Here is a 55,534-nt window from a genome sequence, read left to right on the forward strand (position 1 = left end):
GAAGTCCATAGAATAAACCAGATTTTTGATCATCTGTGTGAAAACTTAATGTTGTAAGTAGTGGAATTAATGAATTATAAACATGAGGAACCATTTTCAAAATTCTGGATTTTGAAGCAAATATTTTCCCTTACAAATTAATTAAGAATTTCCATAACTTCTAGAAAATATACTAAGGGCAATTCTAAAATGATGCTTGGTAGCCTGGAAATGAGAGAAGAGTGTGACTTTTTGCTGTATTGTAGAAACAAAGATCATAAAGTTTGTAAATGTGGCAGAGTTGTTAGGAGGTTGCCTAATATTTGAGTTGGACAGTGTTTGGGACTCAGTAATTCTATCACGATTACTAAAATGTTAACCTGAGAAGGATCAAATATCAGGTAATAAGATTTTTGTATTAGCTTTTTATTGCAGCACAAAGTAAAGAAGTGCACCTTTCCTAAAACTTCCTGTCACATTACAAACCATGGCAGAATTGGGCATTACAGTGTGGTGATCCAGTTTTCAATCTGTCTTGCTCTAGTGTAAATATAGCTAGTGGAAAATTTTTTAATTAAGGGAATATAAAAAGGAAGTATGCTCATTCAGTTGCATTTAAGGCAGTCTATACCATAGCAACTTCTGAACACCTTGGAAATGCTGAATTCCAGGTTATTTCATTGCTGGTTTGATAGCAAATGGTTTTCTGAGTATTTGCTTTATGTTCTTGGTATTACTAGTCAAACTAATTTCTCTCAAGAAACTTAATCTGTCATAATCTCTTTAAATTTAGACTATTTGTTGATTTTTATCCTTACATTGCAGAGAAAATGTTCCCTGAACAGTTTGCAGTTCCTGCTCAAATCAGTAAAATAAACTTAATGCGTATTTACAATTTTTTTCCTGACAAAATATGAAAGAACAGAAGTGTAGAATACTTTAAAACAAAGCATAAGGCAGGTACTAGTCTCTGTTTATATAAACATCACATCACAAAACTTTATGACCAGCGTCTCTTTTCTTATCAGGGTGCTGTTACCTAAAGTACAAGTGTTAAAAGAGGACGAGGCCAGGCAAGAAATCCAAAGAAATCACTCTTCCTTGTGTGAATACTCTGTGGCAGCCAGCTGTAAGAGTGTGAGCTAACGTGCCCAGAGACATAGTGCGTGGTGTCCCAGCGTGGCTTTGTAAAGTTGGGCAGGGTGATCTTTAGCTTTTATGGTGTTTCCTGAACCTGACTCACGTGGTGAGAGTTGGAGTTGTTTGCACCAATTTCCCAAGTTTTGTCGTTGCGTGACTTTTGCTAAGGACAAAGATTCTGGCTTCGGGCACACATTTAACTGCTGCTCTGCAGTCTCAGTAACCGCTCTCTTCATCTTTTCCTGCAGCCGAGCAAAAGATGTGACAATGGCAGCGAAGCTCCCCGTGAGTTTTTTCTCCGCGAGGTCTCCGGTGGTGGATCTGTTCCGGGGCCAGCTGGACTCTGCAGAGCAGCTCCGGCAGGACTCGGAGATCGTGCTCTATTTCTTCTACGCCCCGTGGTGTGGGCAGTCCATCGCAGCAAGAGAAGAGATAGAACGTGTGGCCAGCAGCTTGTCAGACCAGGTACCTCCAGAGAAGATACCAATCTTAAACGTGACCTGATAGCTTTTTGAGTGTCCCAGCTGATGCTGATTTCTGGCCTCCCATGGGAACCAGTAGGACTTGAATGCCCACATATTTGGGTAACTCAGCCAGTGGTCTTAATTTTAATATAGCATACAGAGTGTTAGAATAAATGGAGGCAAACTGTGATTCCTGCTCGGTTATTTCTGCTCCTGAATGGGGAACTCTACAAGTTTCTTGTTGTAAAGTGTTCTCAGATTTATTCACCTGCCTTCAGACAGAAATTCCACGGAGTTTGTTTCCAGTTCCAGGATCCTTGGAGACACTGGTAATCATATAAGATTGTAAGCTTTCTAGCAGTTGTGTACCTGTGAACACTTCACAGGTACAGCTGTCTTAAACCTCCACTTGTTGAGCTCCACTGCAGAAAAAGTAATTAATATGGGTTACAACTAAATCAGTACATTTGAAGGATTTAGGTGAAGAACCATAAAAACTAGAAAGAATAGCGACCAAAAGGATTGCTGTTGCAAAATGACAAAAAAAAGTCTTTGTGTGATAGAATTTAGAGCAACAGGTATGGAATGCTTAGTTGAAAAGGCCCTGAAAATAGCAGATGGAATAGATTATAAAAAGTACAGCTGGGATAAAAAAGTCATAGTAGTGTACTTTGTTAGCTGTGAATTTTTACCTGCTTTGCAGGTGCTGTTTGTGGCTATAAATTGCTGGTGGAACCAGGGGAAATGCAGGAAGCAGAAGCATTTCTTTTATTTTCCTGTGATACATTTATACCATCGGAGGTAAGATTTCTTATGTATGGTCTGGGCTTTTTATTGCTGTTTTGGGGAACAGAGATATCATATAAAATGCTGCAGTTTGAAAATGTTACATTTATGGCTATAGTAAACAGCTGTAGAGGAGGAGACTCTGGGTGAAGCTCATCCTGTGTGCTACTCAGGTGCCAGGTAGGGCTGTAAATGTCAGTTAAATGACATGCTGGGCAATTCTTCATCCTTAAAGAAATTTTGTTTTGCCTGTGCGTCTTCTGAAAGTTCTGCCTCCAATAAAAAGTAAAGAATTCAGAGTTATATATTAATTTCAGTTGACTACTTGCTCTGTAGATGGATTATATTGACTGGTCCTAATTTATTACAGCAATAAAGAATGTACTTAAGGGTTGTTGAAGTGAGTGGAATTCAAGTGCATATTTAAATGGCACTGTGTACTGAAGACCTCCTTCTAAATTTGAACTCACTTTTTATGCTCCAGATGTTGAGATATCATTGTATACAATTTTATATAACCTCATTTTTATTTTTTAGTATTTGTATGTATTATCCTTTTTTTTTCCTCTTTGTGTGGAGCACAAGGTAAGGAAGCACACTTTCTAATGCTACATACATAGTTTATCCCTTGCATTGTACTTTTGTACTCTAGTCTTGAACTGCAGCTCTCTTTCATCACAGAGGCTGGTTATGGTTTTTGGGGGGGGATTTATGCATTAAGGAGAAACAGTCCTGGTATTTGTTAGCTGAACTTGGAGTAGACACAGGTGACACTGGCATAATTCAAACTGCAACACAAGAACCTTACAATCCCACTTGGATGTACATTGACTTAAACTTACTTGATCTTGAACTTACAACACAATAGATGGATGCACTTGGGTATTATCAGTAACATTAAAACAGAGTTGCAACAAGATGAGGTGTAATTCTGTATTGATACTTCATAAAACCCCCTGGTGCCTGAGGTATTAAATGTTGAATGTGGTGTCCTGGGCATGTGACATGTTGAAGCACTGTGTGTTGCTGTGAAGGAAAGGTTTGTAATAAACCAGTGTAGGATGTAGAATAATCTAGTGGGCTCTAGAAGAACTTCAGAGCACCTGAATAGAGGTACCTCAGTTGTCAGTTTGATATTTTCCAATGTGTCTGTACAAGCTATACAAACTATATTAAAAATGCATCCCATTAAATTCTTCAGTGGAAGTGGACTAATTCTTTGTGCTTTTTGTGTTTGATTTCATTTTGGACAGTGATGCTTTGTCCAACCTCATGATAATAAATCAGGTGCAGGATTTCAAGGGGATAAGGGGAACCTCTGGAAATCGTATCTGCAAGACCCAGCCTGCCTTCTGTTTTAGCACTGCCTAATGTGGTGTGAGCTGTTTTATCAGATGGCTGGGAGGAACTCTAGATTTGTTTAGTTTGTTCATCAGTCGTAGGCCTGGATTTGTCCCTGCCTTACTGATTGCTTCCTGTAAAAGTCTGTGTAAAAATATTGCACCTTTCCAGGTTGATACTGTTTGAGATACTGAAAAATCAAGTGAAAATAGTGACATTTTTTCAGATCTGTACTTTTAAGTCACATGTGTGTAAGTCACATGTATTGGTCACATGGACCAAGCACAAAGATACGCATGTCATCATATCATTTATACCTGCATTTTACCAACTTTAATGGGACTCAGAAGTGTTCTCCATCCCTCTGTCCTTACCAACACACTGCCCCTTCCCACAGAATGTTTGGGATTCCTGTGCTGTGCTTTCCTCTGATATCACAACTCCCCATCAGTCACCGAAGCTGCTGGTAAACACGGAGAGCGATTCCCTAGAGGCTGAGCATGCTGTCTGTGTAACTCCTATCTGCCACCCCCAGGAAGGACTCTCTGTTGTTAATTTAAGTCTTAATGTTCTATTATTTTTTTTGGTACTAGTTTTGGACCAATTGAATACAAAGGCCCAATGAGTGCTGTTTATATTGAAAAGTTTGTTCGCCGGGTGATGACACCACTACTCTACATCTCGTCTCGATCAAAATTACTAGATTTCCTCTCAAATTATGAGGTACTTATCTCTCTTCTCTAGCTTTACCACTGTGGTTCAGAAACAGTTTGACTTGTCTAAGGATTAAATTTGATCTGCTCCACTGAAATCAGTGCCCTGTAAATTTGTTAAAATCATAAAAATATTAAATGACAAATTCATAATGTTGGTTCCCTGTATAGTTACTCTTATGATTTAGTGATGCTCTTAATTTACAGTACTTTAGCATGTAGAGACAACAATCAAATTGTTACCTCACCAGAAAGTTACATATGAACAAGAAATGAGGAAGAAATCTTTTCACAAAAATCTTCAGTCTAAGTTGGGACAGCATTTGAGAAATATACAATCATTATTTAATCTTTAAAGGAATGTTAAGCCTTTCTTGTAGGATAAATCTGTTAAGTAAAAACAAATGTGAAATTAGTTGAAATAAGAGCTCCTAACCACATTGTATGGGGGTAACTTCATGGTTTTAATCCACTGGGACATGGTGTTTTATTAATTTTTAGTCTGTTGTTTTCAGGGGTGCCAAGACTGGTAACAATACTAGTGGATTAATAACTTCCAATAAGACATCATGTACTTACAACAGAACCATTTCCAGTCCCTTTATAACTGTTCATTTCTGTAGTGCACAGTGCAGAAATACAACAATCTTACTGAACCCCGAGCTGAGTGACAAATCCCTGCTGTAGTAGTGGGTACAACGTGTGAGGGACCCTCCAGTGTCCCAGAATGAAGCAGATCCTCTGGGAACTGGGGCATGTCCTCATGACTGGTTCTGCTGCAGGATGGAGCAGGTCCTGTGTGTTAAGTGACAGCGGCCACGGCGTGAGGGGACACACGCTGCTGGTCACTGTGGGCAGGGGCTGTGCTGTTCCTGCCAGGAACTGTTAGTGGGCTTGGCTTTCCAGTGTTTTAAGCATGGAATGTGAGTCAGGAGTAGTGAGTTGTGTGCCTGTCTCTGGTGCTGATACTTTCTGTGATCACAAGCATTTCTGTTGTCCTCTCACTGCTTCAGTTTTGCCATTCTAAAATGTTTTTCTAAAACATTCTTTTGCCTCTTAAAGAGATCTGAAAACAGCCATCCTTGGGTTTCGTCTGTGTTACATGAATTATTTCTAGGTAGTCTGCAGAAGATAACTAATAAGCTTATTGTCATTAAGTTTGAATTTGCTTTACAGTAAGAGGTGCAGTTCTATTGGAAAAAGGTTAAGATAAAAGGCAAACTTAGGAGGGAACAGAAAATATTTTTTAAACACTGCTTAGCAATTGAACAGTTATTTTTGTTTCTGTGTTCAAACTTCCCCCATTCCTGTGCTTGAAATTCTGTGGCTCCAAATGCCAAATCTCTGTTTATGTTCAGCATTTGTTGGTTCTTTTTTTTTCCCAAAATGGCCCAAGAGTAGAGTCTGATCTGTCATGTTGCCCTGCACTCATTTAAGGCTGAGGTTGTACCACTTGGTACAGTAGCTTGCCTCTGTAAAGTTAAGCAGGAAGAAGAGAAGGGGATACAAAAATAACAGATAAGGTGGAAGAAACAGGATTGTTTATGAAGGTGGATGGGAGGGAAACATAGTCAGACCCAAAGGAAAAGATAGTTTTAAACCAGAAATAAACAGGTCATTTCATAATTTTAAACAGAAATGTGAACTATTTCTAATGATTTCCATGCAAATTGAAAAACTTAATACCATTTGTAGAAAGTACAATCCAGGACTGACTCCTGTGTTTAAGAAGTGAGGAAGTTTGGGGAATAAAGTAGTCTGCAGGAAGTGCACGCATGGCACAAAGTAATTGCAATTTTGAGACCCTTGGCTAGTGTCTTCCTTTGATTTTTGATCTTCTGTATGTAAAAAATACTGACTTTTAGCAGAAATGAAAGGACAGAAGACTGTCAAGGACTGCTCATTGGGCACCTTGACCACTGCCTGCTGGACCATGTTTTTGTGGTTTCTTCGTTGAAAAGCTGATTAACTTGAAGCTCAGAGTTCCTGAAAGATTTATCGTCGTCAGTATCTAATTGTCAGCCCTTTGTTTTGCCAGCGAATGGGTTCTGCAAACAAAAAGAAATGCTGGTGAACAGAATCCAGCTAAATGTAAGGACAGGTGGTGTTTGTTCCTTGTTGTTTTGTCCCGTCCTCGACCCGATCACGACTATCGTGACATGCTGCGCTGCTCTCACAAGAGGGCGCTCAAACCCCGTGAAAACACTTCGGGTTGAAGACGCCGAAGTTCAAATCTGCGTTTTTTGATACTGTTTAAGGTTGTTTTTTGTGGTTGTGGAATGATACTAGTGCAAAACTAGAACTGGATTAGAATTAGAATTTAATTTTCGAGAGCAAGGAAAAACCCCCCATTTGGAAAGCAGTTAAAATCTTGGGAGTGTATAGGAAGATGTAAGAGGAGAAAGATCTGCACGTTCTGCCATAACTCAGGGTACCTCTGAGTACCTGTAGTCATTTTGTTTTCTCAGCTGCAGAGATGTAACAGTTTCACTTTAATCCGAACTGGCCTGGCTGATTCCTCACTGACTAACCCAGCTGCTAGAAATGCCCTTGTCCTCCCGAGGCGCAGGGCAGGAAACATGAAGCCACTGTAGTTACACCAAAAGCTTCACTCATTTATGAAAATTAAATGTGCCCAGAGAGCTCATCATTTTCTGGCTTCAGGAGAGCTGGTCTCTCTGGGAGGGAGCTGGTGTGTGTCTAAACGTGATGTCAGCTCTCTGCTCCGCTGTATTTGTGTGGAAGTGCTCCCTGAGCATTAGCCAGCTGGGTAGGATCTGACACAGAAGGGGATTCAGGTTGCTTTTGTGTGGGATGCTGAGGTGCCTGTGTTAAATGATGGTGTGAGAATTTGCTTTCAGTTCTGGATATCCAACATTTTTAATGTCCTTGGAAAATGAGCAAACTCTTACTGGTAAATTTAATTAATATCAATCAACAGTTTCTTTGCATTTCTACAGTGTAGATTTGCTGCTATGTAATATTGGTTCTTCTGTTCCCCAGAGAAAACACATTCCTTTCCTCTTGCTGTTTTCTTTCCTGTGCTCACAGATAAAATGAGGCAGGAATTGCCTGTCTGCACAAGTCTGAGATTCTGAAAAGAATCATCTCCCTTACTTCAATGTGACATAGCCAATACATTTTTTAAAAATTACAAATTGGGGTAGAAATAACTTGATTGAGTATTAAAAACATCTGATTGTAAAAGCTAATCAGTAGCTGTGTTTTTTTCCTGTTCTCTGTTCCCATTATTTCTCATTTATTGGCTTTTAAATTACAGAGCTCTTTCATCACAGTCATTCAATACTGTCTTTCTGCAGCTCTTCCAGTCAGCTGTAGTTCCAGTGATTCCAAATAACCTTTGCAAATTTTGTTCCTCACCATTCTCTCTCTTTTCTGAAGTCCTTTTAGGAATGTTGAACTCCATGAGTATCAGTACACATCCTTAACTCCATGAGTATCAGTACACAGCCTGGCTGACTGTCTTCGGCTGCCAAAAAAAAATAACTTCTACCTGTAGTTTTTTGTCTTTTCTACTGATCTAGAAAAGGACCTTCCATGTTATTCCTTATCACCTTACTTTCTTCCAAGGTGCTTGGTAATGTCTTGTAGGCTTTGTGGAAGTACAGCATGCTGCATGGAGTAGATCAAGCATCTTCATGCTTGCTCATCCCTTCAAAGAACTGTGGTAGATTTGAGGTGTGGTTCTGGAATAAAACCATGGTGGCTGTTCTCCAATAAAAATTACTCATCTGAAGATCTCTGTTAATTCCAAAAGTTTCCATGAACTTGCTGTTTTGTAATTGTTGGGATTCTTGTCAAGTCTGTTACTTGATTTAATTGCATCACACACCACTTTCTATTCTTGCGGTGCAGAGACCAAGCAAGAAACAGGCTCCACTACAGTTAATGATTCTGTATTTCCATATATGAGTTTCCTTAGGAGATGGTACTAATAACTCTTCACTATTGACATCCTCAGGTTTGCTCCAAAGCCTTTCCTACAGACACTCCGTTTGAGACAGGGGTTGAAAATTGTTTCATGGGAAGAAAAGCTCCAGCAAGCTCTGTTCTAGCAACACCAACACTCCTAATGCTCCTAACAACCCCTGTGTCACATTACAGTGTTTTATCCTCCTACTTTGTATAGCAGCAAGTCTTATCCTCTTCCACTAATAATTCCTAACTGCCTGCATGAAGGGGGTTACCCAGAGCTCCACAGAGATGTTGCCTGGAAGCAGCTGACCATCAGTAACAGCTTGTATGTAAAAAACTCATAAACTGTTTGCAGACAGCTGTTGCTGCAGCACTTACTGAGTGTTTTGGAGGGTCTTACATGAAGTGGGAGTTGTTGCTGTCAAGCTGCTCGTGGCCTGCTTGCATTCCAAACTAAGAACCTCTTCTTTGCATCGAGATCTTTCCTGTGAGACTTGAATCTCGCTTGTACAGAGCAAGAATTCTTGTTAGTCACCATGCCCTGGAAGTGCTCAGCTTTGTTAAACGAGCAGAGCAGTTGGTGTGAGCAGCTGAATCTCTTCGTTCATATAGGTGGGAACATTTTTGTGGTACTTGAGAAGAAATGCAGCATTTTAGTCACTGTCCTCCTGGGTATAATTGCAGCCTATCACAGGGCAAAAATTCTAACTCCTCTGGGATGGTCATTAAAAGGCCATTAATTAACCAGATTACTGATTAGGCATATAGCATTAGTATATGTTCTCCTACTACAATTTCTTTTTTAATTGAAGTCTTAAACTGCTGTTATTGTACAACAGAACTGGCAGTCAGAATCAGAATGTTACCTTTTTAAATATTTAACATAAATATTTCTACATCTGACTTTTGGCTTCTTGTCACATTTTACTGTCACTTTTGACTCTTCTTTCATTCACTGTTTGGTGCCATAAGTTTGCTTGGTATGGGATTAGTATTCAAAAATGGTCCTAGGAAATGAGATACTACAATTTTGATAATCTTATCTGTCTTCTTATTTTGGTTCACTTGAATGCTTTGAAAGTTTTTTATAAGGGATTGTTTCTTTTACTGTCTTAATTTGGAACTAGAAAAAAAGATAAACATTAATTACTAGCCTGTTTGTTGTTTAAAAAAGAACACTGCTGTGTTTTTTCACTACTACTACATTTATATTTTTACTTCCTTCTTGGCAATTATTATTGCATAAATTTCACTAACTGCTTATATCTCATTTTTACTATTGATAATTTTCTTGGGGTACCTCATAAGGAATCTTTATGAACAAGGGTCTTGTGTTTAGCATTCATTCATAGAAGAGAATTCCTGCCTAAAAAGAGGAGGTCATTAGCTGGAATGGGCAATGTTATTATTGGAGAACATCCTGAGATCACTAATTCATAGTGAGTTAGGTCAGTTTGTATGACTGAGATGAATATCTGAATTCATATTAACAATAGGAGGTAAAATGTATGTTCATGTTTTAAAAAGAAATTTAAATTTTTTTATGTAAAACTCAACAAAAAAAGTGCAGGCTCTGAAATGCCAAATGAAGATACTTATGTGAGAATATATTTACCACACAAATGGGTAATTGGGGAGTCTGGAATCTCTTGTTCCACAGCAATCCCTGGGCTGCTCTTGCTTTGTGTATCAAATGCTTTCTGTGTGCACTGGTGGAACTGGGAAACAAACAATACAAAATAACCAAATTCCATCACTTACTCTGTCCTGAAAGTTTATTAAGCCAACTTGAGTGATGCATTAAAACCATAATTTAATAGTAACTTTTAATGGAATATATTTTGCAAAATTTAGAACTGAAACTTAACTGAAACATTGGAACAAGAGAAGTCTAGACTATGCACCTCTCTGTTCCAAGACAGCTTCTCCCAGATTCTCTTCCTGAATTTCATATGAAGTCATTCACCTGGAAAAATCAATCAGCCTCTTTGTTTAAGGATAAGTCTTTTAAATTTTAAATTGTCTCTTTGGCAATTTGAAGAACTTTGTGGATATGCTGATGGGATGTGGGGCTCTCCTTGTCTTTGTGCAGCTGGTCTGTCACTGGTTCTTGCAGGATATACTGAAAGGATTTACAGTGACTGATACCTTAAAGATGGGATGATCACTGGGCTTAGCAGTTCAGGTATTCACACACAAAGTGTGAATTCATATGTAGTTGCTAATTATGTGCAACATAATTATTGCTTAAGCTGTTTATACTGTGAAAAATCACATTTGACATTCCAATTCTAAAAGAAATCTTTATGATGCTTATGTTTCTTACCTTGGTGCTGGAACTGACTTACAAAATAGTTGCAAAGCAAATATGAATTGTTTTTCATGAACTTTAATAGCTAACATGGGCAATACACCATTAGAAACTCAGCATCCATAAACCCCTTTCTCATACATGACTTTTGAATGACAACTTTAGAACTGTTTTCTAGTCAGTCTTTAAATACTAAATTTTTCCTTGCAGTGTAAAGTGGCTGTTCTTCAGTAAACATTGTTGTCTTTTAAGAATTTGTTGTGGTTTACTGTAGGTGAATAATTGCTGTTCCCATATATTTATACTTGAAAATAGCTTAAATAACTCTAATTCTTCTTATTTCAGCCTGGAGTTGTGGGGTATTTTGAGTTCAATGCTTCACCTCAACCACCTGGTTATTTAACATTCTTCACATCAGCATTACATTCATTAAAGAAAGGTAAAAGCTTCGTTTTCATAATTTTAAGCATCTGTGAATGAGTTATGTATAAGAGCTTTAGTAGTTTTTGGCAATATTTTGTAACTTGGGAATTAATCCCTTCTGTGTGTTTTTGATGTTGATCTAATTATGAGACCATCTCATAGGATGCTTACATGAAAAGCTTATTATGTGATCACCCATCATGGAATGGAGTGTATGACAGGCTGCTGTCCAAAGATACACTAGGATACAGATTCCTCAAAACCCCCCACACAACCCATACAGAGCCATAAGCAGATTCCACTACTTCATTTAAGTGGAATCCAAGATCTTTGGTCTTATGCAACATGTGCAATGTCAGAGGCATTGGATGAATTTGACTTTGTCAATACTTAGTAACTGAATTCAGCAAAGTGCTTTCCTGGATGGACTCAGAGAGCTGGCACAAGGCAGCATGATGGGAAGGGCTTTCCACCCCTTAGTAATCTAAAATACAAAACCTCCTGTGTTTAAACATGCAAACTTTGTATATGATTAATACCTGTTTTTCCATCCTTCTGAATGGAACTATCTTGAAGTTAGGATTAGCACATTTCATGGATATTCCTGTCAGCAAATGAGGGAAATTAATACCATTATTTGTATATTTTACTGTGCCACTGGCTTGATGTAGAGCCTGTTCTGTTTTGTTCTGTGATTTCATTTATATGCTGGGACAGTTCTTTGCCACATAAAGATGAGAGGCAATCTGTCTTTGTGTGTACACATTTATAAATATAGACTATATATTTATAATAACATGTATTTAAATAATATGAATTTACTATAAATATGCATCACTTAAACAATCAGTGTTCATACATGTGTATCATCTTGGCTTTTGAGATGCCATAAAACATAGCAAAGTGCATCTGTGATACCAGATGCTATATTTAATAAGCAAATGAAGAAATTGGACCGTCCAGGTTGACATTCTGTATCCCCTCCGTGCAGAAGAGGAACACGTTTGTTTTTGTCACCGACTTCTGCCTCAGTCACCAGCGTTGGCAGCTGCTGTTCCCAGGTCCCTGTGCCTTTTCCCAGCAGTGCTCTGTGTTTTGGTCTGAAGGTGGTGCTCTGAGGCTTTCAGTGTGTGTAACTGTGTTTAAAGTCTGTCCCTCTGCCCTTGCAGATTACCTTGGGACGATCCGCTTTGGAGTGATCACGGACAGACGTGTGGCACAGGAGCTCTCCCTGGAGCATTCTGGCAGCGTGTATTTGCACAGGCACGCCAACACATCCCTTGTGAGTGTTGCACTTCTCTTCTAGTGACCCTGGGACAGCACGTGGAGGTTGAAGCTCTGTCATACCAGACCATGAATAAATGTTTCACAGAGCTTTAGGACACGGGATGTTTGAGAAGTATAATTTTGTACAGTAATACACATTTTCATTCTACCTGTCAGCAGCTGTTTGAAACAGTAGCTGAGACCCCAGCTGATCAAAACCTAATACCCCAAGCACTTCAGAAATCACTACACAAAGACATTTTCTCAAAGCTTCTACATCTTTCAGTGGATCAGAATTAGAAGGCTGCTTGAGTGAGGATATGGACAAAGAGATTTTGTGGAAGGATAGTAGGAATAGTGAAAACTTGCATTTTGTTTTAAAGGTATGACATGGCACTGATTAGAAGAATCACACAAATTAAATTAGCTGAATTTATAATAACTCTTACTCCATGTGCCTTATTTTTTTTGGTAAGCTAAGGCTGAAAATACTAACTTTCAGATTTGCTATTTGGCATAGAGACCTTCCCTACCCACACTGCTACCATGAGGGGAAATGCTGTGAGGATGGTATTGTGATGTGTATTTTATTTAATTGAAGCTAGGGAAGGTAGGGATTTTTCAGGTGAAATAACAAAATACATAAAAGACTATTGTCTATGCAAATTATTTAAGGTAAACTTGCCTGAATTTATTAAAATTGATCCTAGAAGCTGTGAGCACTTTTTATTATGCATTTCAGTAATTCACTAGTTTTATGATGCATTCAGTAATAAGAAATACCAGTTTTAAATGCAGTCTTGATGTCTGGGTCTTAGAAGGCTAATTTAAAATGAGTTAATATGGTGAGTTAGTAGTGGGAAAAAAATATTCTAATATTCTGTAAATCAACGTATGTGATGATACCAACTTAGGGCTCTTTCAATTACAAAGAAAATTTGTATTATTGAGAAAAAGTCAAGATTATAAACATATAATAAAAGAAAGAGGAGCTTCCCTGGTAGAATTCTTTTTGCTTGTGTGTGTTACTATAACCTGATGAGCATTTTGGAGGCTTTTCCAGAGGGAAAGAGTTTATGAAATGCTCAGGTTTGTTGACTGGTGTCTAATATCACATTTAGAAAGAGAGTGTTAGTCATTCCAGTAACAAAGCAGGCCGTACTGGAGAACTGCATTCATTACTAAACCAAGTGAGGACAAAGAACTATTCTTTTCCCCCTTCAAGATCTATCCAAAAGACATCATGAACTACACTGCTGAGAACATCTGCAAGTGGGCCCTGGAAAACCGAGAGATGCTCATACGCTGGCTGAGACCACACGGGGGGAAAAGCCTTCTTCTGAACAATGAGTTGAAGAAAGGACCAGCACTTCTCATATTTATACCTTACAATCCCTTAGCAGAAATTCATCCTCATTTAGATGAAGTAAGTGAAATAATTTATTTTTTTTTACTTCAGAAATAGTAGAACTTGAGAGCTGTAGTCGGTGGTCTGACCTTAATTTTATTTCATTTTATTTCGCTGTTCAAACTATCCAGTTTTGCTTAAAAACACTTTCTCAAACCATATTATCACAACTCCTTTACACTGGTTTGCATTCCACACAATGTACCTTTGTGTCATTCAACAGTTGTTTAGAACAAGCATCTTGATCTTCCCTGACCTCCTCCTTGTGGTGGGTGCTGTGGGAGAGATGCAGATCTTTGCCAGCTGGAACAGAAGCCTTGTGTGTTTTGTCCACCCCATTCTGTTTCTACTCTCCTACTGTCTTTCCAGAGGTGCTTGTGCAAGGAAGAACAGAGCTTTTATAAAACCAAACAGTGTTATTGAAGATTATTTAAAATACAGCCCAATCAAAAACCTACTCAGAACCACTCTGATTTTTATACCCCATGCATTCTTTAATCACCTTCCAGTTTTCTCTTCCTCTGCCATTATTTCTGTTCTGAACTGCCCAGGACAGGAGTTTGTGTAGCTGTGCAGAAATGAGGCAGGGAAGCTAACTTGGCTGAAAACCAGTTTTTTTGTCCCTGGGCTATTTTTCAGCTGGAATCCATCATCCCATTTAGTATAACACAAAGCTGCACATCCCACCGGTGATCCCACAGCTCTGAGGACAGTGGGGAACAACAGACAAGCATCTGTGGGAGACAAGAAGCAGGGCTAAGTTTTGGTGATAGTGCTGACTTACATCCATGATATCTGTGTCCTGGAAAGTGTAGGCCTTCCACATCAATATTGCAGTGTCTGTAGCAATAAGGAAAAAAGGAAAATAACTTAGGATACAATATTTAGCCAAAGTAGAAATAGACACAATGACAGCTAAACTTGACTGCTACAAGGTAGGATTGGGGCAATCTCTGCCTGGAAAAGAACTGCCATTACTCTTGTAGTAACCTGTCTTATTTTTGGCAGACTTAAATCAGTGATGCTTGTCACAGGTTAAACATTCTAGTAACAGGTACCACTTATTTTAGATCAAATCAGTGCAAGCTAAGATGGTCCATTTCAAATTTCATTCTGCTAAATAACAGTGTTTATCAAAATGTGAAATGAAATACAAAATATTCCAGTTGCTCTTGCATAGCTTCAGTTTGATGGAGATATTATGCAGTTTGTTTGCCATGGGAGGAGCTGTTTACTGCAGCCAGCCTGTGGGTTTCCTCAGGCAATGAACCCACTTGACTGTAAGGCAGTTGCAGGGACAAGGCTCCCAACTTTTATGTTAGAAGTTCTAGAGCAAAATTTGTTTTCTGATCATAGCTCACTGAAATGAGCTCAATACTGATGGTCCTGTGGCACAACACCCCTCCTAGATGTGACACTTCAACATCCCTTTGATAATCACGACGACTTCTGTTCCTCTGAAAGCAGTGTGTGTATGTTCTGGGTTTTGTTTAATGTGATAATGAGGATGAAAGGAAACTTCTTCTTTCATTTTCCTTTCTTGTGTGTTCTGTTCTTTGTCTCCTAGAAAGGGAATTCCTTCTGTGGTCCATACACATGCCTTTTTCTCTGCTTGTTTACCCATGGTTGTGAAAAGCAAAATGGTGATGGAGCACAGAAATGTTGGCACTGAGAGACAGGAGTTTTTTTCCTTTTTTCTTTCTTCTCCCAGTAAGTCACATTACTGTGTGCAAAATACACTTGCAGCATTGCAACTGTATGCCCATGGTTGGGAGAATACAGACATTGCTTCAGCACTCTTAATGATCGTTACAAAATCTGTGCACCACCTACACCAGAAGAAATCTCTATTCCCTTTTCATATGAGAGCACTTTATTTCCTTCTCATATTGGAAAATAAGGGAAATTCAGGAGCTTGGACTCGTTAATGCTTCGTGTTAGTGGGATTTAACCATAAAATGTAGTGTTAACTGCATTGCAATAAATATGATGCAAAGAGGACCTTCAGATTGATGTGGTGGACGGAATATTTTAAAGTGACTTTTTATTTGTCTGTATATTTAATGCTTATATGCTAAAATATCTGAAAATTTAATTTCATTATCAAGTCAGAGCCCCCTATAATATTGTAAGAAAAAAGAAGATTAGTCAACTTCATCTCTCTGAAATTCCATCTGTAATTGCATATATGTTGTTAAACCTGCAAGAGAGAGCTGCATTTGAGTGAACCACATACCATTAATCTTGATTTTTTTTCTTTCTTTCTTTTGTTCTCCCCTCATAGATTACCAAAGTGGCCTTGGAATACCACAAGTGTAACAAAAGCCAGGCAGCTGAGCCAGATCTTCAGCACTTAGGAGACACTGATTCACCAGCTTTTGATTCCTCTGTAACAGATGCACATGTGAAGCTCTCAGAACCCTTTTCCATCTCCAGGTCCCCCTGCTGTAACACGGTGGTGCTGCCACAGTGGCATTCCATCTCCAGAACTCACAATGTCTGTGAGCTCTGTGTCAACCAGACTCTTGGTGTCAAACCAAATAAAGTCCACGTGCCACACTGTAACTTTTTAGAGATAGAAGCAGCTTTGGACTCTTTCTACCTCCAGGAACATACCTTTTTTCAAGTTATATCAAATACCATAGAGTGCAGCAATTTCTTAAGTTTCTATAGTCCCTTTAGCTATTACACTGCATGTTGCAGGACAGTAAACAGGCATTTTTTAAGTTTCATTAGTTCTGAGAAGACCATCTTTCAGACCCCCAAAGTAGCATTTTCTTCCCATGGGAAGAAAGATAACACCCAATTTTCTATTCCTCACATTGAGGATAGGAATTGTTTTATTCCTGACCTTAATATTAGTAGTATGAACATTACTGGTCTGAGCTGCAGGACCAACAAAACCTTGAATCTCTATCTACTGGATTCAAATCTTTTTTGGATATATGCAGAGAGACTAGGAGCATCAAGATCTACTCATCTTAAGGAATTTGCTGCCATTGTTGACATGAAAGAAGAAGTGCACTATGTCCTGGATCAAAATCAGTCACTTGTTGGACCTACCCTGGGTATGGTAACCACTATCCAAATGCTTGAATTAAGAAAATTCTGTTTCCAAGTATGCCCAGTATTTCCAAGTATTTTGAAAAGTAAGACTATAGTCAGAATTGTAAATTGTAATTTATTCTGTTCTATTTAGTAGTTAACCAAGCAGTTATGAATTATTCTGTTGGCTAGAACAGAATCATGTTCTGGGTGGCATAAAAACTAAGTTTCCTATACCAAAAGTAACTTGGTTTAAAAGAAGTGAACCTCAAAATGTGTGTTTCTTGACTGTCTGATGCATTGAAGGAACTGGTAAAATCTAAATTAATTTGCTTGTGGAAAAAAAAAATTATTATGCATCTAACATATTTGATATTACAGAAGACATTTGTGTATTAGTGGTGGTGTTGATGTTTACTCAGCTGTTCTGTGTACTAAAATATACCAGAATTTTGTGAGATACCTCCCACTTACCAGCAGAGACTTCCCTATCCTCTTGACCTCTGAAACCAACTTAAATTATTGTAAATTGATTTTGAAAATTATGTCTGTTTTCAAGGTAGAGCTCTGAGGTGGTTGGGGCCAAATCTATCAGTGCTCTTTTTTCCTATCTGAATTGGAGGAGAAAACAAAGAACAAACCAAACAAACCAAACAAAACCATGAAAAATAACAGAGAAAAAAAAAGGGAAAAAACCCCAACCCAAGGATTGCAGTTCTGATTTACTTACAAATTACTGAATCAAACAAAACATGCCTAACCACGTGCATTTGCTGCTGTGCAAAACTGAGTCTGCCTTTGGAAAATACTGGGTTTTTTAATGTTACCTATGTAAGTAAACATGGAAGGAAATTCAGGTGAACATACTATTAAAATAAATTGTTCCAGAAGGTATATATATATCGATGTAATTGTTACAGCACTAATTACAGTCCCTTTTTGCCATAAATCTCAGTACAAAAGGATGCACAGCATAGAACAAGTGGCCATGGTCTTGATAAGGATCACATCCCGGCCTGTATCTTGTCTCCATCCCAACCCCCCAGGAAAACACTCTGGAAAAACAAACAAAAACCTCAGAGGCCATAAACAGATGCTTAGGAAATATTAAGATCAGAATGAGGAGATACAAATTTCCTTCCCCTTTCTGCTCCCAGTACTTTCTGTCCCCAACGTTTCTCGGGTCACAGGATTTCCTGAGCGTGACGGGGGTTTCTCTGCTGGAAGGCTCAGAGTATTTCTGTGCCGTCACTGGAACTCCCAGAAGACTTTTGCTTCTATGTATTTTGTCAAGGATTCAGTTGTGATTTATGCTTGGGTTGTGTGGCTTTTTAAAATTTTGTTTTATTTCCTTAAGCCTCTTAACTTTTAAAATTTTATAAGAACAAAACGGATCAGTGTTTAATACCTTTAACAGATCTCAGTCTTTACAGGTGGTTTTTAAAAATCCAGGAATATGTCTCATTTTCCCCCTTCCTTTCAGTTACTACTTAACCATGCACAGATAGTCCAAATCTGGAGATCTAGAAAGAAAAAATCCTGTTTTGGCCTAGTGTAAGAATTTAATGAAATGCTGAATAGTAAATATGAAATTAATTGTCCTGCTGTTTGCATTTCAGAGATAAACTTGATGATCTGGTATTTTGTATGTCTGTACAACAGTGCAGGTTTTACTTGGGTCTAGTTTTTGTACTGGAAATACAAGCACAAGCTATTTCTATTTGATCCAAGAATTATTTTTATTGTTTTTCATATTATACCTTTTGTCTTGAACTTTTGTTCGTATTAAATACTCCTGGTTTTTAATTCATGGAATAATGTTTCTCCATCCAAATTGAGTAGAAGGATATCTTGCAGCAATTTAGAAAACATGGTGTAGGCTCAGTGTAGTGTAGCTGAAGGTAGTTGAGGACTTTGTAGCTTATTTTAAATTTTTACCAGTGACCAGCTACTTGTTAAATATCATAAAATTAAGGAGAAGGTTGAACAAAGAGGAAGGTGGTCACTTGTAGACAAAAGGGGCTGGTCAGATTGGCATGGGAATAGCAGGGTACTTAAAGGTCAAAAGAAAAGGACAATTGCAGAGAAAGGAATAAAAATGGAAGAATAAATGCAAATAATTGTGGACCTAAGCAGAGCCTTCTAATGTAGAAAGTAAAAAATGGAGAGAGGATATTATGATACTATAGCAGGTTTGTGGTTAGATAGAAGCATAGAGAGTAATTATTATAGTACATTGAATAGGGATGGAAGGAAGATTAGAGACTAGTCTGGCAAATGAAAAGACTGTAATAAGAAAACAAAAAAAAACCCAGTGCAACTTTATCTTGTTTTCACATCAGTTGTGGTTACTCAAGAGTTGATACCAAACTGTCAGAAATTATTGACATGAAACCAGGTTTAAATTTGTATTTTCTCTGTAAGTTCTTCTGAATTAAAGAGTAAAAACTGCCAAAATCACCTCTGTGAAACTGAAATAACCTTGTTGTGTATCAATTTCATTGCAGAAAACTTCATTAAAAATTTCAGTGTTCTCTACAGTCCCTTGAAAAGGCATCTTGTTGATGACCCTTCAGCCCATTTTCCAGAACAGCGTGTGATCACAGAAGTGACTACTCACACCTTCCATGAGACTGTGTTCTCCAGTGGAAAGGTACAACCTCCTTCCTCAAAGGTTTCTTGCATATCATTGCACAGATTTTAAGGAGGGGGTCTCAGTCTTGTTTAATATTGATGTGCTTTTCTTGCTTGAAACATGAAGTATGGTGTTTGTAAGAATTCAAAAGCTTTCCAGTTGTGTGCCATGAAATGCTTTACATAAGATGCTATCCTGAACAGGAGTTAAATTACTTTGATTTTTTTAATATATTAAGGTTTAATGTCCATTGTTGTTCAAGTCTGTAGTGAATGTCTGCATCTCCAGCTGGTTTCCAGCAGCCCTAACTCCTGCTTTGATAGTTAGAGGCAAAAAGCAGAAGTCTAGACATCATCTTCTTTTTTTCTTTTTCTTTCCCACGTGGAATAGACAGTCACTGTTAGATACATGAGAATTTAAGATTGCAAAAGAATCATGGCAAGTGTAGTAAAGTTTGGTGCATTTTCACTTCAAGGGAATGATCCTAAACTAAATAATCTTCTCTATTTTGTCATTATGGAAGGAGAATTCCCCAAGGATTTTTGTGTGTTAACTCAGTAGTCAGAGGACATCGGTAAATAGTTTGTAATAAAATTTATTAATATTAAGATATAGTTTACTTTCACATTTTAAGGGTTCTGAGTTTTAGATGTTGTGAAAACCAGTCCTCCTTTCTGCAGATTAACTCCAACAGATAATCAAACTCTTCTCCATTTCATTTTCCAGAATGTCTTGCTGCTCTATTATGCACAGTGGTGTGGATTCTGTGCTTCCCTTAATCACATCTTCATTCAACTTGCTCGGCTTTTGCCTCCAGATAATTTCACTGTGGCAAGGTAAAAAATTCTAATTTCATCTCTCCAGAATAATGTCAGATCATTGAGGTCACCAGCCTAGAAAATAATTACTTTTTTTCTCTCTACAATCTTGCAATAGTAGATGTGAATGTCATCTGCTTCATTTCTCTTTGAACACAGTATTTTGTTTTCCTTTGTATAAATTTGGTGGTTTTCCATCTCACTACAGTAGTTATCCAGTTAATTTAAAACTAATTTTTAAACAGTGCAATTAACCTTGAAGCTTCCTAATTTCAAAAAGTGAATCAGTAACTGTTCCCCCTGTCTGATAATTTGTAGCAAAGATTAATATGCTGTACTGCTGTGTGTGAGAAATTGTTTGAGAGGCAAAATGCATCAGGTTTTTCCTGGTGGGCAGCCAAGCATCACTGCTGCCTGTGCACTTCCCTCCCCATTCCCAGTGGGATGGGGAAAAGGGAGGAAGAAGAAAAGCAAGAAAACTTGGAGGTCATGGTTAACCCAAACATTCTTGCTCCTCATGTATTCGATAAGACATCAGTATTTACAACATCTGCTCTGCTTACATCTTTGTTTTATTCTGATGGAACTTACTCCAGGAGGCAGCATGAGATGTATAGAAAAAACAAGCCAATTAAAAATCTGGAGTCCCATCACCTGTTTATAAATTGCAGCTTTATTCCCACAGATGTGATGCTATTCTCAAGCCTACACCCCTTCTCCTTCCCAACTTTGAAGTTTCTTCATTTGCTCCATTATTTTCACTGCAGTATTACTGATGTGATCATCTGCTTTTTGTAATTAATAAGAATTTTATTTGTGACAAAGAAACTCTAAGATGCAGAGAGAAATGTAACAAGCAGTTGAACAGGTGTTTCATTCACAAAATCTTGTGTTCCTTTCTACACAGAGCTTTAGAAAAAAAATGTTCCCTTAAGAATGTGCTTGTCCTTTGAAGAAGCAAAAGTAATTTACTCCCCAGACTACTTGAGGAAACAATATTAATGGAGTTGTACTTGAGGAACAGGTTAATGAATAGAAATAACTTCAGTCTCCTGTTGAAACTGTTAGGCAAGTCTGTCTCAGGGAAGGAAGGTGTGTACACAGTGAGGGTGTGCACATAGTGAGCAACTGCAGTTTCACTGCTGGGTGAGAGCTGTTTTTTCTAGGGGGAAAAGACCCCCACAGATATTTGTCAAATTGAGATTTATCATCTTGAATATTAGTCGTTAATTCTGCTGACTCACGCACACATTTAGATTTAACTTTCACAGATACTTACATTTCCTTCTTCCCAATCCCTAAAATGGTGTTTTATAAGAAAATACAGATTGTTCATCTGCCTGTTCTCTTCACCAGTGTGTCTTTTCTTAACAGAATTGATGTAACTCGAAACGACCTTCCCTGGGAATTTATGACAGACCGTCTCCCAACCATTTTATTTTTTCCTTATCAGAGGTAATGTAATTCTTTTCCCTGTGGATTTTTAAATTTCATTGTACTGAGTTACAGTAATTAGCTGGTTACATGTCTTAATGAAGAAAAAAGTCAAACAGTAATCCATTGCCATATATGCATTCTTACTTCATGCATGTTCTAATTCTAAAAAACCCCACCAACAAAACAACAAAATAACCCAGCCAACAGTCACGGATTTCCACCCTTCTCCCTCAAGAACCTTAGCAAATGGTAATTCAGACTACTGGTGCTGTGTAGTTACCACAAAATTTTTAAACCCATGCCCTAAGTTTTGCAATTCTAAATTCACGTTTTAGTTCAGCACAGAAATAGTTTCATTTATATCAGTTCTGAGTCACCTCAAATTCCAGCTGATCATTTCCCTATTTCCTTTCATAGGTACTCATTTTGTCTTGGTCTCTTTTAAAAAGCAGCTCCAGACTGTCTCTGGAGTAACAGACTGAATAGTGTAGTAAAATTGTTTTTTTAACGTTCCAATTGGTTTTGTAGAGGTCCCTTACCTCTAGTCATTGTTTTCACTCCTGCTTTTCCTCTCCAGTGTATTTTATATTTTACTGCACGTAGGTAATCAATAAAATTAAGTTCTGGTAGTGTTTGTAGTATCCATAGCACTCCCAGAATAGTCATGTATTCCTTTTGGATATAAAGACACCCCATATTAAGGTTTTCTGTGCAGCAGCTTATCCATTTGCCTTATGAGACAATTTTTGCAAATTAACACTTCTCAATTTCTTTCCACCACATGCTGTTAATATTTAGTTTTGCTATTTGTTTTAAATAGCCTTTTAGCTTCTTTCATACAGACTGTGGTTTAGATCAGTAAGAAAGGAAGATGCTGTAGTAAAATATCAGCACAGTGTAATGAGTGAGTTTTGATTTAATGTAGACTATTTCTTGCCTAAATTATGTCATGATTCATTAAACTTGGATGGGAGCTGATTGTCAGCTGAGAAGCTGCTGATGGTGATTAAAAGAGTAACTTGGTGGATCACCAGAAGTCTGCAGGGGAGGGAAAATCATGGTGCTTAATCTTTGAGAAACAGCTTAATTTTGATGAACAGGAGCCTCACGTGTTTAAAAGCAAACTGCTCCTCGCAATGCCTTTCAGATGGTGGAACACACTAAGCTCCTGTTTCCAGGACATCTATAGGGTCAGAGTAGTCATTTCCCAGTAGGTAGCTCTTTAGATCTGGACTTCAATTCTAACAATACATGTAGAATTAGGAACACTTAAATGTTGTCCTTCAACTTCCAAATATGAATTGTCAGTACACTCTGATCACACCTGCCCAGCAGTAATGCTACCACACGTCCTTCAGGCTCTTAACCCTTGATGCCATGATTGAGATACTTTTTGTTTTTTACCAATCTAGGCAGAGATGTTTATGGCACCCAAATAGAAAACAGGTGAAAGAATTCATCAGAAGAAAATCTATGTGCTCTTATCTTTATTACATGAGTTTAGGTTTCTCTTAGCTGCCGTACCAACCATGCTTGATCAGAAAAACCCAAGATATCAAGTTGGAGTTGAACAGCAGATGCTTAGATAAAATTGTCATTGCTTACCTATCTGAATGTTTTACTATAACTTGTTAATGTCTTTTTAGGAAGGAGCAAAGCGTGAAGTTCCCTGAAGACTTTTCAGTTAACCTTCCCAATCTCCTTAAATTTATTTTACATCACTCAAGTCTCTCTGCATCAGAGCCCTGTACCAAAGAGTGCCGACATAAAGAGTCAGTTCTGCAGCAAGGACACATCTCACACCTGGAGAGAGAAATTCAGAAGCTGAGATCAGAAATCAGTGCCCTCCACCAGGCCCATGACCAGCTGGAAGCCCAGCTTTCTGAAGCTCGGAGGGAGGAACAGAGACTGCAGCAGCAAAAACACACACTGGAAAAGCAGCACAAGACTCTGCAGCTCCACAGTGAGCAGTTACAGGCCACATATGACCAGAAGAATCAAGAATTGTTAGAAATGGCTGAAAAGCTTCAGGAATTAGCTGATGCATCAGAAAACCTCCTTAAAGAGAATGCTTTACTGAGAATTCTGGTAGCATCGAGGGAAGGAAAGCTACAGAGCAGAGATGAACTTAAAGAATCCCTTCAGTCTCAGCAAACACTTTCTGAAGATAATGATATATCACCTTCAGCAGCTACTGCCACGTTAGAGGAAAAAAGGATTGATAATACTGATACCATAGAGACAGAGCACAGTAGTGGAAACAGGACAGAATGATTGCTTACATAAAGTCAAATGTTTGGGTAGGTATTTATGCAAATTTTATTGACATTCATTGTAAATAAAGACTTCTTCCCCCACATGATCTAGGAAAAAAAAAATCAAATGGAATATTTTTGTATACTTGAACAACTTATTAGATACCCCAATCTTGAGAGAAGAGGAGAATGGAAAACACTTTCTGCACTTTACTATTGCACTAACTTGCAAACACCTATCCATTTAATTTAAAGATGCTGATTTTTAGGGGCAGCAGTGTGAAGCACCTCTGACTAAGGACCAGTTATTTTTCACTGGCTTTCTCTTACAGCTGCTAGAAAAGAAATTAGACCTTTGATTTATACTTTTCCATAATTTCTGAAGTTTGCCCTTTACACTGCATTCTCTTTGCTGAATTAAAATAGAGATACTTCATCTGTGTAATCAGTAAACTTGAATGGACAAAGTCATCCTGCTACAACTGATCTGTTCTAGAACTTCAGCACTTTGTATCACTTTTGTATCCCAGTATTCTGACTGTCCTGAAACCCACAAGAGCCATGTGTGAACTGTTCTCTGCTGAAAACTAAAGAAAGTCTTACTGAATTAATCCTTTTCTCTTTGATTTACAAGAGGTCTGGAATACAGCAATTGAAGTGTACAGATCTGGCTACACGTGCAAGTCTCAGGAGACCAGGATCTTTAAAAAGCATGTGTCAGGTTAAGAACATCTATCAGCTGTATCCCATATGTTGTACTCAAGAGGCAACAGCAAGAGCTTTTTGCTACTGACAGCATTCATTTTGCTTCAAATTACAGCCTTCAATTAAAAAAGAAAAAATAAAAAAAGGCAAACATAGCACTAAAAATGCAATTCAACATCTTAGTGTAGAAGAGAGGACAAGACTTTTTGTCTAGGTTGTTATTGTCTTGCATATAGTTAAAGTTCTCAAGCAAGCTTGCTAGACCTTAGTTACTCCATATGTAGAGGTATAAGAAGCAAGTTGAATGCTTCCTCTAGAGCTGAATTAAGGCTAGACAATTAAGTGTTTAAAAATACCAGTATGCAAAGGAGGCCATATATAAAGTAATAGAAAACAGGCCAGTGGCCTCAAAGCATGTGTGCCTACACTAAGAGTTTAGAACATGTAAGCTGCCATTGGTTGCTCAGTGTTGTCCCCCATCCTCCCCCCAAACCTCTGAGGTCTAGAACTTCCCATTTAACACATTTTTACAATACTATAGCTGAACTCTAGCACAGAGCAGGAAATGTACGTTTTTATCTGGAAGGACTGGGCCCTTGGTAGCTAAAAACTTCTACAAACTGACTAGCAATCTCCCTTGCCCCTATTGCCAAGGGTAGGAAAGACTGAAGCTTCTCTTGTAGAAGTCCAGTTAAATCCAGGGAGTTATCTACAAGATACATTAACTGAATTCTATAGTTGACTGTTTGTCTGTGGATTAAAATGCCTTTTTATAACAGGCTGTTAACATACATCCTACCTGCTAAGTACACAAACCAGGGTTCTAGGAAAAATTCATACTGGTTGCACTTAAGCCCATTTTGATAAGGAACCACTTCTGCAGTTTCAGCACACAGCCCTACAGAAGAGAAAAGCCTGCTCTACTGCCATTTCAGACTCCTGGAAACCTTCTGGACCATCCCTGAGGATTCAGTATCCATCATTAGTTCCCAGGTGGGAATCCATTAGAATGGCAGTTTCTTTGCAGTAGGCTACATAGAGAACTCAGTTCTAGCAGCCAAAACTTAACCTAGATAGCTGCAGCTAAAGGAAATCCCTTCCTTTCTTGTAGCTCCTGTTTCTTCCCTCAGCATATTACTGAAGGCTTATCCCTTTTCAAATTAAAAAGTCTGCACTAGTCCAATAAACTGTTAAAAGTAGGACTTCTGACTTTACAGCTGTGCACTCAATCTAGTAGCAGAAGCAAGGTTTAACTGCAGATTTGGTTTTGAAGGTCTGGGATCCCATCCATGGTTGTGGTTCAGGAGACCCCTTGTGTATTATATACAGTTGCATCATATTATTCCCATATGCTACAGAACACAAAGCAAAAGTTTCTGGTGGCCTATTTACAGTTCACAATTGTAAAACAGTTCACATTACAGTAGTAGCTCCATCAAAATAGGCTCAGCTAAACATTCAAGTAAAAAAAACTGGTAGTAGTCTCTTCACACCAGTATATCCTTGTGCCCATTGCCGGCAATGGACGTTATGCCAGGCGAGTCAGCTCCTGTCATAGAGGAATTAGGATACACAGTTGATGCAAAGTGCAACTTTTCAGTGCATGCAGTTGCAAACAAAGCTTATTTAGTTCTCATCAGGGTGTTTTCTGATGAGTGGTGTGCACGTGACCAGGTTCTTCACAGTATAGATTCTTGTGCTGGTTACACACGCCAGTCCATCGACACGTGTTGCTCCAGGTTAGCTGTGAACTTCGGTGCCATTGGGAGTCAGCTTAGCTTTCCTCTCCACACAGGGTCCTTTAGCAGAGTATTGCACCAGCAGGAAGGGCTCTTTGGTTTCTCCTTCGCCCACAATGCTTTCCTCATCCTCAGACTGGCTGAGTTTCTGCAGCCTGAGGTAGCACCAGCAGCCCAGGATCAGGGCCCCCAGCGCCGCGATGGCGATCAGGATCACGATCACAGTCACCACGCCCGTGGAGGGGCTGTGATCTGTGATAGACATGGCCAGGAGCTCAGACTGCACTTTAGGGAGATCCTTCTGTCCTCACTGTCAGTCTTGCTGCATCTTCAAACTCCTGCAGTGGAAAAAATAACCAGTGAAGTTGTGCAGTTTCACCATACTCAGCAACATTATATTCATGGCTGGTATCCTTCACATGGCACGTGACCCGCCTGCATTCACTGCTTTGTGCTGCTCACACTCACAGAATCACAGGATCTTGTTTCAGCTCTTGACATGCCTGTCAAGATAGCACATGGTCCAGCCTACTAAGAGGTAACAATTTTGACTAGAAGATATGAGACAAGACATTGGTAAGGTATATGTGAAGGGATTTGCAATGCTGATGCATTACTGTAAGTCTGTCCATAACACTGGTCTGCTTAGAAGGGCTGAAGGTGATTAATTGTTCATTGAGCTGATAAAAAAACAACAGATGTTGCTTTATATACATTTTTCATAAGAAGCAGGTAGAGCTATATTTATTGAAGACTAACAAAACAATGGGAAGATGATTATTTTAAGCTCATGCTCCTCTTGGGGGCTTTAAAACAATAAGAGCAAGGTTTTGTGTTAGAACTGCAGCTGAATTGGAACAGAGGCAGCAGGCAGGAAAATGGGAGAGAAGAGCTACAAGACTTCCTTAGTCTGCTGTAGTTTTAGCAGGACAAAAATACATAGGTAATGTCTTTTGCTACTTCCACTTCCAAATTTAAGGAGTCATGTGAGCCTTGTCTTCAGGGTCAAAGTTATTGTTTACAAAGCTGGTAGCTTCACTTCCTTCCCTTCAACTAGGACATACGACAAAGTCAGTCACTCATTACCTTTTCTTTCCTGTACCCCAGCTCTTTAACAAAACAGAAACTCAGGGAAGACTTTAGTAGAGACTGAAGCCAGTCCTCCCCAGGAGCATCTCTTACCTCTGTACTGCTGTAAAAATCAGGTTAGGGCTCAACACTGCATTGTCAGGTACAACAGGAGGTTCTAAGGTCAGATGCAAGTGCACATCTGCATTTCACCTGACGTGTAGCCACTGACTGGCAGTGGAGTAACAGCTTCCAGCTGCTCTAAATGCCAGTCTGTTGAGGGTAACATTTTTCCAGGAAAAGCTCTTCCTCACTGTTGCTGTTGCAGTCTCTCACTCACTGCAGCATCTTCATCCAAACCTCTCAGGAAAAGCCAGTCTTACCCAACCTTGAGCCAGAACCATTAGTTTGTGGTGTTACCCACTGCACTGGAAGCCTCACCAGTGTTTCAACATGAGTCAAGGCAATTACAGTGCAGTACCTTTACTAAGAGAGCTCCAGTTAGAGACTAAGTTTGTTCCCTGCTGTCTCATGGAATGATAGACCCATGTGCATCACCATGTCAGCAAGGACACCTCCACTACAGACAAGCTTAGCATATGTCATTAGGGTCCAGTGTCACATACTCTGGTTACATTTCCAGCCCTGTAAACTACAGCAGTCAATAGCTTGCAGTGTACCTGACACAACCAGCCAAGTTCTGCAGACCCAATTTTGCCTAAGTAATAAAACCAAAACTGACCACACCACACCCCCTCAGCAGAGCTGTGCCCACTGCAACCAGAGAAGTGTATGATTTGTCATAATCACCTTGCTTCTGCAGTGCTTATTCAACACAGAGTGATCAGCTGAGGGTGATTAAGAGTGACTTTCATGTAGTTCATTTTCCTCGGGGCATGTCTGAACAGCAGCACTGTTTGATCAAGCCAGAACAGTACAGCATCAGCAGAAAAGACAGTTTACTTTGCTTCCCATGCAGGCACTGCACGGCCACATTAAGGTCTCTTCTGCAGCTTCCACCTTTGTTAGCAGCAAACCTACTGCTTCTCTATAGCAGCTTGGTGCAGCACATGTTATCTTGCACAGTTACTGTCACCTAGAAAATAGCTTTTAGAAGTGGAAACTGGCATTGCAAACGCTACCCCTCTGCTAGTCTTTGAGTGAATAGACAGCATCAGCTATATAAATGATGAAACTTTGCACATCACCATCTCTGTATCACAAGGATCTTTAGGCAGTCTCGGTTCAGGATGCATGAGACTGATTTATACTTACTGAACAATTTTTAGTCCAAATTTGAGTGCAACACAGCAACTTACAGATTCCTCTTAAAGATCTTTCTTTGCCAAATCCATCGGTTTATAACCTTTAAAGTTCCAACTGTTTTTTATTTGATTAAAACCTCAATTTCACTTCTCAATGAGATAAAGTGTAGACGTCATTCCTTCTCTGCAGGCATATCCTTCTCTTCCCACTCAAGGACTTTAGAGTCAGCACCCTTTATAAAGTCATCTTTTAAGCATCTGTACAGATTTCCAATGGCACAAACAACTAGTTAATAGGGCATGACAGTAGCTCTGAATTGCTGGAAAGCTACAGTGTTGTTGATAGCTCACACTGCTCTTTCTGGCTTTAGGTCACTGAAGCTCTCCTGCAGCCTTAGTACTTCCTTGGCACAGAATATTTGCATGCTGTAACTACACTAGTAAGAACTTCCAGAGAGGCCTTTGGTTTCTGTGTTGTTTTCTAGACACGGAACTCCAACCTTGCTACTCTTTCCACCAGCAACTGACTGAAATCCAGATTAAGCTGTCTCCCTAGTCTGCTTCTTGATAGGAGAAACGTTGCACTCTGCAGAATCCCCTTAAACTTATCCAGAGGAGATAAACAGTTTTCAGACTCACTTTCTCCTTAAAGCCTACCTGAGCTAAAACCCATGAGCGTACCAGGAGCAGCACTGACTTCCCTTATCACTTTTACTGTAAGATATTATGAGCTGTAAATTCCTCATCTTCAGAGGGATTGCCAACACCATCCATGTGTATTTGGTGGCACTTGTAGTGCTCTGTCCCTTCCCAGCACACTTGCTATCCAAACAAGCACCTAAGCATATTTACTCATTAGCCAGATTAGTCAGATTCACTGCTGTGAACTCCAAATAGCCTATTTCAGTTCTGATACCAATCAAACAGTGAAAACATCAGCTAGAAACCATTTTTCCATAAATAACTGCTTCTTTTCTCTTTTTGCTTAATAACCAGCTTCTATTCAGAAATTTCACTTGTGAAGTTTTATTATCCAATTCAGAAGCTGTAACTAAAGGACAAACAGGCAGCTTAAATTACAGAAGGCTGTTAGGGGACAAATGCAATGCAAGGCTGGCATTAGTTTCTAAACCAGGTTTTTCATTATTCCAGGCATTGTGCTGCTAAGTTCACTAGTGTTAATGCCTGCAGGCATGTTTCTAACAAGAAATACTCCTACTGTTCAAGGCAAAGCTATAGGAAAAGGCTTCAGATCTGCTATAGTTCACCCAAATATACCAAAGTCCTCATCAAGCAGTTATGTTCAAGGTGCAAATATTAAGTCTTTGGGCTTTAATTTTTTGGGGGAGGAGAGGTGAGGAGGTGGGAGCTGTTTTATTACAGTATTCCACCTTAAGTAAGTTGAATGGGGCAGGGCAAAGGAAATGAGAATAAAACTACCAGAGTGACCTTCAGCTTAAAAAATTAAAAAAAAAAAAAAAAAAGGCTGCCTAGTTAGAAAGCCTCCATGTTAAGAGACAGAAAAACAACGGCTTGTAATCAACACACTTCTAATAGTGAACAATGGTTTCTCCTGTATGTGCCAGTAAGATTGCTTTTGAGGAATGCTGCATACTCATCACAATAGTATCCTTATTGCCAAGGGAAGACAAGGGGAAATCCCACTGGGGAAATCTGAGCTGTACTTCTACCACTGGCACACAAGTGTTTACAGCACCCACACCAACCAGCTACAGAGAGCGAGGCCTTTACAGTAAGGAGTGCTCAGACTTCACCACTTCGAAAAAAAAAAAGTGGGATCACTTTTTTATTCTTCATTAACTCCAGCTTATACCACCTCTTTCTGATAATGCTAAGTTACCTTGCACAAGCTGGGACTTGGCCAGAGGCTATTTTAGAAGCAGGGAGCTGTTTAGTAGGTGCCTTCAGTGCAAATCATCTTTTCCCAACCCTTATTATACTTCTGATGAGGAATAAAAAAAAGCAGGGAAGGCAGCTAAAAAAGTCTTTTCTGTGGCCAATCAGTTGTAGACAGTATTCCAAGAATGTGGCATTCAAGCAACTGCTAGAAAAAAACCCAGATACCTAACAGTGTTAACTGAACAGCAGTTCCCACATGAAGTGTAGTAGTACCTTAGACTTAATCAAGACTCACTTTCAAAGCTTTACACCAGAAGTTAGCATTTTACAGAAGACAGTAAGATGGAGAGATGAGAGAGCAGCACTCTAAGATGTTCCTCAGACACAATGACAGTTTCAAGAGCAGACAGACCTCAGTAGCACAGCAAGTGGAGTAGGTTTGTGCTGTAACTGCCTGTCAGGCAAGTCAGCCAGTTAATGCAGAACTAGAAACAGGCTTCTCGTGTTAAAACCACATTTGCTCCGGAGGCAATTGCATGGCTGGGAAAACATCTGTCAGCCTGCAGATTTGTATCTGTCAGTGTCACATCCACACGGAGCTCTAATGGAAGGTCTGTCCTGACACGATAACAGAGTCACTTCCGACATTCTGTTACCAGCAGTAACGTGCTGTACACATCCCGTGCCGTGGCGTAATTCTGATATATTAGAAAACTGCTGAGATACCAACTTTGTTTGCTGATAAAAACCCACCATTTTTCTATTTACGTTCAAAGTAGTTCTCTAAATGTGTGGGTTTTTTTTTTTATTATGGGCTCTGTCTAACAGCAACTAGACAGCACCCATACGTTTCTGACAGTCAGGCACTTGTTATACTCAGCTCAAATCTTCAGACAGCAAGTGCTCCAGAAGTTAATCACGTACCTGCAACAAGCAGCTCAGGAGCTCAGGGTAGGAGCTGTCTATACAGTTTCAGAATCACCTTATTAGAAAAGCGAAGGTCACACTGCTTTTGGATCTTGTCTGGCAAGTCTTCCTCCTCGCTCCTCCCCTGTGGAGAAGGATCACATTGGTCTCCAACTGCTCCGCATCCCGAGTCCCTTTCACTCTTGGCTTTCCCATTACATAATCGCGTCTCACCATCAGCTTTTGCTACAGGCGGTCAGGGAAAGATCCCTTACTGCTTCACCTACCTGCTAATCAAGGCAAGAGTTTCACAAGTGGTTTAGAGTTCTTTAGGTCTATTCAAAAGCAGCATCTACTGACAGATGCAGATGTCTACACCTGCATTCGTGTCGGGAAAAGGAACAGCGCGAGCCGGCACGGTACACTGCAGATGCTCAGAGGGAGCAACGAGACTCAGTCTGAACAATTTGCGCTGCCGTGAGCTCCACGATTATCCACCTAAGGGTCAGTCCAGACTGCAGCACGTACCCAACTCCTCGCAGGGAGCGAGCAGGGACGAGGCTCCCCGGCCGAGAGGAGCCCGGCGCCCACTGCGAGCTGCCGCTGCCGAGCCGTGAGGCATCGCCTTGTGACTGCAGCGCGGCCGCACAGCGCCGGGGCCGAGCCCGGGGGCCAAGCCAAGCACGGGCGGCCGGGCCGGGGGAGCCCCGAGCCGCCCCCGGGGCCCACGCGGGGCCTGCGGGGCGCTCGGAGCGCGGCGGGGCCGGGCGGGGACCCACCCGCGGACACAAAGAGCGGGCAGGGGCGGCCCAGGCCCCGCTGGGGGAACGCGAGCGGCCCCCGCCCGCCTCACCGCCCCCCGCCCCGGCTCACGGCACGGCGGGTCCGCCCGAGCCCCGCACGGCGCCCAGCGCAGCCCAGCCCAGCCGAGCCGAGCCTACCCCCGCACCGCCCCCTCCGCTCGCCCCGCAGTCACGGTCCCACACGGGCCCCGCGCACCCACCGGCCTCGCCGCGGCAGCTCCTTCCCCGCCCGCGCCGCCGCCTTTTACCGGGGAACGGGCGGCGCCGAGCGCGGCCCGGGCAGCAACAGCTGACGGCGGGGCCCGCTCGGCCCGGCCCTCCCTCCGTGACAGCGCCGGGCCCCGCCCCGCCCGGGCTTACAGCCGTGGGATTGAGGAGTCACAGCATCGTGGGTCACAGATTCATGGAATCACAGACTCACGGAATCACAGACTCCTGGAATCATAGACTCGTGGAATCATCAAGGTTGGAAGAGACGTTTAAGATCATCCAGTCCAACCATCAACCCAGCACTGCCACTGTAACCCCTAAACCACATCACCCAGTGCCAGATGCAGATGCCTCTTGAACACCTCCAGGAATGGTGACTCCACCACCTCCCTGGGCAACCTGTTCCCGTGCCTGACCACCTAAAGAATGAACATTTTTTTTCTAATATCTAATCTGAATCTCCCCTGTCTCAGCTTGAGGCAATTTCTTCTATTCCTCGCAATGGGGGCACGGCAGAAGGGACCGCCCCCCCCCTCCCCCTTACTATAACCTCCTGCGGATGGGCTCCTCCTTGAGCCTCCACTGCTGAAGACTAAACAAACCCAGCTCTCTCAGCACCTCCATGACCCTGCAAGAGGCCCCTTACTGGCTCTCCGGACAGCAACAGGGCAAGAGTACCCTTACCACAGAGGCCACCCCAGACCACCGTGGTGTTTGGTAACACTGCTGGCCACCACCAACCCCAACCAGTCTTCCTTCCGCGGGCTCTGAGCAGACAGCAGGACCAACCTTCCTGGCTCAGTGACTGTGTCTGTCTCAAACATCCAGTAAGATCATTCCCAGTATGCCCATTATATTTAGTAATTCATGCTGTGTTGGGGCAGTAACTACACAAATGCATTAGGAAATTGCCCAATACAGGGTTTTGTCACCCTTCCGCTGAAGTTGGTCCTTACTAGAGCAAAAAAGGTGTATTGCAACTTCTCTGATGTGGTATAGCTGCTGGTAAAACAGATCCCAGCTTGTTTGAGGTTCATCTAAAGTCTTAAGAGGTTTCTGACAAAATGAGTTTTAAGGGAATGGACTGTGATAGATCAAGTTTAGAGGCTGCCACTTTTTTATATAAAAACCTGGTTTACGGTATAGCTGCTGGTTTATCTTGTTGTGGTTTAACTCCCAGTCAGTAGCCAAGCCCTCCATCAGCAGGATGAGGCAGAGAATTCGATGAGTTTACTCTTTTACTCACTTTTAAGTAAGAAAACATATGGGTTGAGATAAAGACAGTTTAATAGGTAAATCAAATGCTGCATGTGTTAGCAAAGCAAAGCAAGGAATTCATTCACCACTTGCCATGGGCAGGCAGGTGTTCAGCCATCCCAGGAAAGCAGGGCTTCATCACACCTAACAGTTACTTGGGAGGACAAATGTCTTCACTATGAACATGTTTTCTTCTTCTTCCTCAGATTTATATGAGCATGATGCCGTATGGTCTGGAATATCTCTTGGGAATATCCCAGCTGTGTCCCCTCCCTGTGCACTCCCAGCCTCCTCAGTGGTGGCGTGGGGCGAGGAGCAGAAAAGGCCTTGTCTCTGTGTAAGCCCTGCTCAGCAGTAACAGAATCATCTCTGTATTATCAACCCTTCTTTCAGAGCAGATCCAAAAGGTAACCCCACACTAGCTACTGTGAAAAAACCCTCCCTCTATTCTAGCCAATACCAGCAGAATTCCACAGTTCTCTATGAAGCAAATACAATTTTTCCTTCCGTTAGTGCAGTGCCCACCATAAACATGTGACAAGGTGCATGATCTCTTTCCATTCTCAGTCAGTGAAAACCTAAATATGGCCCAGTACCAGATGGGTGCCTCACCTCCTCTGCTTGCTCTCAAAGCCATCCAGACATGAACTGTCTTTTACTTGGAAGCTGTACAGCCCCTTTCACTCATGTTGGTGTGGCAGGAGACCTTCCTAGGGTGACAGGTAGCTCTGGACTGCTCCTGAATCCTATCCAGCCAGTTTGCAGCACTAACAGAGCAGCTGATTCATTGTAGGCACTGCCCTAAGCACAACATCTTACAGTTTCATTTAATCAAAAATGCTCGGTGGTGTGGAATACCTGAGAGTTAAGAACATTTTTAAAAAGTCATTGTTTGATGTAAAATTAATGGTTTATTTAAGCTTTGGAACTAAGTGTAGTGCAGCTTCAGTTTCTACTGTCTTTATGCATCAACCACCACAGAAGAGATGATAAAATACTACTAAACATATCCTTAAAAGTTCAGAATCTTTTTTGAAAGAAGTAGAAGAGCAAGCACAGGCACTGGGTTATTTTCGCTGTTGACACTGTCTGGACTGTCTGGCAAACCAATATTGGCCCTGGCAGCAACCTTCTGTCAAGTGAGCAGATGCAGAGGTAGCCTTTGGACCAGGACTTTAATAAGACACCTAAGTCCCATTTAGATACTTGAATCTCTACTGAGATGCCTGTTTTACTTACATAACCATGGGTGGAGTCTCCATTGCATGCAAGTGTCCCAATCCACTTCAGTGAGAAGGGTCATGGCCTTTTGTACAAAAACCATGAATGCAATTACGACAGAGCTGACTGGTAAAAGCCATCCAGTAATAGCACAGGCCTGAAGAGAAAACCAGCAATCTCTTTTGTCATAATTTGAAAACTTTTTGCCTTTGAGAAAGTTTTAATAGTCATTTTGTAGCCCGTATTTAGTAAATGGTGCAGAGAACAAAGCAGGTTCATTCACTTCAGTTTTTTATCTTTGTAAATGGGCTGCTTGCTCTGTGCAGGCTTGTATGGGGAATTTTCAGTCTGCTGTGGAGAAAGCAGAAGGCTGTTAATCCTTCAAAATTGCTTAAAAGCTTCTCTTGCTTTGCCCCCTTCATCCATCCCCAGTTAATACTGAACAGGGGCAAGGCTTTAGTGACCTCAGATCCTCACAGCTGGGGAGCAGAAAGAACCTGCTTCATGCTTTGCCAGGAGCTGGTGAAGAACACTGGCATGTTCAGCTAAAGCAATGTGCTCTTCAGCTGTGCTAGGGATGAAAAGGTGAGAGTTTTCTCTCATTTGTTTACTCTTGCTCCTTAGCTGTGCACTAATAATGTAAGACTGTGAACATGCAACATGCTGGTACAGGAGATAGTTGTCTCTTCCTTGAAAAAGAATGGCAAGTTTATCAATAAGATTCTTCCTCAATATTCATAACTTATATAAAGAGATTTCACAGTTTTCTGAATTTATACTATCATTTGAAGCATACCCTCATGCTTTGATGTTTTCATCTCACAAGCACTCAACGTTTTAAAACATTACATGTGCTTATGGAATTCACTGGGAATTATCTGCAGAAGAATTCTGGGGTCAGTTGTAGCCACTGTCACAATCATCTGGCTCTGCTGGAGCCATTCTGACCCCCAGCATAGTTTCCAGCAATGTTGATTTTAAGTGTTACTAATTATAGAGATTCTTTGGTTTCCCTTCAGGGACTATGCTACTGCCAGAGAAATTCATGATCAGATTAGGATTTGCCTGTAATTTGTTTTGTTAGAAATAAATTGTTTCCATCGTTGCAAATTCACATCACACACTCCTTGTCTGCTAATGTGGCTATTTTAAATGTACTTATTTTTGGAGTTTCCTTCTGTCAGTCACACCCTGTGTCCTCTAAGTATATTCTTTGTGTATCCATTACCTTTAAATTTTGAACCACTACTGTCAATATTTATTCCTTTAATTAGGGCTGTATGTTGTGTTAGTTCCTTACTGGTGGCTAGTAAAATAAAACATGTGCTTCCTCCATTCCCACTTGGAAAGACAATGAATATGTAACAGATGTTTATCACTCGTATAGTATCTGTTCAGTTTTCTGCTGTTTTGTAGCACTCCTTGGAGCAAACTCTAGAAAGTTTATCAGGGAAACAGACTGCTCCTCACAGGACATTTTTCTGGAGGATGTTTTAGCTGCTCCTTAGGAACAGCTGGTTTACAGGCCCATGGAGGGATTGTTAAAGAGGACAAAATGCCACAGTCTCTGTTCGAGGAGGGTGAGTGACACCTTCACCTTTACTGGCAGGTCCACTGGAGAGCACATGCACAGAGAGAAGGGGACCAAGCAACTTGAGCAGGTTTTATCTTTTCTTATTTTGCCTGACAGAAAGGAATGAGAAATTATTAATCCAGCTCTATGAATGAAGAGGAATGAAAGTATATGAAGAGTTTGTACAGGTCAAAGTTTAATTTTTAAAAGTTTTGCAAAACCCACAGGGTAGTACTAAAACAAGACTTGCTTCCTCTACCAGGGTATGTTGTACATGCACAAGAAGCTTTTCTAGCACTCCTCTGTTGAACCCAGTTTCCCATAGCCTTCTGTTTAAGAAAGCATCTGTTTTGCACAAATACAGGGGTTTTGCACTCAGATATTTGTAATTGTGCAAATGACTGGCAAAGTGCAAAAACACTTTTAAGATTAGTGTGAGAATGGACTCCCTTTATATCTGAATAGCAGAATCAATTCACATCAACACTAATGCTAAAAATACCCACCTTGTCTATTTAAAAGAAAATCCTCAGAAGATGGTTTTTATGTGACAGCATAATTGAATGACGAGTTCTCTGATTCTGATTAGTGCTGTAAGTGGCACTTCATGATGACAGACTGTGAATTCAGGCCAGGGAAAATGGATTCTTCAAAACTCATTTGAACATAAGCTTAAATTTAGGCTTCTGAAGGCTGTAGCCTAACTTGGGACAAGAGGTGCTTCTGCTGGCATGCCTTGCCTTCTGTCCTGAAAGAGCAGCTTTTATATGTAACTCTGCAGATGATAATTAGAAAGGTGAAAACAGTGCTATACATCATATTGACATAGAAAAGTATAATCTTTATTTATTATAGCTGAACCTATCTCTTATTCAATTGTACTGCTTCAAAAGAGGCAAATAGATACATTTAATGTCCTTTACTGTGCTGAAACATTTTTGTCCCATGCTTTGGAGACTGATTTTGTACCTGAAGGCTGATGAGCAATGTATAAAGCATTTCCTTTCTGCAGCAGTTATTTTTAAAGCTCTATGCCAGAGTTAACAAGCCTACTGGGAGCCTAATGTGTTAGCTGGGGAAACCCAAAGGAAATCTCTTTAAATTGCTAATTTGCATGTTTAAGACAATTTTTTTTACCTTTTCAACACACAGAGTAGAAAAAGCTATTTGATCCATATGCTCCACGGTGTACTTGAGCTACATTCACATAGAATTACACATTCAGACTGGAGTAGTGTTGTTTTGAGATTGAGTAGTCAAATGTTTGGTAACTTCTTGGCAGTCTTATTAGCCTTCATCACCATAGTTCTGCTTTTTAGAGCAAATACTTCCTGAAACAGTGTAAGAGCAGTGACACAAATCATAGTGTACCCCAGGGCATTGCATTTATTGTGGCAGATTGTGTTGCAGTGAAACATCTCTCCAGATGAAGCCTAGTTTGAACCTTCCCTGCTGTAGCCAAGAGAAAAAGAAATCCCTTGTTATCTCAACATTTGTGCCAATTTATCTGATTTGCTTTGAATTTTAGAAGCGCTCCTGAAAACGACTCACAGCAAACAGTTCAAACTGGAAGTGTCAGCCATTATAGAAACCAGAGAACACTAAATGGGTGATACCTATAAAGAAGAGAAGTCTAATGGAAACATTTGCTCCTGCACTTCAGGATTAACTGCCTGGTGTTAGTGGAGAAGCTGAGGGAGATTTAGAGACAAAACGGTTTTTTGAGTGATGTAAACAGGGAAGGTGGAAATAATCTGGAAACCTAAACCCAAACTGACAAATCAACTCAAACAGCTCCATCTTGTCTCTTGGTAACTTGTCACCATTTTTTCCTGCAAGTTTCCTCGAAAATTTTGCCTGAATATTGTTTACTCCTCCAGGAGTAAACACAACCTATGAAACCCAGGACAGGAATATCGAATCAGAACAATCAGGACATTTAACATAGGTAATATTTAATACATGAAGTAGCTATTTTATCTACTAGTTGGAAAGACTATTAAATACAGCAATCTGACTGTGATTGTTTGAGTTGCAATTAAGATCTTCAGATTAACTTCCTCAATACCAGCAATTACTCATTATACTTCAAGCTGACCCATAAGCTGTTCTGATGTTGTTTGTTCAAAGGCCTCCATTCTCCTTTAGATTGCCACAACTAAATCTACCTGTACCTCTCCCCTCTTCCTTTTACTTCCATTGATTCAAGTGTCAAGTAAAGACATTTTTAGCTCATTAAGATTAGGCGTACTCTCCCTCTGAAAATCTGCAGATGGATATAACTTGGACCAATTCTACTCTGCAGTAACTGCATTATGCTATTTTAAATCCTAAATTTCAGAGTATGTGCCTTTTGCTGCATATGATTTGCTGGTAGTATTCTGTGACCCGTTTAGACAGGGGTAGCAGAGATGCAGAGGGTGTGAAATGGAAGTTTGCAGTGGTAGATGGTGCACTGGTCGCTGTGGGAGGATCACAAGTCCTGAAGAAGGCTACAAAGCTGCAAGGACAACAGAGTTCAGGGACAGTACTATAGCCACCAACATATGCAAATCCTTAGGGAGGAGAGAGCTTGCAGATAAAGGAATTCAAGGTGTTGACTCTGCATGGTGAGCAGTGCTCAAGAAGTGTGCATTGGTGCTTGAATATTTTGCAAGCAAAATTTTACATCCTTGTTTCATCAGCTAAGATGCTTATTTGGGCAGTGCCAACTCCTTCCAAAGTTCAGGGAGGGCAGAGTTATGAGACCTGTAAACTGTGGACAAGGATCAGAACAGCCCTTTCCCTAGTGACCTAATGACTCAGCTTTTAAAGAACTATGTTTTTATAATGTTTTCTTTAGAGAAATGGGTTAAGTTGGGTATTCCAAAAGTTCAGTGTAAATGTTATTTTTGCGGTGTTTTTGTTTGGAACAGCTCTAGTTTAGAAAATCCTCGGTTGCAGCAGAATTTCTGCCCCAATGAAGCTGTTCCCTACAAACAGTTTACAGGAGCTGTCAGCAGCAGAGGTTTTCTAGGCACTGCATTCCTGCCTGGCAAGCAGGGCAGGGTGATGTGCTGCCAGTCAGCCCTGTGTGCAGCCCTGTCAGATAAGGGACTGTGCTGCAGGATTACCCACCAGCCATTAGTCACTAATGACAAGATATCTTCCTTCCAACACAACGTGCCCTGCACATTCCCCAGGGTGAATGCACAAGGATTCACAACAGCACTGTGTTTTTCTGCACAAGAAAACCTATCTGGTATTCCTTATGTTGAGGCCTCCAGTCAGCAGTTATTCTCTGGAAGGCAACTTCTGTAGGAAATACTTGAACTTCTTTCTTCCACTGTCTTTCAGACTTCCAAAACTGCAAGTGCATATTCTTTGAAGCTGATATTATTTGCTATAAGAAATCAGATCACTTTATTACATTGAAAAGTACATTACCCTTTAAATACAATGAAGATGTTGTTCTTGTTCCTGTCTATTCCCTGGATGCTCTTACACCCTGACTGAACACCTGCTGTCCATTTTAGAGACCTCTGTTTTTTGAAGAGTCTCATATCTGCTAGACTTTCCTGTGAAGTTTCTCTGCTATTATTCATTACTGCAGCTACACCAACAATGGATATTCTGGAGAGCCTGGGCTCTCCAGAGCTAGACACAATAGTGGTTCTCAGCAGCTGGCCATGGCACTGGCTGAGTGCTAGCAAAGAGAACATGCTGTGCTGGGGCTTGTTGGATATTGCAAATGGAATTGGAGATGGGATATAGGCTATCAGACCTGAAATGATTCTGGAAGCAGTCTACTGGCATTAGGTACACATTTTTTTTAATAGAAAAATGAACAAAATGTGTAGGTACTACTAAGGTGCTATTTAGATCTGTGAACAGTTACAACAGTGAGCAGTTTAGTTTTATACAGTATATGGTTACCCCTGGAGCTTATTTCTTATCAGATGTCTGGGTAGGGATGTGACCAGAGTGATTATTGTATCTCATATTTCTATTTTAGGTAGCAATAGAGGTTAATTCTGTTTGCTGGAGTGTCAGTGTGTAGCCAGAATTCATTTTCCTTGCATTAGTTCCCATGTCTGCAGACCTGTATGTTCCTGGCAGAAACACTTTTGTTTCAGTGTAGGCTGGTTGTGTTCCCTCAAATAAGTTGAGTTTTTCCCTTGCAAACAATTCTGTGTGTGTCAGAAGGGTGAGGAAAGTGGAACCCTTGCCTGCACTGTTTTAAAATCAAACAGGGATTTTCCACTTTCAGAAGATTAACAGCAAGACTTAGAAAGCTCTTCATGTGTTCTGGTAGAATCTCCTTTCCTACTGTATTAGATTGCTATTTATCATGTATGGAGTTTTAGGGATTGGAACTTTTTCTTCTCCTTTCCTCCAAATGTAAGCAAACCCAAATCTACATTTGTATTCTGATTACATAATGCATAGCCTAATAAAAATAAACACCAGCAGCTGTCACTGTCTACACTGCAGCAGCCAGTGACAGAAACTGGGGCCCACACTCATATGTGAGCTGATTTACTGTACTGAACAGGAAAATCCATGAGTGGGAGTCATGAGAGGGTCTTCCAGTGAAAACCACATTTAAAGTTAGCTAGCATAAACCTGTTTTTTCTTTTTTTTTCCTCCCTTTTCCCTTTCTTTAGGCAGAACTTTGCTATGACTTTATGCCCTGGCGGTGCTGCCCATGCAAACAGTAGAAAGGATTCAAGGCCTGTTTGACTGAGCAGCAGTGGGTTCTTTACTCAGTTTTGCATCATCGGGGTCCCTGCTTGTAGCCTGGTTTTGTTCAGGTAAAGATAATGTGACATGATGCTTCTTCAGCTGCCATGTGCAGTGCTCTACAAATCCAAACTGCAAACTGAAACCTTGAAGCTCTATTTAAGTAAAGGCACAGCAAAGAGATTCCTTAGCAGCATGGAAGAGTCACCTTTAAACACTCCCCACCCTGCCAGGCAGCCAGCCATCCTAACTTGGTGTTCACAGAAACTTCTGAGCAATTCACCTGTTTAAAGCTTTCAGGACACTAGATTATATACTATTACAGCTTGCAAAGAAGTCAAATAGATGCTACACAGTTCCAGTGATAATTATAATTTATATTTCTTTATAGCACATTCATTAAATGGTGCAATTGAGGGGTTTTTTGTTAAAATTAAACCCATTTGGATGAGAAGGCTTGATCCTACTCTGTTGCACTCTTTTCAGGGCAGACTACACATATTCATGTTCTAAATGGTTTTTTTCCCCCTCTTTAATTTCCCAGTAAATTCTGAAGTGACTTAGTCGTGCCAGTGAACCTAAGCCATTTTCATTCTTTGTAGATATTACATTTCCCCCTCCTCCCAGTGTTTGCTTCACCTTTCCCTTTCAATATGCAGAGAAGAGCCTATTTAAAAAAGGGGAAAGAGCTGTAATTAGGACACCAAATTACTAGATACACTTAATAACAGAATTAGAGATCAAAAACTTGGCAGGCACCTTAAATCCATCTTGGCTCCGCTTTTTTGGCTGTTGCTGAATCAGCTCAGGGCACAGTTTTAAAACTGAATCACCAACCCTATTATTATAAATGGGAACTTTTGTTAAGCTCTTCAATTGATGTTCCCTCACACAAAGACCCCATCTCTTCTGGAAAATACCTTATAGTACACCTCTATTTTCTGCTGTTGGTGTGTTCCTCATGCACAGTCAGAATGTGAGATGGAGGAATCACATGAACTGTACCAATGACTGGAACCACAATTTCCAAAGCAATGCTGGCAAAACTCTTCAAATGCTCTTCAAATGCTATTTTCTCCTCACAGCATGAAAGACTCTGCATGATGTGACCCATACAAATAGAGATGACAACCAGGCTTTTTACATAAAATAGCTTAACAGTAATTTCCTGCTGCCACCTCCTAGAACAGTGAGCTTGCCTCTACTTTGTGCCAAGTGCTAGAGGTGTCCAAGCTTCTCTGTGAAAAGCTTTAGCACTTTGCTGCTACGGGAACTTGAAATAACTCAGCTATTTCCAGCCATGTCTGCATTTCACCAGTGTTTGGAGCAGTGACATGTCCAGGAATGACGAGGTTTGAGAGGAGAACCTGCCCCACACAGGACTAAATGCAGTGACTGGAGTTCCCTTTGGGATCCACCACTCCCATGGTTGGGAACTGTGAGAGTTCCATCACTTCTCAGGTGTGTGAGCTGGGTAAATCTGGTTTTAAACCAAACCAAGTCATGTCTGCAACAGCAACAAGCTCTTGGTCATGTTCATTAGGTGGAATTCAGCTACAGGATATGTGGGCAGCCTTTATGACCCTTCCCATACATTCTGAGTCTCCTGTAAACTGGCTGTGGTGACTGTAACAGCACACACTCTGTTCTGACTTCAGTGAGAGAAGCCTCCAGTACCTGTGCTAAAGGTTCTGAGCTGATTCCTGCTGACCTCTCTACCCGCAGGCTTCATTATATATGGAAATGATTCACGGTCTTTCAGCTTTATGGGGTCTTCTAGGTCTTGGATCTCTACCTAAAAATAGGCAGCAGCAGCACATTTTGTGGGGATGCATTAAAATCACTTGCAGACACAGATTACCAGAACACTCCCCCTGCCTTTTTTTCAAGTGTGCTAAACTTAGAGCAGTTTTGTCTAATTGACAATTTTTTAATAAGAGTTTAAGAAAAAGTTAATCCAGCTATCTTGTTCTAATGAATTGTTGAACTCTCTAGACTAGACAGAGGAGATTACTACAGGATCTCTAAACTGATTTTTCTGGCAAATGGGGCTGTAACTCCATGATATTATTTCATGAGTATCTCTTGATATTTATATACTGTGTGCTAGTTTGTCCAGACTTTCACTTTGCTAAATTAAGCCATTGCCTCTTTTTACCTCCTGAAAGCAAATTGTTCTTTTTCTCTGTTTCTCACACAGAGCATAAAAATAACACTAAACTCTCTCATATGCTCCTAAAAAGAATGAAAGAGAAGATTAAATTTATGGAAAGTAATTGGCTCCATAGGAAATGCATGCCTTGATTCCTGCAACAGGACAGGCCTGAATGCTTGCAGGATTAGGAAAGCAAACAGTAACATGCACAGGAAAGAAATTCAAAATTAAAATCAGTATTTTGTGGAGGGGAGGGAAATATGATTATTAGTATTTTCTTTTTATTATTAATTTCTTTTTGCCACAGTTGCTCAAACAGAATGGAAACACAAAGAAACTGTGAAATTTGTTATTTCTAAGATGGGCAGCAGGACTCAAAGTGAATGATGTCATATATCTGTCAGAGGGAATGAACTTTTGTGCTTGGTGCCAACAGATGTGGTGAATTGCTGACATCAAGTGAAGGAACATGGTTAAAAACACAGCACTTATGTGCTGGAGGAAAAATTATTAATTTACAGCTCTGCAGCTTTGAACATCCTGACTCTTTGAACTGTCAGTTTTCAAAATGCTTTCCACAGTGCCTCTTTTATTCAGGCTTCCCTCTCTGCACTGAGCAGAGTGCAGAAGTGCTTTGACTTTTCTCTGAAATGTGCACTCGATTGGAGGTGTGAGGACAAAAGAGAAGTAGAACTGTTCTAAAGGGTCTGTACCACCTGGGGAAATGCCAGAAGGCCACTTCAGACAGCTCTGCAACCTCTTCATCCTGACAAGCCCAAGAAGAGAAGCCAATTTGGGAACTTTAGATTCAAACTTTTCTATCTATCCTTCTCTCCACGTAAATAATTCTTCCTTTTCACTGCTACCCATTAGCCTGAAGGCCTGCACAGCTATTCCAAATTAAGTGTATATTTTTTAATTTAAAATAACCTAATCCAGATAGTGGAACAATGCAGAGAGACTTTCTTACACGTGACGACAGGCAAAATTATTTTTTCTCACTATTTGATGTCTACTACATAACAAAAGGACAGGTTTTAGAAAATTTGTAATGTTTGGACGTGGTTTAGACTGAATGTATTTTCAGATGAAAGCAGGAGAGCAGTAGGGCAGCTTCTAATGTCAGTTAAAATCCTCTATTTCTTTCCAGTTTCCCAGGCAGTGAAGCAGCAGGGACAGCTCTGCTCAGCCTCTTGTACCCCAGGGGCTGGAGCTGGCAGCTGTGCAGTCAGCTGGCTTGCAAGAGGCACAGGGATATCCCAGAGCTCCACACCTCCAGGAGAATACATGTTCCTGGCATCATAGCAGGATAATTGGAAATCCAAAAAAAGTTTATGTTAATTTTGGTGACAGGTCAGAGAGAGGGATATATGCCACTGTATACTTCATTCATTTAGAGATTTGGTGCTTCAAGTACCAATATTCCTGCCTGTTTGGCTCCAGGATAAAAAAAAAATAATCACTGCAATAAATATTTTAAACTTTGTACTATAAATGTAGAGAAAGGAACATTGGGTGAGAAATTTGAAATGGGAAGTATCAAGTGAGGCTTTCATTTTAGCAGGATCCTTCTTAATGATTTTGTGATATCCCATTTTAACAATCTTTTCTTTTAGCTAGAAAAAAAAGATTTACAGATTTTTTAAATAAAACTTTCTCTTTGCCATGTTTTAGGGCATCCTCAGTCACCTGTAAATGTAACAGACAAACAGATGTGGCTTGTTTTTCCCTCTCTGCACAACCAATACTGTTTAAATGCCATCTTGAAGATTTCTACTTTTCTAACTCACCCGTAAACTAATGTGGAATTGGGTTAAAATAACATCTGTGCTATATTCATAAGTAATACCAAGAAAAGGAGACTGTACTTCCTGGGTCTGAAGTATATTTTTATAGGTAGGTGAGTTATAAAACCTCTAAAATAGGAGGCTATTAGAATAGAAATACTGACATAGATGTTCCTGGAATGACCTGACTGCGAGGAATTGAACTTAAAATTCTTTGAAAATAATGAGGAGTTTAAGTATTGCTACAGTAACACAAGACTGGTATTTTAATTTTAAATGTTAGAAGTCAAGTAGCTGGATTTACTTGCTTTTCTCTGTACTGAGTTCTGCTAAGTCACTTAACCCCAGTGATCCTGCCCTGGGTAGCAGAGTACCTGAAGGGGCACCAGGGAGAGAACACATAGCATTTAACTCAGCACACAGGCTACTGCTTCTTCAGTTAAAAGAAACAGTTTTGTTATCTATGAAGTGAAGAAATTCACATGTAAGAATAGAAAAGTTGGTATCTGGAAGCTTCTCTAGAGAGAGAAGGCACCCACCAACTCTTCCTTCATATTTCTGCAGCTGGTACCCTTTGAGGGTGGCATGGCAGCACTAACCATTCACCTCTGTGCTTTGGCACTGATCAGGCTGGTACCACTTTTCATCCCAAGGTTGAGCAGGAGCTGGTTGTACAGCTTCATCATTCCAAATTATAATTACATATAAATGGGCTATTCAATTTAAGGAAATACTAAGATCCTCATCTTACATTCTTACTACCAGAAACCTTTAAGGTGTCTGTTCTGTGCTGGATCAACAGTGTGCAGGGAGCCAGACAATCTCATGCCCCTGCAGTTGCAGTCCAGTGTCTGATCCTGTGCTTGCAAGAAAACAGCTCAAATAGGCATTCAGTTAATGTCAAAGAAATGCAGAACAGCAGGAGGATTTTCATACTCAGGGTGCCCTTTTTGAAGGAGGGTCTAAAATATTGCTGCTGGGAGAAAGGGAGATATGCTGACAGTTCCTGAGGAAGGATTAGCATTCCCTTTCCTGTATCTGTGAGCCAGCTTTAGCTGACTTGCCCTTTTATTCTTTAGTATTTGCTTTTGCATTTTCACTGATGTTGAGCCCTCGGTGGGCAGAGACAGAGATTAAATTCTTCCCAAGGCTCTGAAGTGGGATATGGCAGCTGAAGGATGATAATTCAGTGAATGGCTGAGCACTTCAATGAGACAAGGGGCTATGTGGATATACTGTGGCAGCACTGTATGATACCCCAGAGTATCTCCACAATAAACAGAGCTGTTTTTTTCATCCCTTTATTGATGAGGCAGATATCCTAGTATTTTGATGGCTACCAGAGCTTATTTAGTATTCACAGAAAAATTAACTGTAGGCGGAGAAAGTGCTTTTCTCATTCCTCTTCTAACTTCTGCCCTCCTTTGCCCAAACCCTTCTGCCAGGCCAGTCTTCCACATCTTCCTGCTTTAATCTCTAACACCCCTCCAGTAACCTATTAATGAGAAAAATTCTTTATATTCTTGTTTCCCTACCACATAAATATCTGCATTTTGTGGTACTCAGACATTCCACATATGAAAGGCAAGAAAGATTTTCTTCAAAATTGCTGGCTGATCTATATGATATGTCCTTGAGTTTTGAATATCTTCCAGGCTGGAGATTGCACAGCCTCAGTTTGCAATATGTTCCAGTGTTTCCCCCTCACTGTGAAGAATTCTTTTTAATCATTTAACAGAGATTTTTCTTGCTGCAACTTATGACTGTTGATTCTTGTACATCTGTTGTTTTCAGCTGCTCTCACAGTTGCACGAAGTGTTTTACCTCAGCAGCATGTTAGAGCTTCATATACAGTTCTGTGCAAGCAAATAACCTATCTCTAGTTAATACATCCACTGAAAACTCTTACATTTTGGTTAATCTTACTATGATCCTTTAGAAGAATGCAAACCAGCAGGGAATAATGGACTCCAGAATTCTGCTAATTCATTTCAAGGAGTGGGTATTGCAGTTATTCTTTTGACAGATGTTTCCTTGTTTTGTCCTAGACTAATCATTTGATTGCTGATTTTTAAGGTTCTCAAGTTAATAGTGTACTGACAACCTCAAGGGAGGAAGTGAGAATCATGCTTTCTTTTCCTTTGACAGGAAATAAGTCAAGGTTGAAATACTGGCAGCCCAATATGACACATGTTCTGAGTATTGCTGCTCGTTACTGCTTGTCCTTTGCACGCCACATGTGCACAAACATGATGTTCTCAATAATCCTGCAGTTATTACTAAGAATTTAACTGGTTTGGCTCCCTCTTTGGAAGTGAAATACACATTTATGTTCATAATTTGCAGGTTTGAACAAGAGTTCAAACCATCAACTGTCTCTAGACTCAGTTGTAAAGACAAAAGGAGAAATTGTTTTGAGATTCTGTTCAAAAGCAGGTCTTGTCTAATCTAATGTTAACTCCTTCCATAGAAGAAATAATAACAGGGTTATTCTGTCCAGCTAAATAATGTATGAAAAGTGGCATACGTGGCTGTTTTCATTATACTCTTTCCCAATAGCTTGAGGTTCACCACTTAGCTTAGGGAAAGATCCTATGAATAGGAAAAGTAATTAGAAAATAGTCAAAGTGTTATGAAGGTTGCAGAAGCTCTAAGTGGTATGAAATGGATTTTATTCTTCTGTCTGCACTTGACAAGTACTTCAGCTGGTCTTATTACAGCACAAATGTTTGCTTCATAATCATTTCTATATTATGCACTTAAGGCTTTAATTTTATATAGGAGTATTGGAAATGGTTGAAGTGCTTCATCAAAGAGACTATATTGAGCAAAAATATAGAATTCTAAATTTAAAAAGCAGGTGTTGTTTAGATGGGGAAAAAAGAATATTTTTAAAAACAGACAATGTGTATCAGGAAACTGTTTCTGAAAATGAACAAGTCTTTGTTTTGAGGAGAAAGAGAATAAAAGTGTCCCCAGCTGATACACACTCACCAACCAATGAAGGTAGGAGAATCAGAAAAGGATCTTTCAAGCAGGTTTTGACTGAATAGTTTAAAAACTACCAGAGTAAAAAGTGTTGTTGAAGGAAGTTGGTAGCATGATGAAGCTAAAGTAGCAGTTTTAATTATACTCCTAATATATTAAGGGAAAAACAAAAGTAAAGAAAAATTCAGTAAATAAATTAGAAAAAGTCCAGAATGTATTAAGACCATTCTGCATGGGAGGTTTTATAGTGCTTGTGTGCAAGGGGCCGGGCAAAGAAAGTGGGAGAAGTGCAAACATTTGGATCAAGGTGATTTCAGTGTCATGGGTTTATCAGGAGAAACTGAACAGTGAGATAACTGCACATCAGGATAACTCAGACAAACTGGGGAAGCTCCTGTAGCAACAAAATAATGGCTCGAAGCAGTTTCAAGTGGAATTGATTGCTCAGGGAAAAAAATCAATGTGCAGAAGTCAGTCCAAAAGAAGGACTGAGTCGTTAGAGGGAAAAATCCACACATTCCTCTAGACCTCATTAATCAACTTCATTCTTTTACTGATACCCATAAAACATTATGCAGTTTCTGGGGCTGTGGCAGTGCTGGCTGGAGGCAATAAAGGCAGTGCCTGGGTTTGAATGTCCCAGGAGTCGTGCTGGTGGACAAGTGTGTTAAGGAAAACTTGTTTACCACCATTTCATCTCCCTTTCCATTACCTTTTTACCTCCCCAGGAGGTAAGTCGGTTTAAGTCTGACCTTTCTCCTCAGTGGTTTGTTACAGCCTGTTCTAATCCAAATTAGAACTGCTGGTTACTGCCAGCTCCACTGCAGGAGTGGGAGTGCCTTGATAACTTTCTGCTGAGTAATACTTAGAGATCTGATTAACATGTATCCAAAGCAATCTGATTAACATCTATCAAAATTAGCTACTTTTAACAACAAATAATGACTAATACAAAAGCATTCACTGCCAACAGCTATGATGTTCTCTTTGAAGCCAGAAGAATTTCCTCAGGATTTGATATTCATTAATGACTTACTTCTTTTTGCCGAGCCGACTGGATTCGGTTTGTCGTGATCAAAGCTCTCTGGGTAAAAAGAGAATGAAAAATGAAGAAAAGTAAGCAAACACTTTTTCTTTCCAGAAAACTGCCCTGTGTATCTTATTTGTTTAATGTATCCTTCAAAAATGCTTATATGCTTTTTTCATTCCTCTCTGTAGAGGGTCTTTATTTCCTTCCATAAGCCTTTGGTTTTGCTCTCCTCCTGAAAGGCTTTGATCTCTTCATCAAAATTCTTCTTGGCTTTGCAAAAGGCTTTCAGGTCCTTCCTGAAGTCCCATTTCTCTTCTTCCAAAGTCCTGGAAAGCTGCTGCTTCTGGAATTTAGATGTGTTTGCCTGGAAATTCTCACGCTGTATCTTTGAGCAGTTGAAAGCAGGTATTTCAGAGCTCTGTAAGAAGAGATGAATTCTTTGCACAGGTGCTTAAAATGTGCTTTGTCATTTTTGACAATTTTTTCAGGATTGATTTTGCATCTTTTCTGCGTTAGACTTTTGTCAAGTTTATGAATCAATGATTCAATGAAATAGAATATAAAATCAGAGGAATCCAGAGGTGCAGTAACATGGAATTTATACTTTGGTTACTTATTTTTACACTGTGTTGTTGGGAAAGTGGAGTTGCCACCCCCCCCAGCCTCCTCGCTGGCGAGGAGGTACGAGAAGTGGAAAAGATATTGCTCCTGGCATAACGTTGGTAGAACATTGTAATCCTTCCTTGGGGCCTGAAATAAAAGCAAAACTTCTCTTCATTTGGATAGGTACTCATTTGCACATTAGCCAATTAAATTATTCTCTTATTAAATATTTCCAGAAAGTATGACCTAAATGGGGCTTGTTCATAGACAATAAATTCAACTTTTGATCTATCCAGGAGATGTTTTAACTTGACTCCCTTACAGGGGTGGCAAATGGCAAGGAAACCCACTTTCCTTCTGCTGGAGACATAGCTCTTGACTCGTCTAGTGCTGAGGCACAATAGGTTTTCTGATTTTGTTCCCAGCACAATCTTTGTGTGACTGTCCATGTTTAAATCAGGGTGTCCATCAGTGTTCCTCTTTCCTGGAGTTATTGTGAAGTGTAATAAACCAGTATGTTTATTTACATTGAAATTAGAAATGTGCAGAACACTCTATTAAAATATAGTATGTGTTTGTTTTCAAAGTTTCAGGTGAAAAGTACAAAGTATAGATTTACTTCTTATTTTGTCTTGTCAATCCAGCAATGTAACAGAGGGATGAAATGTAAAAAGTGTATTCCTACTGCTTTACCAGTCATTTCAATAAACATGTGTCTGGTGTTCCTTCTGTATATTAAGAATACCTTGAAAATCAAATGCTGACTTCACAGGTGTCATGAGGGGACATGCTTTTATGGCCACATAATATAAAATGAGAATAATCTAAATTATTGTAAGCTTCAAAACATTCTTACTCCTTAATGACCAGCAGACCTGAATAAATGCTTCATATTGACCAGCTCTTTGTTATTATAATCCTGCCTGCAGGAATTAAAACCCAGGGTGACTAGAGGAAAAATGGCATTCAAATAGTTGTGAAGATTAGCATTTCAGTCCTGAGTGCAGTGGATTTATAGTTGCAACATTTTCTCCCTCATAATGCATCACTTTATTTGTTTTTAAGCCAATTGCATTTCAGTTTTGTTTTGTCAGACTACTTGGTGCAAGAAGGGAACTGGCCTGCACTTGGAATCCAATAAATATTGAGCTATGTTGTTCTAATGTGCTTTCTGGTTGTATTCCATCTACCCTGCACAGAGATGGGAGGCCAAGCAATATTGGCTGTACCAGCAGAGATATTGTGTTCAATAGACCTTCATGCACTCAGCCAGTGGAGACACTTTTTAATTAAAACATTCTATAATGATTCACTGGCATCTGGAAATTTGTGCATTATTAAAGATAAACTAGTAAAATAAAACGCAGATTTCAAATGTAGTTCTGTAGTTCTGCTAGTTCATTTATCAAGAACGTATTTTAATTTCATCTTTTACATGCTATAATAATGACTTTGCCTTTTTAAACAACGTCTCAAAGATTAACTATTTTTCCCTTTCCTCTCTTTTCTACATAATGTTTAATTCCAAATGTAGATATTGCATAAAGAAGTCCAGATCAACAAGAACTTGTATGAGATCTACAATTCTGTAACTTCCAGAGAAGGAGCTACTTGGTTCCTAATGCTTAGATTTACCTCTGCTGTCATATTATCCTTCAGTTGTAAAGATTTATTTGGCCTGGGCCAGTTCCAAACTAAACCTTGATTTTGCAGTCTCAACAGATGCTGATATTTTCAAATTAAAATGATTCATTTATATTTTTAGAGATCATCTCTACCTAGGTTTAATATCTCAGTTTATACATTTGAAAGGAAGACCATCTCTTTATGATAAATATCTAAAATATTGTACTAGATGGGGCAATTTATTTGCAAAGTACAGCTCTCAGTCACTCAGGTCAGATGAGAACTGTAAATCCAATCTGCATTAATACAGAGGAAGAGCAGATCTGAAATGTTATTTATCAGTCTGTGACTGAAGACAATCCTCACTATCCTTAAACTTGATGGAGGGAAGAGGAGGGTGGGAGAAAGGAGGGGGAAAGAACAACATGGAGTCTACTGCAGACAAGTTATCCATATGATACATGAAAAAGTCTGATTTTCCATGGGATTCTTGGAAAATTTGGACTCAGCCATTGTAAATGAATTAGCTTTCCTATGGAAGACATTGCTTGCCAGATTAACCTTAAAATGTGCAGCAAAATCAAAAGAAACTACAAAAAATAGAGGTGTGGAAGAAGAAAAGATTTAATTTTCCTGATTTATCTGCAGACCATTTTTAAGCCTGCTGTGTGTCACTTTTGCCTTTCAAGGACTATGATAATAAAGCTATTTTTATTCTCTTCCCTCTCCTCATCCACTGCCTAAAATATCCCAATCAGAGGAATGGATTTGCATTTTGTGCTCCACAGAACTTGATAAGAAAGTGTTGGGTCTGCAGAAGGTGCCCAGAACTCGCCTGGCCCTGCTTTGTGCAGGAATCAGAAGTTTATCACCAGAGGATTAGGCAGGAGGATCAATATATTTGTTCTATTTTTGCCATGCTACAAAGAAGTCTAGAGTCTTTTAAACCGAGGAGAAAGTTTGCAACATGTTTTTGGTACTATCACTGTGTAGTTTCCTTTCTGTGGAAGGTAACATCAGCCCTGCTCTTTGCTTTCAGTGCCTAAAGGGACAATATCTTCATCTTTGCCTTTCTATTTATGGCATGATGGAGGATGGTACTTTATATCAACTTGCAAAATTATTTCTAAAGGTCACAAAATACCTGCTCAGCCTGTTACAGTTTCATTTATGGGGTCTAATTTTTTGAGATGTGGAAGGAAAATTAAAATTAAGTCCACTGAATTATATCTACAGCAAAGGCAGGTTTTTTTGTAGATTTTCAATATTTTTTCCATTAAGAGGATTTTAGAAGTACCTTTTCATGCAAATGAGGCCTTCATTTCTAGGTGGTGTGCATGGATCCATCATTTTAAAAAGTTAACTTCACAGAACATGACACCTGTGATGGTGCTTCTGGTGCAGATGCTGCCCAAATGGACTTTGGGATTACCAAGGGATATGGAGAATGAGCCTCTGCTTTGAGTGCCTGTGGAAAACTGTATGAAGTGTTTGGAGGCTTTTAGGGACATGGTGTAATCAGTATGCCTGGAGTAGAGATAAATGCACACTGAGTGTGAAGAGCCTTATCTCCAGTCTAACTGTCAGTGTTGAACTGTCAAATCTCATGTTGAACTTGAGATTGCAGACAAAACTTTAATTAATTATGAATAGGTATCAAAACTGCTGGTGCACTATGGTATCAATGGTACCAGCTGGTTTGACATTTGGAACACTTTTGCATCCAAACCCTCATAGCCAGGTTCATAAGGTATGAATATGAACTATCTTGAAACAGGTGTATTGCTATAAAGTTCCTCCCCAGATAATATGAAGAACCACAGCTCATTTAATGCAACAGAGAAAAAGTAATTCATAATTCTTTATGGCTCCCAAGTGGCAGCTAATTTCAGCTGATGTAAAGCAGACAGTGATATCTCACTAAGGATGGGCAAAGGATATGAAAGTTTACTTCCCCTTTTGAGGAGGATAACATTCACACTCACAGCTTAAAGAACTAATTTTTGGCATTGTTTGCTTCAGTGCATGAATCTTTGTAGGAATGCAGCAGATCTTGTCATGTTGAAAGGCTCTATATTAGACACTTCCCACTATTAGATGGAGTATGTAATTACAAGTAATAGCTCTGCTGCTGAGCATTTGAATCTTCTTCATAGAAAGTGCATGTGCATACATTCTCTTGGGATAATTGCACATAACATTGTAAATACCCAGCTGCTTGAGGGATATTCTTCCATTTTCTGGGTCTGTACTCCATCTCCACCAAAAACTAAGCTAAACTCTGGTACAACTAGAGTGACAAATGCCACTTTGGTCATTTTGCACTGTGAAGAATATATTTCATTTGTTTGTTTTGATCCACTACTTTGTGGAGAAATATGTAAAGCCAGAAAAAAACCCACAACATTAACATTTGCATTTGAATAAAATACTTTTGCTTCCTTTGTATACTGAAACCTGCGTTTTAGACTGAGTAAAACAATTGTCTTTCTTCCTAGATATCCTGAACTGATTGGATAGTTCCTAATTTAAACTGTAATTGCTCTTCCTCGTCCTTTTTAGTGTCCTTGTTTCACTTGCAGAGAGAGATTTTCTGTACTCAACGAGTCTTAAAACAACTATTGCCCCAGTCTGATTGTTGAAGGTGCCCAGCAAATGGCCCCGTGCCCAGCTCAGCGTGCAGTGCCCTGTGAGCCCCGGCTGCTGGGCAGTGCTGCACTCTCCCTGCCTGCCCGAGGCAGTGGCAGAATTGCCTATTTTACCAGGAGGCTGGTTATTTTTTATTCTCTGTCCTGCATATTTTTGCTGTCTGACCCCAGCCCCAATGGCACGAGCAGCATATCATCACAATTTCTGAAACCCCTGTTCTGGTGTCAGTTCTTAGCACTGTTAAAATATTCTACCTCCAGAGTTTGTCACTTCCTCCTACATTTGCACCAACGTTCTGGAGTTCCTGCACAGACTGTAGGGCTGTCTCCTTTATGCAGCAGAAAACTGTATCTTGTGTTGGCAAGTCTGATACTGGCTATAGCTGTAGATTTGAGTTGTTTTTCAAGAGAAGGAATCCTGAGTAGTTTTGTGGCAGTGAAGTAATTTCTAAAGCATGAGAAAATAGCAACTGGTGTAGTGTAATAATGTCTGTGCTCACACAATTTTGTTAATCTTTTTAACATTGCATTAGCATTTTGTTGTACATATTTGGGTGGTTTTCACTGTGTGACAGCTTTCACTTGACAGTTACTGAAAGGACTTTTTCAGAGTAAAACCAAATTAAAGAAGGGAGACATAGGGCTCTGTCAACTTCACCTGCACTTATTAAGAAGCTTCTAAAACTTCTTGCATGGCACAAAAATAAAACATAAGGATAGAGTGATATCTAAGCATGTCAAACAGCAAAATGCAGGGAATTTGAGTTCTTCATTCATTTTTTCAAAGCATTTTGATGAAATTCTGTGTGGCAGGCTGTGTCTAATCCCATCTCTCTGCTAATACTCTTGCCATTTATAGCATCAAGCTGAAGACCTGAGCACTCTTGCAGGAGCTCATCAGGGAGAGCCAGCCAGGAGCTGCAAGACCCCATTTCTCAGCCTCTCTCAAGCCTACCTTCAATAGGTAGCAAAAATTGAGGCCTCATTTAGTGCACATTATCACTGAACTAAACTGCTGTTTTAGTATTGATTTCAGTGGAGCAAAACAAGGCCTTTGCAGTTCTAACTGCTGCTATAATATATGGAAACTGGATAGTTACAGCTGAGGGCAAAATTAACTCCAGTATTTGGAGAGAGGGAGAAAGTTGTACATTTGCAATTATGAGGAACCAAAAATATTTTGAATTAGCCACAGGACATTCAACATCTTAATAGCACAATTTAAGGCTCTAGCATAAATAAATTCTGTTCAGGAATTTGTATGCAAGACAGCATCAAATAGGCTGAGCTAACAATCCTCTAGAAATATTAGCATTCTCACTGGTTTCAAAGGGTAGGTCATGTACAATTATGTGTTTCTGATAAACCACTATTTAAAGCTGAATTGGAAAAATAAGGTAGAAGATTATTT

The 55,534-nt window shown here is 39.9% G+C and overlaps 2 protein-coding genes across 5 annotated transcripts; one reads left to right on the forward strand and one right to left on the reverse strand.

The window, feature by feature from the left end:
• Positions 1-946: 946 nt before the first annotated feature.
• Positions 947-24,565, forward strand: TXNDC11 (thioredoxin domain containing 11). 3 transcript variants are annotated; one of them, XM_027655071.1, is made up of 12 exons: positions 947-1,082; positions 1,368-1,584; positions 2,287-2,384; positions 4,304-4,433; positions 11,016-11,109; positions 12,263-12,375; positions 13,585-13,785; positions 16,052-16,835; positions 19,320-19,465; positions 20,174-20,283; positions 21,640-21,720; positions 23,349-24,565. In XM_027655071.1, the coding sequence occupies exons 1-12, from the start codon at positions 982-984 to the stop codon at positions 23,974-23,976; spliced, it is 2,703 nt and encodes a 900-aa protein (XP_027510872.1). In that variant the 5' UTR covers positions 947-981; the 3' UTR covers positions 23,977-24,565. The 3 variants fall into 3 exon arrangements, with proteins under 3 accessions (XP_027510872.1, XP_027510871.1, XP_027510873.1); XM_027655070.1 differs by lacking the exon at positions 947-1,082 and having other exon boundaries at positions 1,146-1,584; XM_027655072.1 differs by lacking the exons at positions 947-1,082; positions 4,304-4,433 and having other exon boundaries at positions 1,479-1,584.
• SNN (stannin) lies at positions 23,991-32,628 on the reverse strand. Of its 2 annotated transcripts, none has more exons than XM_027655078.1 (3): positions 32,504-32,628; positions 31,519-31,645; positions 23,991-26,739 (listed from the first exon to the last, which is right to left on the reverse strand). In XM_027655078.1, exon 3 carries the CDS (start codon positions 26,664-26,666, stop codon positions 26,403-26,405), a length of 264 nt encoding a protein of 87 aa, XP_027510879.1. In that variant the 5' UTR covers positions 26,667-26,739; positions 31,519-31,645; positions 32,504-32,628; the 3' UTR covers positions 23,991-26,402. The 2 variants fall into 2 exon arrangements, with proteins under 2 accessions (XP_027510879.1, XP_027510880.1); XM_027655079.1 differs by lacking the exon at positions 32,504-32,628 and adding an exon at positions 31,788-32,080.
• Between the last annotated feature and the right edge of the window lie 22,906 nt (positions 32,629-55,534).

The sequence above is a fragment of the Corapipo altera genome, unplaced genomic scaffold (assembly GCF_003945725.1).
Source record: "Corapipo altera isolate COAL_440 unplaced genomic scaffold, ASM394572v1 98, whole genome shotgun sequence".
Taxonomy (NCBI): domain Eukaryota; kingdom Metazoa; phylum Chordata; class Aves; order Passeriformes; family Pipridae; genus Corapipo; species Corapipo altera.

Bases quoted from the DNA above. Each gene is read 5' to 3' on its own strand.
- TXNDC11 (XM_027655070.1), top strand. From the start codon at position 1,198: ATGGTGTTTCCTGAACCTGACTCACGTGGTGAGAGTTGGAGTTGTTTG. The intron at 4,434-11,015 runs GTACTTATCTCT...TTCTTATTTCAG, and splicing joins ATTTCCTCTCAAATTATGAG to CCTGGAGTTGTGGGGTATTT. The intron at 20,284-21,639 runs GTAAAAAATTCT...TTTTCTTAACAG, and splicing joins GATAATTTCACTGTGGCAAG to AATTGATGTAACTCGAAACG.
- SNN (XM_027655078.1), bottom strand. From the start codon at position 26,666: ATGTCTATCACAGATCACAGCCCCTCCACGGGCGTGGTGACTGTGATC.